At 38.6% G+C, this 60948-nt stretch overlaps 2 protein-coding genes across 3 annotated transcripts; one reads left to right on the forward strand and one right to left on the reverse strand.

Annotated features, from left to right (window-relative positions):
• Nucleotides 1-3024: 3024 nt before the first annotated feature.
• On the reverse strand, nucleotides 3025-27259 carry LOC127182599 (uncharacterized). Of its 2 annotated transcripts, XM_051137928.1 has the most exons (23): nucleotides 27034-27259; nucleotides 26760-26828; nucleotides 26561-26684; nucleotides 25168-25267; nucleotides 23532-23654; nucleotides 22000-22116; nucleotides 20964-21124; nucleotides 20019-20165; nucleotides 19832-19934; nucleotides 17605-17733; nucleotides 16803-16988; nucleotides 16259-16503; nucleotides 15077-16021; nucleotides 13946-14039; nucleotides 13695-13802; nucleotides 12087-13487; nucleotides 11334-11456; nucleotides 11039-11167; nucleotides 8384-8576; nucleotides 8175-8299; nucleotides 6553-6743; nucleotides 5182-5315; nucleotides 3025-4124 (listed from the first exon to the last, which is right to left on the reverse strand). In XM_051137928.1, the coding sequence occupies exons 1-23, from the start codon at nucleotides 27077-27079 to the stop codon at nucleotides 3892-3894; spliced, it is 5226 nt and encodes a 1741-aa protein (XP_050993885.1). In that variant the 5' UTR covers nucleotides 27080-27259; the 3' UTR covers nucleotides 3025-3891. The 2 variants fall into 2 exon arrangements, with proteins under 2 accessions (XP_050993885.1, XP_050993887.1); XM_051137930.1 differs by lacking the exons at nucleotides 23532-23654; nucleotides 25168-25267; nucleotides 26561-26684; nucleotides 26760-26828; nucleotides 27034-27259 and having other exon boundaries at nucleotides 20939-21124.
• Nucleotides 27260-28185: 926 nt separating this feature from the next.
• LOC127183101 (NACHT, LRR and PYD domains-containing protein 3-like) lies at nucleotides 28186-57270 on the forward strand. The gene is given in 12 exon segments (XM_051138920.1): nucleotides 28186-28228; nucleotides 30362-30449; nucleotides 31649-31724; nucleotides 32105-33427; nucleotides 33429-33793; nucleotides 38055-38225; nucleotides 38479-38649; nucleotides 39642-39812; nucleotides 52172-52342; nucleotides 54636-54806; nucleotides 55981-56142; nucleotides 56512-57270. Coding segments are annotated over 11 exon segments (2868 nt in total). The 3' UTR covers nucleotides 56099-56142; nucleotides 56512-57270.
• The last annotated feature ends 3678 nt before the right edge of the window (nucleotides 57271-60948 follow it).

Here is a 60948-nt window from a genome sequence, read left to right on the forward strand (position 1 = left end):
AAAATATGGTTCCAGTACCGCATATAAAAACAATAAAGGCATAATCAGAAAAATCAAGCCTTGTGCATCATAGGGAATAACATTTAGCGATTTGTACAGTTCGGTTGATACCTTTATCTCAAATGGTGGCAGATGAATTTAAGTAGATAAGTGAAGATGAATTTTAAGATGAATTTGATGAATTTAAGTGGGTATATAAAATATTCCAAAAATATGGTTTCAGTAATGTAGACTTATGTAAAAAATCCAGGCATTATCAGAAAAAACAAGCCTTGTGCATTATGTTGAATAAGACATGATCCAGGGGCTTTGTCGCAAACTGTGGAAATTTGTCCGTGACAGCAAAATCCAGCCAAAAACCCTGTAGTGTAAGCCTGGCTTAAAGGGGTCATCGGATGCCCATTTTCCACAAGTTGATATGATTCTTTAGGGTCTTAATGAAAAGTCTATAATATACACTGGTTAAAAATTCTCAATGGTTGTGTAAAACAACACCCTTTTTACCTTGCCAAAATCAGCTCTGCAAAAATCATCTCATTCTGGTCGAGGCTGCTTTAAATGCAAATGAGCTCTGCTTGCCCCGCCCCTCTCTACTCTCTGTGGGTTGACGAGCCTCTTTACTTTAACCACGTTTAGTCACTAAACTTTCTAACACACGTTAATAGGAAAGGTGATCGCAAATATTCATAAAAAAAACCCCTCATACTCACTTCAACTGTAGGTGAATCTGGATCATGAATGATTCACGTGAACATAGACGGATATATGTAGATCGGGAGGCGCATTCCCTTCACAAACATACGTAATCCACTGCATCTTCAGCGGCTCAGATGTCAGGAGTAAATGACGACCACTGTGTTCATTATTACATCCAGCAACACAACACCTCAATCACTCAATTCTTGTCTAACTTACATCCCTGCTCCTGCATCAAAACATGGAGGTTACTGGACTGTTACAGCTGGTCTGAGGTAAGACGCTCATGTCAATCAACTATCGTGGGAGCGGCCTCTGTGGGTGTGATGCCACATAGACAGGCATCTGAGAACGGTTCGATTTGAAAAAGGGGATATTAGTTTTACAGATTAATTAAAAACCACTGCATGGATTTTTATCATTATAGGGTAGATTTGTACATACACTGCCAACACACATTAATGTTCAAACAACATGTAAAAGTGAACTTAGCATCTGATGACCCCTTTAAATGAGACCAACGCTGTTTCAGTTTCAGAAATTAATTATTTTTGGCTTGATGTTTAGCTACACTTAGACTTACTGTTTTTAATTATTTTTCTGAAGACCCTTCAATTTAAAGGATTTGTTATGGAGTAGAGGAGCTAAAATAGTTTTCATCTTTCTATCTGTATTTATAATGTTAGTAAACATTTAGCTTTATTCACCGGCATTTTATATGATCCTATTAAAGAATGTAGCTATAATCAACAATATGACTTAGCCTTTACACCACTTTTCTTCTCTCTCTCTCTCAAAAACACAGTATAAAAGCAGGCACAGGCACATCCGTGTCGTTTTTTTTCATTGCATTTTTTTTTCCATGGGCATTTCGTTGTTCATGGTAAATTGTCTGAACGAATTTACCGGTATGAGAAGTAAATTCACATTACATTATCAGTAAACTACGAGTACTGTGCTCTGTGTGAATGCAGAACAAGTTTACCGGTATGAGCTTGAACGAGTCAATCATAGTCAATCTAAATCTAAAGTCATCTAATACAGTGTGTCTGGACCAAAAGCAGCTGCATGAATGTGAACATTTGGCACAAAAATGAAAAACATTAACAAAAACACTAACTGCGTATGTTTACAAACACAAAACCAGGAGGGGCAGCTGTTTAAAGGTCTTTTTTGAACTACCACATTCAAGGCCTAGAAACATGGTAAGGACATCGTTAAAATAATCCATGTGACATCAGTGGTTCAACTGTAATGTTATAAAGCTACAAGAGTCATTTTTTTGTGTGCAAAGAAAACAAAAATAATGACTTTATTCAACTATTTCTTGTTTTCTGTTCAGTCTCCGCCACCATTCATGAGAGTACCAAGACGTTCTGACGCAGAATGTCCATCTCTCTTAGTTCATCGCATGTATATTCTGGTTCAGATAAGGAAGGCTGGGCAAAAAAAATGCTAATGCTCAGAGATGTTTATGTACAGTGTGCATCTTCCTCTGCATGTAAACAAAGTGCAGCGTATCTGGGTTCAGCGTCAGCAGCACCACATGGTACTCTTGTGAACGTGCATCAAACACTGCCACGGATAAGAAGAAATTGTTGAATAAAGTCATTTTTTTAATTTTCTTCGTGCACAAAAAGTATTCTCATAGCTTCAAACAATTACGGTTGAACCAGTGATGTCACATGGACCATTTTTTTGCAGAGATCTCACAAGAGGTCACAGAAACCTTTCCAATGCAAGTTAAATAGTAATATAACACTTAGAAATGACATCTAATTTCGTAGAAACAAAGCGTTGCCCGTTTTATTGATGCAAAGATGAGTAGTGGTGATATTTAGTACAACACTTGCAACTGCCTTTTATCACTTAATTAGAAGCACCACAAATTAAGTTGAGTCATCTGTTATAGGGACTACTGAACAGACACTTGGATGTTGATTTTTAAAATAATATTAAATAAGCTTAAAAAAAAAAAAAAAACTTGCATTTTTACAACACCATAAGTGTGTCCCATCAGGTAATGACAAGTACACACTTGTGGTCTTCATCCTCATACAGGAAATACACAAAGTGTGAGTATTTGGACAAGGCATTGATGTGAGCCTCTTTAAAGCTTTGAATGCATTTCGTTTACATTCAGGCCCAGATCTTACAGTGCAGTGTGTTGAAGTCTTCATGCACTAGAGGGCAGCACTGCAGCATTAGGGAAAGACATGAAGTGATTCAGATGGCCTGCCACAAACAAATCTACTCCTTAACCATCACTTACAAGCAGAAAATCAAAAAGAGCAAACACCAAGTTGACAAACAAGAAGCAACTTGTTTAGAAGTCATATTTATTGTAAAAAGTTCCAGACATTACCCAGTTAACAGACACTGATGCTAAACATGTGCCAGGATCACAGTGCATTCAAGGCAAATACATTGAGCAACATACGAAGCGCGTTAAACCGCTGAAGACATATTAGGATTGAGCAGCTAATGAACATGTAAACAACAGCAAACCTCACAGAGATCAACAGACGTGCTGCATGAGGCCAAAGACTGACAGATCCATATGCAGCTCAAAACCGCCTCAGATAAAACAAAAACCCAAGTGAAAATACAAACGAAAAGACGTGTGAAGTGAGATTCATGCAAATCAGCTCAAACCTTCTCAGCAAATCAAAACACAGCAGAGAAACACAGACGTGTCTGAGGAACAGCTGAGAAACACATATGGAGGAAAGGATCTGTCATGCGTCTAATACAGTGAAGCCTCATGTCAACCGGATTCATTGATGTAATGATTGTAGACGCAAGTAATAGTTGCAACATGAGCCTCATGAAAAGCATCAGAACACTCAAAAGGTCACATTAATATCTCATAGATATATTAAACAAATAAATTTACATATTAGACAATTAATTGTTTAGATTATAATTAAGTGGCAAAGAGACAAACAATCTGATTGATACAACCAGTTAGAAGTGTGAAGAGCTCTTCATGTTGAGCTTAAAAGGGTCATTTTTCTCTTGGAATCTAAAAACACAGACTCAGTACATGAACATACAGGCTCTAAAAGAGTCCTAAAAGACTCACATCAACACTTGGCACTATTAATGGACTCTACTGCACTCTATAGCACCAAAAACAAACAAAAAAAACACCCTGTCTAAAAGTGTTAAAAACGTTTTAAGATCAGTCCTGGGTCAGAAGCACTTCCTGAAAATGATCTGCGGGCCGAACTCCTCGTACTCGTCAGCGCTGATCCAGGCACTGCAGAGGTCGGGCATGTTGGCCAGCGCCGCTCCTCCACACCACACGGAGAAGTCCCGATCGCTCGGGCTGCTGACCCGCACGCATGTGCTCAGATCCGCGGGACACATGAGCCTGATCTCCTGCTGCAGGCGCGTGGGGAGGCCCGACAGCATCGTGTTCCCACCTGCAGGACAGACACGTCACACACACAGCAGAGAGAGCAGCGAGTAGGGATGCTCATGAACCATTAACCCACAGAAAGAATTTTGACTGATTAATACAATCAGTTAAATGGTTTAAAAGGTCATTTAATTTTTTTTTTTCTCAGTAAGTTATCAAAATATTTCAAAACGTTTGCTGGATAAACTCACATAGGCCTATAAGGTTAAGTCGCATTTTATTATTACTTTGAGAAACAGACCTGAACAGTATTCAGAAAACAAGAATGAAAAATATAAGCAGCTAGGGTGTAACAAACTAATGTTGGCTCTCTCATATGACAAATCCAAATGTTTCCTTGCATTCCAATATCCACATAAAACAAATTGTTTGGCATAATATCACAGCAGTATGTCGATAATGATTAAGCATCAACATACTGAAGACTAAAACAAAACAAAAAACAACCCAAAAAAAAAAAAAAAAAAAAAAAACCCCACCACACACCACAACTCTGCATACAAGCTACTGGTTGCAGTTTCTTTTGTTTTGTTAATCAAGTAAAAATATTTACCGTATAGGCCTATGCATTCATTTTATAATATAATATAATATAATATAATATAATATAATATAATATAATATATATAATATATAATATAATAATATATATAATATATTATAATATATTATATACACACAGTAGTCAACATTAGAAGTGGATCAAGTTAATCAAAATTGTCCTAAGACAAGAATGGGTATTGTTGTGGTTTTAGCACAACTTTGATGAAAGGTTTTGATCCACTTCAAATGTTGACTACTGTGTGTATATTATTTTTATTATATTATATTAATATAATTATAATATTATATTATAATTAGCATTTCTTTCTGGCTGCTTTGTACTTTGGCTTTTAGCGAGTCACAGACACTTATCCTTTCTAAAACAATTAGATTCTAATTTAAAATAAACTTGTCGGTTAATGGTTAATAATCGGTTAACGAGTGTCGACTGTCGGTTAGGAAAATTAACCGAAATGAACATCCCTACTGATGAGCACACAACATCGTCTCAATCTCACCTGACAGGAGGATGTTTCCCACAAAACTGCGCCGCAAGTCGATGTCTGACTGCAGGATGGATCTGAACACGCTCTCGTGCATCCCATAATGATCTCGTCCGATCAGTTCCGGCCTGAAGAGGATTTCAGGTGCCCTGTGACACGATATCAAACAATCAATCACCTGATGCTGGGAACATTAAAAGTCTTATGCCACACAAACACACAGGCCCTGACAGTCTCACAAGGTTAAGGGTAAAATTAAGTTCTGAACACACAAGCAGTGGTTTATTGTCAGTGAACATCCTAACCTGCTTTAGATGAATGTGTACATATTGTAAATGGTAGGGATGTGACGAGATCTTGCAAGATCCAAGGCGTCTCGCAGGACCAGTCGGATCTCGCGAGATCTCGTGACAATATCCTTGCAAAATATTTTGTAGTGTTTACATTAGAGCTGCACGCTTAATCCTTAATATAGAGATCTCGACTCGAACACCCATGCAATCTTTTTTCTGAATGACAACGATTTAGCTATGTCTATTACGACTATAGCTATCACTGATTGGACATATTAGAAAATATATTTTTGTGTCATATAAACTTAGCGATTTTTTGTAAACGTTTCTTTACAGAACATCACCATAAACACAAACACAAGATAGAAGGTAATATACATAGAATGAAAAATTGTCATAAAAATCCTTATTAAATGGCAAAAATTACTTACATTTATGGGTCTGCTTGCTTGAGTGAGCAGCACTGTTGGAAATTTCTCTTAGCCCTTCGTTTGAAGTGAGGTCCCGAAAAATCTTTGTTTGGAGGGCTATCTAGCCCTTCCCCTTCCCCCTACCCCTCCAACCAAAAGAGGATTGAGACCCCCCTACCCCTACATGTGAACGCGCCAAACGGAGGGGTAGGGGAAAGTGTAGGGGTAAGGAAGAGAATTGGGCCTTAAGCTATGAACATCTTGTCAGAACCACTAGTAAATTTTGTTTTTCTAATCTTTTTTTCCTCCAGAATCGTGAGAGAATCATGGTCTCCAATTTATTAAAAACAGCTGGGATTCTCAATTTATCCAGAATGTTCAAATGTTTATTACTGCATATAATTAATTAAAATTGAAGTTTAAATTTCATAAAGTTCAAAATGCACCTACATTTTTTGCACTGTCTTTTTCAGTTGAATTAAAAAAAAAAAAAAAAAAAAAAAAAAACATTTCCCTATACATTTCATCATTGACGATATCTTAAAAGTTTAAAAATCTTGTTATCGTGAACCCAGTCTCATGTCTCGTGGGATAAGTGTCTCGTCACACCCCTAGTAAATGGCAAATTAAAATGCATAAAACGACATCTGAGACTCCAGCAGAAGCATGAGGCGGTGGGTTACCTAAAGCGTTCAGTGGCTAGTGAGACGATCCCTCCATCAGGAAGAGTGTAGTGCACCTCTGAGGCAGAGGTTTCTGTGTTCTTCAGCTCGGCGTCGTAATCCAGTGCCACACAGCAGCATCTTTCCTTCATCTCGCGCACGATCTCCAGCTCTGCAGATGTGCGCAAACACACACCCTGCTCCAGCAGCAGCTGAAACAAAACCACAACACAAAAACTGAGCCATATGAGAACATTTACATGACACTAGGCAGTTCTTAACTTTTTAACTTATAATGGACTGACATGGTGTCCTGATTTTGAACTTCCAAAATACAGTTTAAAAGCAGCTTCAAAATGATCACAAATGCAGTTGTAAATGATCCCAGCCGAGGAAGGTTTTTTTTTAATAAACACACAGTTTATATACTTTTATATACTTATCTCAAATGCTCGTCTTGTCTTACTCTGCCTGAACTCGGTTTTGTTCCGGTTCATGACAGTTAGTGTATGTTGAAAAACTCCCATCTCATGTTCTCCCTCAACTTCAAAATCGTCCTATATCGCTGTTTTACCTTTTTTGTCAAGGGTGTTTGATCTTCTTTGCATGTTCACTTTGCTAAGACTGGGTCGGTACTTCTGCAGTGATGTAGGATGATTTTGAAATGATTTTTGAAGTTGAGGGAGAAAATACGATTGGAGTTTTTTGACATACTCTGTCATGAGCCGGAACAAAAACAGAGGTCGGGAAGAGCAAGATGAGATGAGGGTTTGGGATTAAAAGTATTTAAATTGTTTTTTTTTTATAAATGTAAATAACCAATTGTTTCACTAGGTAAGATCCTTCTTCCTCAGCTGGGATCATTTACAAACGCATTTGTGATTGTTTGAAGCCGCATTTAAACTATTTTGGAAATTCAAACTCAGGGCACCATATCAGTCCATTATATGGAGAAAAATGCTGAATTGTTTTTCCAAAAAACAATTTCTTTACAACTAAAGAAAGAAAGACATGAACATCTTGGATGACATGGGGGTGACTACATTATATGTGAATCTTTGTTTTGGAAGTGGACTTTAAACTATAATGAATGCGTTTATAAAAACGCTCCTTGCTAGAGATATTTTGCAAGCAGACTACAAATTTCTTTCCTGTGGTAAATGTGTTGCTGCACATTAACGAGCAACAAAACCTCACTTATTCGAATTTAGTTATAAAATTGACATTTTGAAAGCTGAGACTGTGTTTCATATTGTAAGTAAAGCACAAAGCTTACTGCAACTTGTTGGATGCCAGACACTACAGGTAATGTTTAGTGATTAGCATTCACAAAATAGACACTGACAGTCAGAACTAACCACTGTTGGGGTAAACACATTACAAGTAACACTAATTACATAATGAGATTACTTATTTCAAGTAACTAGTAAAGTAAAATTGCAATGCATTACTTTCCATAAAGCGATGCAATTAGTTACTTTTTCATGGAGTAATGCAATATTGTAATACATTAATATTATAAGTAACTTTCCCAGACAGTGAAACTAATCATTGGCAAAACACCAAACACCGTTTCAGTCAGTAACCATTTCAGTCTCCTTAATTCAGGTCCATCAGTCATTCTCAGCAGTACTCATATGCACCTTCTGGAGCTGTAGGGTGACGTGGGATCCGGCCAGGTCAAAGCGCTGCACGGCATGAGGCAGACAGTAACCCTCAAACACAGGAACACTGTGACTGATGCCGTCACCAGAGTCCAGAACCACACCTGAACACACACACACAGCACCATATTACACTCAGACATGCTGAAGATGTTAAACTCTTTAAAACGTAAGTGGAGCTGACTGACCGGTTGTTCGTCCCGAGGCGTAGAGCGCCAGAACAGCCTGCACCGCCACAAACGTGAGCGGGACGCTGAAGGCCTCAAACATCAGCTCCACCATGCGCTGGCGGTTCTGCAGCGGGTTCATGGCAGCTTCGGTCAGCAGCACCGGATGATCCTCAGGAGACACACACAGCTGCTGGAACGTGTGATGCCAGATCTACAATACACACAGCTAGAACATCACAACAACATCCTGCACAACTCAACCACGTGAACAAAGAAGTTCCTTTATGAAACACTCAAGTGAAAGTCTTTGTTTGGTGGAGACCAGGGCTTTTCTTGTTTTGTTTGTACTGTGGCATAAAGAAACATTCACAGCTTCTACGGTTCATCCAGAAACAATGTTTACATAAACACCAGGGGCTGGTTGCATAAAAGGCCTAGACTAGTGTTACAATTTAATCTAATTTAAGACTGGTCACAACTAAATCTGTTACAAAACAGATTGTCTAACTTGAAACCCTGATGAGCTGAAAATACAGACAAACAAACAACTAAAAATCTATTGAGAAGTTTTGAATGTTACCGTATCAGTACCCTTAAAAAAAAAAAAAAAAAAAAAAAAAAATTTCGATTTCTAATATTTATACGCTGCTCAAAAAAAATAAAGGGAACACTTAAACAACACAGTGTAACTCCAAGTCAATCACACTTCTGTGAAATCAAACTGCCCACTTAGGAAGCAACACTGACTGACAATTTCACATGCTGTTGTGCAAATGGAATAGACAACAGGTGGAAATTATAGGCAATTAGCAAGACACCCCCAATAAAAGAGTGGTTCTGCAGGTGGTGACCACAGACCACTTCTCAGTTCCTATGCTTTCTGGCTGATGTTTTGGTCACTTTTGAATGCTGGCGGTGCTTTCACTCTAGTGGTAGCATGAGACGGAGTCTACAACCCACACAAGTGGCTCAGGTAGTGCAGCTCATCCAGGATGGCACATCAATGCGAGCTGTAGCAAGAAGGTTTGCTGTGTCTGTCAGCGTAGTGTCCAGAGCATGGAGGCGCTACCAGGAGACAGGCCAGTACATCAGGAAACGTGGAGGAGGCCGTGGGAGGGCAACAACCCAGCAGCAGGACCGCTACCTCCGCCTTTGTGCAAGGAGGAACAGGAGCAGCACTGCCAGAGCCCTGCAAAATGACCTCCAGCTGGCCACAAATGTGCATGTGTCTGCTCAAACGGTCAGAAACAGACTCCATGAGGGTGGTATGAGGGCCCGACGTCCACAGGTGGGGGTTGTGCTTACAGCCCAACACCATGCAGGACGTTTGGCATTTGCCAGAGAACACCAAGATTGGCAAATTCGCTACTGGCGCCCTGTGCTCTTCACAGATGAAAGCAGGTTCACACTGAGCACATGTGACAGACGTGACAGAGTCTGGAGACGCCGTGGAGAACGTTCTGCTGCCTGCGACATCCTCCAGCATGACCGGTTTGGCAGTGGGTCAGTAATGGCGTGGGGTGGCATTTCTTTGGCGAGCCGCACAGACCTCCATGTGCTCGCCAGAGGTAGCCTGACTGCCATTAGGTACCGAGATGAGATCCTCAGACGCTTGTGAGACCATATGCCGGTGCAGTTGGCCCTGGGTTCCTCCTAATGCAAGACAATGCTAGACCTCCTGTGGCTGGAGTGTGTCAGCAGTTCCTGCAAGACGAAGGCATTGATGCTATGGACTGGCCCACCCGTTCCCCAGACCTGAATCCAATTGAGCACATCTGGGACATCATGTCTCGCTCCATCCACCAACGCCACGTTGCACCACAGACTGTCCAGGAGTTGGCGGATGCTTTAGTCCAGGTCTGGGAGGAGATCCCTTAGGAGACCATCTGCCACCTCATCAGGAGCATGCCCAGGTGTTGTAGGGAGGTCATACAGGCACGTGGAGGCCACACACACTACTGAGCCTCATTTTGACTTGTTTTAAGGACATTCCATCAAAGTTGGATCAGCCCGTAGTGTGTTTTTCTACTTGAGTGTGACTCCAAATCCAGACCTCCATGGGTTAATAAATTTCATTTTCATTGATAATTTGTGTGCGATTTTGTTTTCGGCACATTCAACTATGTAAAGAACAAAGTATTTAATAAGAATCATTCATTCATTCAGATCTAGGATGTGTTATTTTAGTGTTCCCTTTATTTTTTTGAGCAGTGCATTTCATTTTTAATATTGCGAAACATTATTTGAATGCATCATTGTATGATATTTATAAGAACAAGAGCCTGAGAGAATGAGAATAAGTCATTCCTTTAAAATTATAACTCATGATTACTGAAGCATTAAATTCATTTTACTGGCTTAAATTTTTACTTTCAAGTGTATTACGAGGGTCCTTGAGGTTTGAGGTTCCCTTAAACGTTCATTTTTTTTTTTTTTTTTTTTTTTTTTTTAAAAACACTACACATCTTTTCTGGGCCCTTCTCTTTCTGGTTTATGACAGGTAAGGAAACATGGCAGATAAAATCCGTCAGTCCAGTCAAAGAAAGAATATCAAATACCTAAAGATACTGTCTGCTGGTTCAGGTGTAGCGAACATCTTATGAAGACTCTCTCAGTATTATAAGCACTGACTGTGTTAAGAGCAGTGCACAGCAACACACTCGCATGACTCACCATCTCCATCTCATCCCAGTTGCTCACAATGCCGTTTCTTATGGGATATTTCAGGGTTAGCACTCCTCTCATGTGCTGCGCATCATGCCCAACATACAGCTCTTTGTCCACACTGCCGTTCATTACTTCCTGCAATACAAGCAAATCATATTCAGTCCAGATCAACAGAAGTTCATGCCTTATAGTCATATTTATCAGATTAAAGTCATTGCCGTTACAATGTGACACCATAATCGAGCAGTTGAGATTTGCTATTATATTTTGCTTTATCCACAAGCACACAGAAGGTGAGTACCTCATATTTGGGACGCCCGATGACTGTGGGGAACACAGTAGTTGGAATGTCCTGGTCTGCAAATCCAGCCTTCATCAGACCAGAGCCTGTGTCCAGTATGATGGGTGTTTTATAATCACTCATCTAATTCACAACAGGGAACAGACAAACAAACAGCTGTCTGGAACAGAGACTCATGTAATCAACAGTCTACGGTCAACAAGAGCAACTACACCGACTAACTAAAGGTGAGAGACAAGTGACTAGACTTTAAGCAATTTTCTAACACAACTCATTACCTTTCATAAAAAGTAACTAAGTAACTCAGTTACTTTATGGAAAAATATTGTAATGCATTATTTTTAAAAGTAACTCCAACATTGCTTATGAGAGCAATTTCATGCAGTTTTAGGTGAAGCGGTTATTTAAACAATAAATAACTTGAAAATAATTAATTAATTAATTAATTAATTAATAAATAATAATAATAATAATAATAATAATAATAAAAATAAAATATATTATTATTATTATTATTATTATTATTATTATTATTATTATTATTATTATTATTATTATTATTATTATTATTATTGACCAATAACACTGGGTTCAAACTCTCATTGCAATCATGCTGATATTTAGTGAAAAATAGCAATAGCAAATGTCAGCTTCACCATCTTTAATAACTATATTAACATGGCCTACACAGATCATACACCCCTACCGTCACCCCTAGAGTAGAGCACTTTGAGTAAGGACTGTGGTCTGCACCTGTCTGGTGGACGTGTGGAGCTGCAGCTGGTTGAGTGTAGATCCACAGGCCGCTCTCATGGATCCTCCACCATCATAGACCCCATCACTGCCCACACACGGCCCAGTCACCACCAGAGACCTGGAGTCATCAGGCATTACCGTGGAGGAGCACGAGTTCTTTGGCACCTCTTTACTGCACAGCACTGCCGTGTTGTTGTTATTGTTCTGCATGAGCTTTGAAGAAATGACTGACAACCCTGATTCCACCTGCGCTTCAGAGTCTGATGCGTGTCTCTTCTCTTGATTACAAACACTATCATTCTGAACCACCCTTCGTGGTGTGGGCACTGGAGTGATCGAGATGCCTCCAGGATCAAACGCACCTTGTACGTCATCACTCTCCTGAGTCGAATAAGCTTCACCGCTCTTCAGCTCTGCTTGATCCACAGCAGGATCTCCATCTGTACAGCCGCAGGAAGACGTTTCATCTCCTGAAAGCTCAGCATGGACGTTTGTGCTGGCCAGGTGCGATGGGATATCACTGGAGTCCATGGCTTCCAGTTTCCCAGTCTCAGACAAAATGCTTTCTGCATCAGGCTCACCAAGACAAGACTGGACATCCTGAAGGAATTCAGAGTCAGTAGCTGCAGGACATCCGAGGCTCGTGGCAGAAACAGGCTGGCTTTTTGAACTCACAGGCTCAGAAGTCAAAGTAGAGTCTGTGAGCTCAGCATCTTCAGCTTGATTTGGACGGGTGCACTCCTCTGCGTTTGAAATCAAATCAGAAGTGGTCTTCTCAGTGTCTGTATGGGGAGTTTCATCGGAGTCTGGAAGTGATTCAGGACTCTGCTGCTGCTGGAGCCTACACTTCCTCAACTCATCATCTAGATTTTTCAGCTTTGAGTTCCTCTCCATGACCGAACACTTTACAACTCTGCGCCCTTTGTTCGACCTCTTCTTCACCTTGTTCACTTTCTTAATTTCTCTGCTCAGGTTTCTCTCCATCTTCTCCACTTCCTGTTTCTCCTGTTCCAGCTGTTGAAGGAACATCCTCCTCTCTCTGCAGGAGCTGCGTGTGGTGACGTGATCCAGCGTCGGCTCCTCAGATTCAAGACTTTCAGTTTCTGTGCAGCGCAGTGCCTCGAGTTTCAAGTGCTCCTCCCTAATTTGCTCCTCAAGAACTTCAATGTCTCTAAGATCTCGAAGAATTCCACTTCGGTGTACCACAGTACATCTAGTGTCCAGCTGCACAGGCCCTTCACACGTGGATGGACTTTTATGGGATAATCCTGAGGCATCAGAGTCTTCTTCACAAATCTCACTAGATTTCATAGTCTCAGAGTCTAGGGAAGTGAGGTCACTCTGAAGGACATCGTCCAATCCAATCACACCAGACTCGGCCAGCTCTCTTGGGGACATCTAAAAGGAAAAGTGCAGACACGTTCAGATATTCTAGTTGTTCACACACAAATGTCAGTCATCAGATCACATTCAAGTAGACTGTAAATAAACGAGCATGTTCACTTAGAAACAGATGCTACATTTAGGTTAACAAACAAAACTAGGCTGTGAGAAAAAGTCCTATTAACACCTTGTACATCTGGCATCAGCCAGAGCAACACTCACCATACTGTGCTGGTGTCCTTCAGTCCATAAGGGCCAGTGTTTGTGCAGGTCCTCTGATCTCAAAAGTTCATCCAAGACCACTTCCTGTGCAAGCACATTCTCTTCCTCCTGAAAAATTATTGAGAGTAAAACAGCGGTATAAAAATCTCAGATGTACTTGGAGGTTTTTGCATCTCAAGTCTTCATATGATTATACATGACGTGAAGCAAATATGTGACATGACAACAGAAGAGATGCAGAAGACAAACACCTGCAGTATCTCAGCTGCTCGGTCTAAAGTCTCCTCCACCTCTTTCAGCTCTTGTTGCTCTCTCTGAACCCAGTCACCAAGAGACGCATCCAACCTACCCAACAGAGAACACAAACCCTTAGAATAAACCACACATCTGGAACATCCAGCAGAAGCAGGACAGGGACATCTGACTCTGTGTTACTGCTCACTCAGTCAAAAATGAAACCTGAAAATGTGTTCACCCTCAGGCCATTCAACATATAGAGGAGTTTTTTCTTCATCAGATTTGTAGAAATGTGGCATTCCACCACTTGCTCACTAAAGAAACCTCTGTAGTGAATGGGTGCCAACAGAATGAGGGTCCAAACAGCTGATGAAAACGTTACAAATTCACACCACTCCTCCTTTAATTGATGTACAGAAGTCCACTTCCAGAACAAAAAGGTACAGATAATTTACTCAACCCCTTGTCATCCAAAATGTTCATGTCTTTCAGTCGATAAGAAATTGTTTCTTGAGAAAAACATTCCTAAATTCTTCTCCATATAGTGGACTTTAATGGTTTGGAACTTCCAAAATGCAGTTTTTTTTTTTTTGTTCTGAAAGTGGACTTCTTTAACATCTTAAGACAAAAACAGTGTGTATGCAAGAAGCAAAAATCAACCAAGATATTTTTAACTTCAAATTTTCACTTCTGGCTAAAATAAGAGGCCATAAGCCACAAAACGCTTTCCCCAGTGCAAAAGTCTCCCGTTGTCTTAGACCAAAACCCACCCACATTTATCAGACCACTTTTCTTTTTTTTTTCCTCCCCCCCACTGGAGGAAGAACTAGTATGGATTATGGAGTCAAATTTGAGTTATAAATGTCTTAAATGATGGATTTGTTTCAGCTTTAGTCTTCTCAAGATGTTAACTGAGGGACTGGAGTGATGCGGATTACTTGTGGATTGTGTTTTTAAATCAGCTGTTTGGACTCTCATTCTGATGGCACCCATTCACTGCAGAGGATTCACTGATTAGCAAGTGATGTAATGCTCCATTTCCCCAAATCTGTTCCCATGAAGAAACACCCTCAGGCCATCCAAGATGTAGACGAGTTAGAATAAGTTACTAGCAAGACAAAAAATAAATAAATAAAAGGTCTAACCTTTCATAGGAGTCCCGTCTGAGGTTGTGTAGATCAAACGTGTCCCAGAGAAGAGAAGGATCTCCATCCACTGTGCTGCTGGGCTTGTCCTCATTATCCGTTAAGGTACTAGACAGAACATTTCCCATGGGATTCAGCTCCAACTCCTCAAAGCTGTCCTGACTCCTGTGCTGCTGACTGCGAGCGGATCCCAGGTTATCAGTCTGCGCAGGCCGATCTCGTGCCTGGTCTGAGCACTCAGAGAAGCTGGGGCTCCTCGTGTCCCTCCGCGTGTTGGAAGAGCTGGGCGTAATGGTGACCGTATAAGAGCTCTCCAGATCATCTATTGGGAGGCTCAGCCAGGGGTTCTTGGGTAGCGTAGCAGAACGCTTCACCTTGATCTCAAGGTTCAGAGAGTCTGAGGTTATTTTGGGAACAATCTGAATACTGGCATGAGTGGAGTCCCTCTTTAAACTAAATCCCAGATCCTCACGCTGATCTTCAGAATCAGACACGCTAACAATGTTCTCCCCATGAATCTGTCCACGAAGAGGTTTCGACTTAAAGCCGCTGTCTCCAGAGTCTCCATTTACTAGAATCCTAGGGAGCAGCTCTCTTCTACTCCTGCCATCCAAGTGACTGCTACCCGCTCCATCAAAACCAGAGTCAAAGGAGCTAAGTGATGGAGGTTTGCCTGCAGCCGATCCCAAAGCAGATGAGATCTGGTGATGACAGTCGGCAACAGAAGGCCACTTGGATAAATCACACAAGCTCTCACATTGAGAAACCGCATGAGCGGCCGAGTCTGGAGCCAGACTGCTGGTAATGCGCTCATCCTCAGGGGAAGTGATGCCAGAGGTCTTCTGGTGGCCCTTGAGGTACTCATACTGCCACTGGAGGGCAAGCTGAAGGTCATGAAGAGGGACAGCACCAGGTGAGGTCAAGAGTCTCCTCAGAGTCATGCATCTGTGGATGATCAAAGCTCAAGTCAAGTAGGATGCATTTCTTAATATTCTGATATGGCATTTCTAAACCAACCAACAGACCCTTTTCACAGTCACTGGGTTCTCAGAAGCAGAAATTATTATAACTTTTCTATAGTAATTAAACTACAAATCAGTTTTGCATTCCCAAGAGGTTAATATAAACTGATTAACCTGACACTTTGACACATAAGTGGCCCTTAATTTTCACTACACGTACCTGTGAGACAACTGTGTGCCGGTATGCCGAACGGGAGGGTCCGTTATAACATTAGAGAGATGTGCCAGCTTCACCAGCTCCTGCACCTCTGGGCAGGGGTTTCTCCTGAGGAAGGCCTCGACTCCTCGTCGGCAGCTGGACAGGCCGGATCGCAGGTCAGGGGAACTGCTCATCTCACAATGTCCACTCCACAGCAGCTCCTGCAGGAGGCTCTCGCGGAGCACTAGGCTGTACCAGTTCTTACACTATTCAGAATCAAAACAACTCAAGTTACATATTTGAGTGTGAAGCCACAAACACACAAAACGCTCCTTGTTCTGTGCATGACAAATGACACCGTTCATGCGTCTAATATGATTACTTTTCAACCACACGAATCTGAACTGTTGTACATTTCTGACACATGAACAAAAACTATTTCTCACTTACAGAAGTTGTTTAAATCTACTTATTCTTAAAGACATACTAGAAAAATCACTGATTTCCAGCTTTCCACCCAAACACCAAACACAGAGCACCACACCCGTGTACCAAGCGCACATACTCTGTTGTAGGTGTGATGGAAGTCAGACACGATCCTCAGAGTCTGATGCAGATGTTGAACAGCAGAGCGGAGGTTCTCCTTTAATCTGGACAAATCCTCCACCCACGGCTCCGTAGGCTTCCTCTCACTTAATGGAACGGTCTCCGCTAAAGTGTGGACGACGTCCTCAGCACGACGAACCAGCGCCTGTTCACAAGATATTTGGTCATACAGATATTCTGCCAGGCATGTGAATGTGACACAGTTTCACGCTCCGATTGCCTCACTGGAAAATTGTTGCATTAATACAGGTCAATACAATGTAGCCTTTCATTTCATTAAACGCATCAGATATTGACCACATGAGTCAATCGTAAGGTCTTATTCAACAGCCTGATGAAAATAGGACAACAAGATGACAGAAGCAAGCTAACCCTGGGAGTCTGTTTCTGTGAATCTGATTTCTCAAGGTTTTGCCTCAAAACTGAAGTATACTTTAGGTTTAAGCTGCACACACAACCAACCACACACACCAACTACACTTCATTTAATAGCATGCGTGATCGCAGAATGTTAAACAACAGCCTGGACCAGTGTTTCCACCTAGTGGACAAAATAATTAGAACCAGAGAGAAAAAAAAAAAAGAGAAAAGGTGCATGTACACTCCGCTCATGAACTGTTGGATATTCAGAAACATGATTGCACATGTACAGAATGCATGTACTATGCTGATGATGTGTGTACTATACACATACCCTAATGTACATGTGAAAAACTGAAGTATACTTTAGGTTTAACTGTCTTATCTGGACAGTTACACACCATTGCATGAGTGTATATTGAAGTCTCAAACTCCAGCCGCAGCTCTTCGGCCCTGTGTGCGTCTTTAGCCACTTCAGTCCTGTAGGACTGAACCTTCTCCCTGTGCAGGGCCACCATCTGCTCCTGTATCTGAAATAAGAACACGAGCCGACATGAAATAAACCTCTTACGATAACAAACATTACCAAAACACAGCACTCAGCACTTTTTTTTTTTAATAAGTGTGGATATTAAAGAACTTCCAGATGTAGTATGTACAGATAATGTACTCACCCCCTTGTCATGTCTTTTTTCAGCTGTAAAGAAATTAATTTTTGTGCATATAGTGGACTAGTATTGTGCCCAGAGTTATTCCAATATGTAGTTTAAAGGCGGCTTCAAACGATCCCAGCCGAGGAAGAAGGTTCTTATCTAGCGAAACGATCGAAACGACTGAAGTTGAGGGAGAAAATATGATTGGAGTTTTTTGACCTACCCTAATTGTCTTGAACCAGAATACACAGAGTTCAGGAAGAGAAAGACAAGACGAGTGCTTGAGACGGGGAAAAAAAAAAAAAAAAAAAAAAAAAAAAAAAAAAAAGTATTTAAAGGATTTTTTTTTTTTTTTTTTTGTTTTTTTAATAAAAATAACTGATCATTTCACTAGATAAGACCCTTCTTCAGCTGGGATCGTTTACAACTGCATTTGTGATCGTTTGAAGCTGCATTTAAACTGCATTTTGGAATCTTTACAACTGAAAAAAGAATAGATGACAAGGGGGTAAGTACATTATCTGTACATTTTTGTTTGGACGTGGACTTCAAGACGAAAAAAAAAAAAAAAAAAAAAAAAAAAAAAAATAATAAGCCATGCTCTTTTTAACCCTCTGGTTGTGTTCGGATTCCCGTCACACTTGTGGTGTTCCCGGCCAAAAATGACCAGACTCCAAACAATTGCTTATAAATATATCATTGAGATTTGAGTTGACAAAAAGAATGAATCCAGTATTTGGGAATTAATATAGCATAATGAGAGATTTATAAGCAATTGTTTGAAGCCTGGTCATTTTTGACTGGGAACACCACAAGTGTGACTTTTTGAAATTTTGTCAAAAAAATAAAAGCAAAACTCTGATTAAACATTAAAGCACATTAGTGTGAGAAACTGCAAATTTTTATAATTTCTCATATTGTGAAAATTACTCTATTTTTTGCACTCAAAAAATGAGGTACCTTCTCTCAGAAAAATGAGGCCTATAATTAAACGGATGCAAATATAAACACAAAACCAGTCCTAAATAAAAGAAAACAAGTTGACAAAAGATTGAATCCAATATTTGGTGATAATACAGCATAATGACAGATTTATAAGCAGTTGTTTGGAGTCTGGTCATTTTTGATAAAACCCAAAAAAAAAAAAAAAAAAAAAAAAAAAAATAAATAAATAAATAAATAAGAATTTGACAAAAAAAAAAAATTCTGAGAAGTACTTATACCCTGTGTGAACAAAGTCAGTAAGTTTAAGTCCAATGCGATAACGTTAACTAGTATTTTCAGGAAAAAGAAAACCTTTTCTGGGTCAATTTGAGAGGGTTAAGAATACCTTTAAGATTAAGGTTGTTCTTGGTTCAATCTAGTGATAAGCATTCAGTCTCTGCACAGAATTCTGCTTTGTAAATGGATCAAACAGCGCTGACACAGAAAACCTGAAGTTGTTACATCATTAATTTGAGTTTGTACAACTTTATTTAGAGAGAAATTCAAGCACTTTTAAATGATTTTCAAGTACTTCACAACCATCTCCAGCACTTTAAAGTGAATTTTAATGTTATTTATAATAGAATGACCAAAACAAACATTGTAGTACACACTCATTTAAAATTAACAGAGACATCAAATTAGCAGAGGAGCACTTATTGACTTGGTCATTAATTTCCACTTTTTTGCTTTATAATAATGATTTTGTCATCTCAAAATGTAAAATCTAATAACAGCAGAATATATACATTTTCCATACAAGAACAAGATTTTGCACGTTACTATTGTTAATAAAAGTTTGTATGCCTTTACTGTCAAATGTGTATCATCAAGAAATAAACATGCAATATTTTTTGTAACTGCGCTTATTAATGCAAAACTATTTTGTTTAATTTATCTTTATTTTACCACCATCACAACCCTACTCTGACAAAATACTGGCAAAAATAATACATTCCAGATGTGTAGTAGTAAAGCTGGTGTTCCTGACCTGCTGAGCCTCTCTCTGCAGACGGAGGACCTGCAGTTGGACATGGGCTCTGGAAAAGGCCTGCTGCCACAGCAACTCCACTTTCTCCACCGCTGTGGTTATCCTGACAGAAAGAGAAACACATTAGTATATGGAGACTGTGTTTCTTTGTCTCTGAGCACTAAAGGACTTCTGAAGACACTCATACCGGTTGTAGTTATGAAGCATCTCTAGCGCGGTGTGCGTGTAGAGGAGCGTTCCAGCCATAGCATGAAAACAGGGCTCATTCTCAGGGAAACGCAGTTTCTCCAACAAACCCTCACACTGCTTCAACAAGTCATCCAAACCAAGATCCCTAAATGCACACACACCCCAATTACAACTGGACACAGCTTTCTGCTATCGCATATGTTGGACATGGATTTATATAATGGCCTGTTTGATATGAAAGCGTCGAATGATAAAGACTTTGGTATATCATTTACATTGTATATGCATGTATATCTGTGCAGAATGAAGCAGGCAGGTCTGCTGAAGTAACTGATAAAGACAGCATGTGTTCAAGTAATATTTCTTATGTAAAATGGACATGCTGTACCTGAAAAACTAATCTCTGCCATTTCACCACTGTTCTTCAGCAAAGAAAGGCTTAAGCCTAACTGTATGCTTTTTCTTCGCATAGATTGAGTTTTAAGGCGCTCTGTCGGTCAATAGTCCAGATTCATGCAATAATACACAGCCACATGCAGCTATAAAACCTGTATTGTTTTCTCAATTCATGACAACATGTAAGCCCATTTAAAAAAAAAAAAAAAAAAAAAAAAAAAAGAGATAAGTGCTTGAGTACATTAAAAACCAAATAATTTTGTACTTTTACTCAAGTAGAATTGAAGAGCAGTACCTAAGGTTTGTACTGGATTATCATTTAATTTAAGGTACCTGTACTTTTACTCAAGTACTTGATTTGCATGATTTGTATACTTCATCCACCTCAGACCACTACATGACAGGGTGAACAGACAGCCCTACACATTGGGTTTGAGAGCCAAATCGGATTTGTGTGCAGCAGTTCTTGTAAATCCCTGTAAGATTAGTGATCGGTATGTGCTGGAGAGTTATGACATTCACCTCAAACACTCAACCCAACCAGTACCTCCTGAGCTGCTGGAAGCGCGCCTCATTCACACAGCAAAACTCCCGCAGCCGCTCCAAGTCTGCAGGGACGGGACGTTTCGAGAGCGACTGCAGAGTCGAGATGCAGGATGGCAGTCTGTTCACCACCAACAGGAACTCCTGCACAAACGAGTCAATCTCCTGCACAAACCAGAGGATGAGATGGTCACAAATCATCAAGAAACTAGACTCACCTCCTTAACAGAACCATCTCCACAATTAGCGTTAAAAGTTTTAACAAGGTACCAAAAGAAACAAATATGCCCCATGTTGCCCCTTACCAAAGCCCATGTCCGCTCTCAGCACAAATAAAGGCTCCAATAAGCCTGAATCAGATTTATAGGCTGATATCAAACTCTGAGCGAATGCTGGACGGCTATGACGAGCACACCAGAGACAGCGTGCGGCCCTTTCACATGCTAATGACCTCAAATGATTGTCCTCTGAAGCTTCTCCAGGGCGACACACAATCGAGACGATGTGCTCATGAATACACTCACTAATCAAATGCACATCCGAGTCCACACACACACACTAAACATGCACATACTAAACACGGCCACCTCCAGCAAGCTGCTGAAGAAATGAGGATCCGGGAAATGTTGCCGTTTAAAAAAAAAAAAAAAAAAAAAAAAAAAACAGTGTACAGTACGTCAGCTGTTATCTAAGGCCATCAGGGCTGATCATGAGACCCTGCTGCGGCGTGACGGATCCATCCTGCTGCTGACGGAGCCAAAGAATCAGACACAAACACACTGCTCAATTATGCAACGTCTGCCTGCTCAGATCTGAATAAAGGCTGGAGGGAGGACAGGAACAGGCCATCACATGGATTCAGATCTCATACACGCACACTCTTATTATGCTGGGATCTTTTCACTGGACTCTGAGTTTTTAGAACTGATCTTATAAGAGCATTTGTCCCCTAAACAAATCAGCTAAATCGCACAAACCTTTCCACATTTAGACACCTCATGTCATTTAACACACTTAGCAAGTATCCAAAAAACTCCTACCTTGACAAAGGCAACCCAGCTGTTATGGCAGTATATGAGGTATCCACCCAAACCAGACGTTAACTGGCTTCTGTCAATGTAGTTGGACAGCTCAAAAACCTCTTTGAGGAAGATGCGCTGTTTACATGCAAGAAAAAGACATTCGAGTTCATTAAAAAAAAAAAATAAATAAAATACACACAACCACTGTAATGCAGAAATAAATACGGTTTTAAAATCAAGGATGCAAAATTGATTTCATATTTCGATGAAAACAACTGTTCTTACGTTATAGTCTGAGGTTTTTAATATTGTGTTGGACAACAGGCAGCCATTGTGTCACAAAGGTTGAGAAGCACTGCTGTAAACTACAGCAAACCCTTTCAACTCAGTATGACACGAGGACAAACCATAAACCACTAACATTTAAACCACACAATTAGTTTTTAAAAAGGTTTGGACCAAGAAACGGATGTTTGCGCAGATTTCTCATTCTCATACATGTTCGTTTGAAAACGCATCTTTTTCTCTCCGTTTTGGCCTTCCGTCTACATTGATACAGCGTTTTTGGTCAAGGAAAACGGAGCTTTTTGAAAACGCTCTCCAAAGTGGATAAATTTGAAAACGCTATTTTCGCATTGCAGTGTTGACTGTGAAAACGGAGGCTTTTGAAAATGATGGCGGATGTTTAGTCATGTGATGCATATTGTACCAATAGATATCCATGTTTATACCGGTAATTGTGGCTGTTATGTGCTATTCACTCTCACACTGCTGCTAAAGATATTTGTACACTCTTCATACTACAGTCCTAAAAAGATGACAGAAAACGTACTCTCAGTTGCTATCCTGACTCCTGCAGCTAAACATGAGCGCAGCTGCTTTCTAGATCAAACATGAGAGCGTGCGACATGGACGCGTTAGTGAATGATGAGATATTTCCGTAAATAAATGATCCTGCCAAGAACTGCGTGAAAACTCATGTCTCTTCCATCTGTATCATCTCAGTGAGTTTTTACGCATGTGCAGAATGGCGAATTTAACGTTTTCCTACGTTTCAATTTCGATGAGAAACTTTTGGAAAATGCCTGAAAACGCTAGTGAGGACGGAGAGCATTTTAAAATGAAAACTCAGTTTTCAAATGTATCCGGATTAATGTAGACGTAGCCTTAATAGTGGCCATCATAACTCGAGCTCATGACAGATTCATTCAGACATACTAAAGTACTTTTCTAGCAACTAACAGCGTATAAACACTGGATGACTATCCTGAGGTAATGTCAGGTGACATGTTAGACACGAGCTGGATCTTCCCACAGGTCAAAGCCTGATTACATGAGGCATTCATTTGAGTAAGTTGTTCTGTTTCTTTAAATGCCACCTAACGTTCATTCACGTTTTTGTAATGTAACTAGGGTGCTTCACGTCATTCAAAAGATCACAATGAATGGGAAAAATCTATATTTTGACCCAGCGGGACAAGGCTTCACTGCAGAAGTGTGTAATATGTGGAAGTGAAGGCCTTTACCCTTCATTGAGATGTGTTACTCACTTTAAAGAGGACTGGTCTGTGCTGTTTGGAGCCATTTGGTGTCAGGAGTTTCCCCAGTTGCTTCAGGACATCTTTCTTCTTTGGTTGAACAATATACACAGAATGGATGATCCTTCTGGAAAACTACACAACACAGGACAGAAGAATAGATGTACTGAAGACTCGAGCACAGCATTTTCCATTAACGTTTCACTCGTATTGTGTGTTAATGTAGGGTTGTAAGCATCCTTTGTCCATGTTGAGGACAACGGCTGCCCACCCAGATCCATTATTAGATAAGAGCGGACATGTGACGACAGCAGGCATGTGATCTTCAGCTCTCGGTCTGAGCTCTCTCAAGACTTTAATCTTAACGCAAGCGCAAAACAAGAGTTTAACAAGACACACAAGCATAGAGGAAGAGCTCACCCAACAATCCAGCATTTTTTCATGAAATAAAACTGGTGTTACATAAATCACTATCCATGAAAGCATACAAGACGCTAAACTCCTAAAAAAGTCCATCTGATTTATCTGATTTATTCTCAAATGAAATTTACTAAACAGCCATAGCCCCAAAAACTAATTTGCTCGCATGTTAAGTTTTGGCACATGAAGATGCGTCACACCAGGTTTGACGTCAGTGATGGAAACACCATTCACTGCCGGAGCTCACAAGGTCCATTTACAGTCATGTTTTGAAACCAATTACATGTCATCACAGTCCCATGACAGACAAAAACTAATAGTTCAGCCATGCTGGTACATTCAGAACCAGCTACACCTCACAACCTGGTTACAAAAAGCTTCTTTAATTTGTGGTCTGGGAGTCAAACTTTTAAAATATTTCATTATAGTGGATGCTTTCTTGACTGATATTTTGTGGAGGCTGTTAAAAGTGTGATGGGTTTTAAAGGGTTTCAGAGTTTATCTGCAAACATCTGAGAAACTGAACCAAAGTCTTCAGGATTACTTGAACATCATAGGCAGGACTATTCACCAAACACCATTTCATTTTCTTAGAGCTGTTGTGTGTTGCCAAAATGCCTTCAAGGCCTGGCACAAGGACGATATCTAAAGCTATAAACACAATGACTTGTCCCTCAGTCACACTAATACAACTACAATGGAAGTACAGTGTGACCGAATAAACCTGAACACACTTTCAGAAGTCTTTAAGCATAAGAGCAGCAGATGCGAGCTCTGTAACAGCGGTTCACATGCTGCAACAACATACACACAACCAGGAGAAGAGTGTCACATGCTGCAAATGATGATTCGGATCTGATTTCTACACAAAGCATCAAGGCAATAAAAGCCCACCAGATGTATGGACTGCTGATATACTTATAGTGCTCTGAATATTTACCAAAACTCCACAGAGGAAAACCGCACAGGGTTTGAAACAAGGAGGTGAATGACAGCTTATTCTTGGGTAAACTATTCCTTTCAGCACACATCTAGTGCCATTCAATCACACCACACTGTTAGATTAATAGAGAACTCCACGACTGCTTCAAGTGGATTAAACTGGATGAAAACAGAACAAAAGACATCAAGCCTGTCATCTCTTCCTGCACATATAAAGAGACCAAATGACACTTATAGAAAAGCCAGAATGACACTACATGAGCTAGAATAATAATGCAATGAATACCTCCAGCAACAGAAGAGTTTCAGCGATGAAGCGTGCGATGGCGAGGTTGGCTTGCCTCAAATCAACAACCACAGACACCAGGCTCTCCTCGCCTCTTATACTGTCAACAGAAAAACAAAGGACAACTGTAAGGAGGAGGGAAAAAAAAAAAAAAAAAAAAAAAAAAAAAAAAAAAAAAAAAAAAAAAAGGACAATACACATATCATTCAGGCACTTATGTGCAAATATAAAACACTGTGAGACGTGACTTTAATAGCAAGTTCACAAACATATAAAGACGTTGCTTCATATGACCCGATTGTGTGAAACACAAAATCTCTGTCAGAAAGCTCAAGCTGCTCCACTTCATACATCAATGATCAAGGGATGCCAAGAATTTTAGAAAAGCACCACAAAAGCATCAAAAGTCCATAGTCATAACTCATACTAGACGTCCTCACATCTAAAGGGACTATTAAACAAAAAGATTTGGTCTGCTATAAACTTATATGACTTTCCCGGATTAAATACAAGACATTTTCTAGAATTTGGGTTCATCCATTGCGGTGACTGTTGACTTCCATTGTATTTTACAAAAACAATGTTAATTACTTTTATCATTGAAGAGAGTCATACAGATTTAAAAAGCATGACGGTGATGACGGAGTGACCATTTTTCCATTAACTATTCCTTTAAGACTAAAAACATGTCCTGTTTTAAAAAAAATAGTTCACTCAAAACTGAAAATATCCTCATCCTCAGGCCATCCAAGATATAGAGGAGTTTTCTTTATCAGATTTGGAGAAATGCATCATTCATGGATCCTCTGTTGTGAATGGGTGCCGTCAGAATGAGAGTCCAAACAGCTGATAAAAACACCACAATAATCCACACCACCCCTGTCCATCAGTTAACATCTTGAGCTGCGTGTTTGTAAGAAACAAATCCATCAAGACATTTTTTCACAACTTCATGCAGTTGCATCCAGACTAAAATATCATGGAGTCAATAATCCATAATGTTCCTCCAGTGAACATTTGATCAGCTGTTTGGATTCACGGCAAAGGATCCATTTATGAGCAAGTACAAAAACTCTACTTGGTTCTACTCAAACACAAGAAGATCATGCTGCATAAAAAACACGTTTGACATTAATGATCCTAAACACTGTTGATACTGATGCCTTTAATAAACTATCATGGAGTGCTAATGGGCTAAGTAGAAATGCTATTTGCTGCCTTTGGGCCTTTATGGAGCTCAACAGCACACATCAGCATCCATTCTCGTTATATGGAAAAGAGCAGCTTGTAGATTCTTCAAAATTCTTTTATTCTACATTGAGAGTGATACTTGTTTAGACAGAGTAAAAGCAGAGTTTGCATGAGATGGTGGATTAATTCAAGTGTTTCGTACTTGTGCAGCCGTAGACAGTAGTGTATGAAGTGGGACACCTCCTCTTTGCTCAGCTCCTCTGTTAGTTTACATTGAGCCTCCACAGGAAACACAACCAGGGGACATCCGTGCTGGTCAAAGACACCTGTGGACACACGACCTCCATCAGACCGACACACAGCAGCGCCACACGGGAATGAGCGACTGTAGCGGCTCTTACCGGGGAATATGACCGCACCGGAGCTCAGCACGTGATCTGCGGGCAGGGATGAAGGGGAGCCCCGGAACTCTGAAACGACACACGAACTCACAGCCTGATCTCACCGCATCTCTAACCTGACCTTTTGAGGATTACATTCGCATTGGGCCGCGGAGTGATACAAATTAACACAGATTCTGTGCTCCAATTACAACCCAACCAGTAAACAGATACTGCAGTCAAACTTCATCATCTCTACAGACTCAAAACAGAAGCCGCTGCACTTGTCTCTTACCTGCGCGTCCGCTGTTCATCTTCACCGGAGTTTTACGGTCTCTCATCTGACTCCAATGTTTCCATAATAACTCCTCTGGGAAACTTCATAACAAACTTATTCTGCAGTGGGATCGAGAGACAGCAAGAACCGGAGTAGACGCGAGAGTTTCCGCCATGTTTAGCCCATTCAGCAAACATCACACGGCTAAACGATCCGGAGCCGCGCCGCCGCCAAGAGCGGACCTCATTTATAATGTACAGCTGGTGGGCGGGGCCACGGGAACACGTCCGCCCACAGACTAAAAAATACATTTCAAACTTTCCCATTATTTATATATATATATATATATATCATCATTTTTGAGGTTCATTTTTGCTTAATTTTTGTTATACAGAGCAATCCTTCTGTAATAACTTTATTGAGATGAAGAGTGCTGAAAAACTCACGATGAAGAAATCATCATAGTGATCATTTAATTATGCCCAAACCAAAAAAGTGTCTGGTGAAGATGAAAAACTGTTGTTTTCTGTCATGTCTTGCCTCTCCTCTTGGCAAAACGAATCTCTGTTTACATTTGACCTAATTATGGTGCAAATTTCCAAATAGGTGCTTCACAACCACATAATGTTGAAGGCATCCAGACCGAACAGGAAAATCAGCTCTTCAGAAACACACTCAGATCCTGTTACAAGGAACAAACACGTGTCAGAGACAAATGTGTGTGTCAGTTTCATGCTACAGCTGATGTTATTGTCTTTCAGCAGAATGTGGGTGTTTTAGTTGTCTGGGATGTTGATGGATTGAGTTCTGATGAAATGTCTTTCATTGACACAAAGCTGGACTTGCTCTGTTTTATGATTTCTGTTTTTGTTCAAGCTTTTGTTCCAAGGGCTGTCTTCTTGTTTTGGCTTAGATGCATATAGGTGCACTTTAAAGACATTAAAGGCCTGTGGTTATTAACACTGTAAAGCCTGACAAATCAAATAAACGTTAAGAAAATCTGTTTCCCCCCACATGGAACAGTTTATTGCAACTTTATAAGTAAAATTTACATATGTGTTTTATGTTGAGTGTTATATTTGATACATCAGATTCATGTAGTCTGGAATAGTGAAAATAATTTGGACAAACTGCTACATTTTATTCAGAGACTAAATGATGATCTACAAAATGACTCATGGAGAATCAAGTAAAGCCAAGCTGCTTCAGTCCAGTAAGTGTTCATCTGGAAATATCACTAAAGTTTGTCTTACATTTACTTGATAAAATCAGTCAAAAATTGACAGCAAAAAGACACAAAGCACCAGCTGAAGGTGGTCGTTTGCACAATTATACTAAAATACCTTTTACTTTATAAAAAAAAACAACTACAAACTATCAATTAGATGACAGAAGGCATGGAGCAGATTGAGTGAAACAGGTTTAACAGCAAATTTTGGTCATATAGGAGCTTTACAAAGTATTTTTGGTTAATATGATGATACATTTAACACCATTTAAAACATCTTACAGTTTTTCACTCCAAATCAGAAAGAAAGGCTCTTTATTGGCATCTCTATGGTTTCATGAAGAACCTTTGCCATCAGTGGATCTTTACATTCCACAGGTGGTGAAGGCTGTGCTCATCGCTGTGATCTCTGCTGATAGGCCGAACTGAAAACTATGAGTCTGTTACCAGCACTTATGTGACATCTGCTCAGGTTACTGCCTCATCCCGACCGCTGACGTGACACAGAGAACACAGAGTGGGGTCTTGTGCTGCGGGATCCATGTGTGATGATCGCTGAGGAGCAGCACTGCCTCCTTCTGGAGATCGTGTGCTTGTGCATCTGCTATTATACAACCCACAGACAATCCAGACTTCTAGACTGATAAGAGCCACCTTCCTCTGGAATGAAGAAATGTGAGTGCTGTGTGTTTGTGTGAGTTTTTTAGGTTATTTCTGGTCCATCAGGTGAAAATGGGCCTGGGCTGATTGGGGGGCTGCTGAGGGGGACCACCTTTTATGTATTCTAAATTTGCGGCTACAATCAATCAGTTAACAAATCATTCTATATATATATATACACACACATTCACACACCCATACATAGTGTAAAATGGGGGAAAATGCCCACCTTAAGGACTGTGTGATTTTTTTTTTTTTTTCTGTGAAACAGAAGGTAAATGTGTTATCACAGTTCTAATGACAATGACATAAATTATAAACAAAGTATGAAAGATGTCCAGAGTTTTTATGTTATTAGATTTTTAACAAAAATGAAATTACGCCCCCATGGGTGGGGTAAAATGCCCCTCAGTTTGACAAAGCTATTTGCTTTAAACATTTACAGCAAAATCAGAGTAAAGGCAGTTTTAGATAAAAATTAAAAATATATAATCAGTAATTATGAATTACAAAATTATAATAGCCTATTTTAAACATTTTGTTAGCTGATGCCAACTGGCTAGCTAACTAGCTACCTGATGCTAAGTTGAGGTAATTTTTAAATATAAAATCAAAATATTCTTATTCAACCAACTAGTTAGAATTCATTTGATGAAAAAACAGGATTTGGATTTGATGTTTAGAACAGAGTAACTACAGTAATTGCCCGTTGCTCCCTGGGGGTGTTTTACCCCACTGACTATGTTTGAGAAAAAACATCCTGAATGTCATTCTGAAAATATAATTATATTTTTATGAAATATCATTCTCATATCATATATAACTGTGATATTCTACAAAACAACAAGCTTTAAGACCATTTTTTTCTGATCGCTGAAAATTAGATTTAAAATTAGATTAATTTTAATTAATTAATTAATTAGATTAATTTTACTGTGAAATCCGTTTTCTCTCCGGTGCATCACCAGTGTAAGCTTCATGGTGAAAACTTTCACATCACTCTTGTCAACGTAGTCCATAGTTACAATAAAAATGCGTCTTGACTTCATCTTCTGGTCATTTTGGGAATTCTCCCGTCTTGATTTCCCTCCCTGAACTTGTAGCGCATTAAAAAAACAAACGGGCAGAAACTCGTCGTATAGAGCTCAGCATATGCTCACCTTTACCCTCAGATTCTCACAAGTTACAATATAACAAGAAAGTGACGTCACTGGTAGAGGACGCGCAGGTGTCTTCCGCATTCATTTCTCTCCTGATTGCCGTGAGCTCCTTGATGTCTACGATATTTTTATTTTTAAGCAAATGAAGTGGTTTTGTTGCTTGTTCTGGTTTTGTTGCGTGTTGTCTGTAGTTCTTTTTATTATTTGTCTTAACACAAGACTAACATTGTGTATTTGAGTGAACGCCATCATTCTCCGGTTTCTCTGACTGAATGATTTGTTTGTCATTTGCACCCAGAGTTTGGGATCTCACTCTTCTGTCTGTTCAGCTTCATCATGGATGACACACAAACACCCCGAGATGAAGATTTTTATCCAGGATGCAGGTACTTTGGATACATGCAATATTAACCATAAAAAGTTTTTTTTTTTTTTTTTTTTTTTTTTTTTTTAATAAAAAAATGAAGTGAAGTATTTTTGCTGTGAAATCTTTTAGGATTTTTATAATGTAAATGTAAGAATAACTTTTATATTGTTAGAAATAATTGAAGATGAACATGTACTGGACTGAACCATCTTGGATTTTCTTGTTTATGCATTTATCACTTTTTAATTTTTTTTTATGTTAAAAAGTAGGGTAACACTTTACAATAAGGTGTCATTTGGTAACATTAGTTAATGTATTAACTAACACAAATGAACAATACATTTATTACACTATTTATTAAAATTTGTTAAATACAGTACAGTATACACATGGCAAAATTCATGTATTGCTGACGTAAAACTAAATTCAGTCTTGCTAACTGAATGATTAATGCTTCAGTCATAGACAATAAATGATCATTTAAGAGTTTAAAGTTTTGAACTGATTTTCTGAAATAAACTTCAAAGTCTAAAGTCTACAGACCTGTATGTAAAAAACACCTTGATTTATACCCCTAAAACGGCAACAAATCCCCTGAGATACAAACATTTACAGGCAGATTATGAAAAGTACAATTCATAACATTTTAACATAATCATAATAACCTAACACTTAACAAGTTTTGAAACATGGAAGTCCCCTACACATGTAGTAATTTTATTTTTAAAGCTCCTTTATTAAACTGAATGTCATCATTAAATCTGTTCATCAGAAGAGGTCAGAGACAGAGCTGTGCATCATATTTATATTGTGTTTTTGTTTTATATTAGGTATTCATGTTATTATGGTATTCATATTAGTTATTATGGCAGAGAGTCTATGAAAGAACTTTAGTCTATGGTTTTTTTATCAACATAGTAAAATGAAAAGATCATATATTTTTTCCAAAATATTAATACAGTAATTCAAAGGATTTTTGTTATAGTTCAGTTGATCAGAAGAGATCAGAAGCAGAGCCCAGCTGTGTGTTTATGAAGAGTGATGAGTCTATAGGTCATCCACAACATTTCAGCTACAATATTTCATTAACAGACATGATTGAAATATTTGTTATGGTGTTTTATCATATCATTATTTCATCTGATATTTTAACATTTACTCACATTGAGAGACACGTCTATTAAAGTATTTAGTGTATCTTTAATCTCTCTGTTATAGTTCAGTTCACCAGAAGAAATCAGAAGCAGAGCCCAGCTGTGTGTCTATGAGGAGTGACGACTCTATGCTTCAACCAGTTTTTTTTAAGGGTGATGACACAAGGTTTAACCTCAAGTATGACATTTTTTTGTAAAAAATATGATTATAGTAAGAAACTTTAAATTAAACTGTCACAATTATACAGCACTATAATAAATAAACATGAACAGAAATCTGGCTAGGAAATGCAGTAAATCTAATGACGATGAGCAGATATAGAGCACAGAGTGTAATTATTTATTTATAATTTTACAGTTGTGACCTTCAGCAGGCTTTTTTTTAATAAAGTCACAACTGTTATTAAGGTCACGAGAAAAATGTGTTTGATTCTTGATTCAAGGTCAGTCCTGCCACACAGATCAGCTGAAACAAAACCCGCCTTTAAGAAATATGACCAGTCTATGAATCAACCACAAGACTCTCAAGAGTGAGAGTGGAGAGATCAGTAATGAGCATGAGGTGAGACAGATTGAGACACAATCCAGGAGAACAGCAACAGAGGACACAGCCATCAAATGCAATGACATCTTTAGACCTTTACCTGGACAAGACAAAGCCATCAGAACTGTGCTGACAAAGGGAGTCGCTGGCATTGGAAAAACAGTCTCTGTGCAGAAGTTCATCCTGGACTGGGCTGAAGGGAAAGAGAATCAGGACATCCAGCTCATATTTCCTCTTCCTTTCAGAGAAATCAACTTGATGAAGAACAAAACACTCAGTCTTTCAGATCTTCTTTATGTCTTTTTCCCTGAAACTAAAGAAATGGAAATAATCAGTGATCAATATAAAGTGTTGTTCATCTTTGATGGTCTGGATGAGTGTCGTCTGTCTCTGGATTTTCAGAGCGATGTGAGGTTGTGTGATGTAAGTGAATCAGCCTCAGTGGACGTGCTGCTGATGAACCTCATTGTGGGGAATCTGCTTCCCTCTGCTCTCATCTGGATCACCTCCAGACCAGCAGCAGCTCATCTCGTCCCCTCTGAGTGTGTCCATCGAATGACAGAGGTACGAGGCTTCAATGATTCACAGAAGGAGGAATACTTCAGGAAGAGAATCAGAGATCAGAGTCTGGCCGACAGGATCATCTCACACCTGAAGTCATCGAGGAGCCTCTACATCATGTGCCACATCCCAGTGTTCTGCTGGATCTCAGCCACTGTTCTAGAGAAGATGTTGAAAAAAATATGGAAAGGAAAAATTCCCAAGACTCTCACTCAAATGTACACACATTTCCTGATCCTTCAGACCAAAATCAAACGTGAGAAGGACTATGAGAAGAAGGTGACAGATGAAGACATGATTCTCAAACTGGGGAAAGTGGCTTTTCAGCAGCTTGTGAAAGGCAACCTGATCTTCTATGAGGAAGACCTGAGAGAGTGTGGCATTGATGTGACAGAAGCATCAGTGTACTCAGGATTGTGCACTCAGATCTTCAGAGAGGAGTTTGGCTTGTATCAGGGGAAAGTCTTCTGCTTTGTTCATCTGAGCATTCAGGAACATCTAGCAGCTCTATATGTGCACCTCTCCTGGACAAACCACAACACAAATGTGTTTGAGCCAATCACCAAACAGAGTTCACAATCTAAAGTTAAAGACCGGTTTCAACTCATGTTTAAAAATGTTTCATTATCTGAGCTGCATCAGAGAGCTGTGGATGAGGCTCTACAGAGTAAAAATGGATATCTGGATCTTGTCCTGCGGTTCCTTCTGGGTTTGTCAGTGGAGTCTCATCAGATTCTTCCTACAACGAATATTGACACTAAATAGAAGCAGAACTGACAGCAATGAGAAAACACTTGAATACATCAAGAAGAAGATCAGGACCATTGACTCTCCAGAGAAATCCATCAATCTGTTTCATTGTCTGAATGAACTGGGTGATCGTTCACTAGTGGAGAAAATACAACAGTATCTGAAATCTGGAAGAATAAAGGAAGCCAATCTCTCTTCATCTCAGTGGTCAGCTGTAGTTTTTGTATTGTTGACATCAGAAGAAGAACTGAATGAGTTTCGTCTTGATAAATTTGTCAATGGAATGAACAAACATGAAAATATGAAAGTTCTTCAGAAGTTGCTGCCTGTGATTAAAGAATCCAGATCAGTTCAGTAAGTATCACTGAGAACAATCATTTCACTGTTAAAACATTAAGATACAGTAGGTACGGAAAGTATTCAGACCCCCTTAAATTTTTCACTCTTTGTTATATTGCAGCCATTTGCTAAAATCATTTAAGTTCATTTTTTTTCCTCATTAATGTACACACAGCACCCCATATTGACAGAAAAACACAGAATTATTGACATTTTTGCAGATTTATTAAAAAAGAAAAACTGAAATATCACATGGTCCTAAGTATTCAGACCCTTTGCTCAGTATTTAGTAGAAGCACCCTGTTGATCTAATACAGCCATGAGTCTTTTTGGGAAAGATGCAACAAGTTTTTCACACCTGGATTTGGGGATCCTCTGCCATTCCTCCTTGCAGATCCTCTCCAGTTCTGTCAGGTTGGATGGTAAACGTTGGTGGACAGCCATTTTTAGGTCTCTCCAGAGATGCTCAATTGGGTTTAAATCAGGGCTCTGGCTGGGCCATTCAAGAACAGTCACGGAGTTGTTGTGAAGCCACTCCTTCGTTATTTTAGCTGTGTGCTTAGGGTCATTGTCTTGTTGAAAGGTAAACCTTCGGCCCAGTCTGAGGTCTTGAGCACTCTGGAGAAGGTTTTCGTCCAGGATATCCCTGTACTTGGCCTGATTCATCTTTCTCTCGATTGCAACAAGTCGTCCTGTCCCTGCAGCTGAAAAACACCCCCACAGCATGATGCTGCCACCACCATGCTTCACTGTTGGGACTGTATTGGACCGGTGATGAGCAGTGCCTGGTTTTCTCCACACATACCGCTTAGAATTAAGGCCAAAAAGCTCTATCTTGGTCTCATCAGACCAGAGAATCTTATTTCCATCTTGGAGTCCTTCAGGTGTTTTTTTAGCAAACTCGATGCTGGCTTTCATGTGTCTTGCACTGAGGAGAGGCTTCCGTCGGGCCACTCTGCCATAAAGCCCCGATTGGTGGAGGGCTGCAGTGATGGTTGACTTTCTACAACTTTCTCCCATCTCCCGACTGCATCTCTGGAACTCAGCCACAGTGATCTTTGGGTTTTTCTTTACCTCTCTCACCAAGGCTCTTCTCCCCCGATAGCTCAGTTTGGCTGGACGGCCAGCTCTAGGAAGGGTTCTGGTCATCCCAAACGTCTTCCATTTAAGGATTATGGAGGCCACTGTGCTCTTAGGAACCTTAAGTGCAGCAGAAATTTTTTTGTAACCTTGGTCAGATCTGTGCCTTGCCACAATTCTGTCTCTGAGCTCTTCAGGCAGTTCCTTTGACCTCATGATTCTCATTTGCTCTGACATGCACTGTGAGCTGTAAGGTCTTATATAGACAGGTGTGTGGCTTTCCTAATCAGGTCCAATCAGTATAATCAAACACAGCTGGACTCAAATGAATTTGTAGAACCATCTCAAGGATGATCAGAAGAAATGGACAGCACCTGAGTTAAATATATGAGTGTCACAGCAAAGGGTCTGAATACTTAGGACCATGTGATATTTCAGTTTTTCTTTTTTAATAAATCTGCAAAAATGTCAACAATTTTGTGTTTTTCTGTCAATATGGGGTGTTGTGTGTACATTAATAAGGAAAGAAAATGAACTTAAATGATTTTAGCAAATGTCTGCAATATAATAAAGAGTGAAAAATTTAAGGGGGTCTGAATACTTTCCGTACCCACTGTATATACATATACATATATATACACACACACACACACACAAGTCAACATTTGAAGTGGATCAATACCTTTCATCAAAGTTGTCCTACAGCCAAAACAATACCCACTCTTGTCTTAGGATAACTTTGATTAACTTTATATATACATGCATACATGCAGTGCCCTCCATCAGTATTGGAACAGCAAAGACAAAATAGCTTTGTTTGCTGTGAAGTTGAGACATTTACAAATATGATTAAAAGATGAAGATGAGACAAAACTGTTGTCTCATCTTGATGTTTTACCAAATAAAAAGGACAGCACTTTTAGAGTTCATCCCCCTATTGGGACAGCTGAACTTAAGGCAGATATGAAAGTCTAAAAGCTAATATTTAGTTGCAGATCCCTTGCATGCAATCAGAGCAATGAGTCTGTGACCTATAAACATCACCAGAGATTCGTAGTAGTGATGAGAAGTTCAGATCATTTTACAGACTTGGACCTTTGAGTCTCGTTCAGCAAAATGAACAAATCTTTTTTCAATGATTATACATAAAATACAGTGCAATCAGTTCGGATGTAGCACAGTGCTTATTCAGTAAACGCTCAACTAAACAGATGAGTTTTGAGTCTGGATTTAAATGTGACTAATGTTTTAGCACATCTGATCTCTTCTGGAAGCTGATTCCAACTGTGGGAGGTATATTAGCTACAAGCGGATTCCCCTTGTTTTGTGTAAACCCTTGGTATTTATAACTGGCTTAATCCTAATGAGTGGTCTGTTAGGTTTATATTCAGTAAACATATCTGCAATTAAATGTTTTATTTAATAACTGTGTTAGCCATAGTTTCAGTTCTTTAATTTCAATTACATTTTTATTTAATACATAATTATATTTTTACTCCATTAAAATACTAATGGTATGAACTAATTTAATTATATTGAACTTGCAAGTCGTTTAATGTAGCAAGTTGTTTGATTGGTTTTTGAATGGATGTTTGATATTCATCTCCACAGATTGTGTAATTGTGGTGTCACAGATGAAGGTTGTGCTGCTCTGACTTCAGCTCTGAGATCAAACCCCTCACACCTGACACAACTGGATCTGTCTGAGAATGAACTAGGAGATTCAGTGAAGCTGCTTTCTGATGTACTACAGAATCCTCACTGTAAACTGGAAAACTGTGGTAAAATCATATTTGACACAAAGATTATTTTGCATGAAATACAGATGTAGTGCATCTAAGAAATATTATTGTTCCTGCTTGAATGAGACTTTGGATGTCTTATGATAACATTTTTTTTGTGGCATTGTAGACCTCAGTCCAATGATCCATCAAACATATTGATTTGTGCTTTAGTACTTTCTCTTCAATAATGGATTCACAGCTAAACTGGTGTGATCTGAGAGAGTGAAGAGTGTGTCATTGTTCTCTACAGGTTGAGTTATTGTGGTGTCACAGATCAAGGTTGTGCTGCTCTGACTTCAGCTCTGAGATCAAACCCCTCACACCTGACAGAACTGAATCTGTCCTACAATAAACTAGGAGATTCAATGAAGCTGCTTTCTGATGTACTACAGAATCCACACTGTAAACTGGAAAACTGGGGTAAGATCATATTTGACTGTCACACATGAAGTACATTGTAAAGTATATCTGAAGTGTTCAGCCTCTTTCTGTTGCTGTGAGTTCAACTGACTGAGCTGTAACACATGAGCTGCTCTTTACAAATGATCACTGATTACTTACAAGTTATTATTTATTCCATTACTGATGATTACAAATTACATGGTGAGAACTCTAGTTAGTAACAGTCTGTTGAATTATACATATTAGGTACAGATCAGTCTATTTTACCAGTCTGTGCACCTCCTCTGACATATTCGCACGCATATGAACAGGCAGCATTTGGGGTGGGAGGATGGAGCGATATTTCAAAGGAAGCCGGCGCCATGGTCCTGACCGCATCACTGTGTCTTTACTGGGCGTTCTTAGACAATATATAAGAATTATGTAGATAATATATGGCCACATTCACACAGCAGCAGAATATGGTTGTCAATACCATATTTGAGTCCTTAATACGGTTGCGTTCACACACAGTGATGCACATTAGCCAGATAAAGGTACAAAGGGTCTGGACTAAAACGTCACCATCTTAATTCGGACAATATAACAATGACTGTAGAATAATATTCATATTTTGTAATATTTGTGAATAATGATCACAGAGTGATTTCCCATATGAAGGATAACTAATAAGTGCAAAACAACAATTTAATTATTTCTCTTTGACATCGTCACTCGTCTTAGTTCCTCGTGATCTCACAAACTTCCATTTTAATGAATATCTCTACACTGCACACTGAATCTGTTATTTACATCATCTCTATAATTTGTTATAATGAATGACAAACTGCAGTCTGCTTTCACGATCTGTGCTGCGATGAGCAGGACGTGCAGCGATAGAGAGGCGTTCCCATTAGCTGCAGTCTGTAGGTATTATGGCCAATCCCAAAAGTACTTTCTCTTCAATAATGGATTCACAGCTAAACTGATGTGATCTGAGAGAGTGAAGAGTGTGTCATTGTTCTCTACAGGTTGAGTGATTGTGGTGTCACAGATGAAGGTTGTGCTGCTCTGACTTCAGCTCTGAGATCAAACCCCTCACACCTGACACAACTGGATCTGTCTGAGAATGAACTAGGAGATTCAGTGAAGCTGCTTTCTGATGTACTACAGAATCCTCACTGTAAACTGGAGAAACTGTGGTAAAATCATATTTGACACAAAGATTATTTTGCATGAAATACAGATGTAGTGCATCTAAGAAATATTATTGTTCCTGCTTGAATGAGACTTTGGATGTCTTATGATAACATTTTTTTTGTGGCATTGTAGACCTCAGTCCAATGATCCATCAAACATATTGATTTGTGCTTTAGTACTTTCTCTTCAGTAATGGATTCACAGCTAAACTGATGTGATCTGAGAGAGTGAAGAGTGTGTCATTGTTCTCTACAGGTTGAGTTATTGTGGTGTCACAGATGAAGGTTGTGCTGCTCTGACTTCAGCTCTGAGATCAAACCCCTCACACCTGACAGAACTGAATCTGTCCTACAATAAACTAGGAGATTCAATGAAGCTGCTTTCTGATGTACTACAGAATCCACACTGTAAACTGGAGAAACTGGGGTAAGATCATATTTGACTGTCACACATGAAGTACATTGTAAAGTATATCTGAAGTGTTCAGCCTCTTTCTGTTGCTGTGAGTTCAACTGACTGAGCTGTAACACATGAGCTGCTCTTTACAAATGATCACTGATTACTTACAAGTTATTATTTATTCCATTACTGATGATTACAAATTACATGGTGAGAACTCTAGTTAGTAACAGTCTGTTGAATTATACATATTAGGTACAGATCAGTCTATTTTACCAGTCTGTGCACCTCCTCTGACATATTCGCACGCATATGAACAGGCAGCATTTGGGGTGGGAGGATGGAGCGATATTTCAAAGGAAGCCGGCGCCATGGTCCTGACCGCATCACTGTGTCTTTACTGGGTGTTCTTAGACAATATATAAGAATTATGTAGATAATATATGGCCACAGTCACACAGCAGCAGAATATGGTTGTCAATACCATATTTGAGTCCTTAATACGGTTACGTTCACACACAGTGACGCACATTAGCCAGATAAAGGTACAAAGGGTCTGGACTAAAACATCACCATCTTAATTCGGACAATATAACAATGACTGTAGAGTAATATTTTTATTTTTTAATATTTGTGAATAATGATCACAGAGTGATTTCCCATATGAAGGATAACTAATAAGTGCAAAACAACAATTTAATTATTTCTCTTTGACATCGTCACTCGTCTTAGTTCCTCGTGATCTCACAAACTTCCATTTTAATGAATATCTCTACACTGCACACTGAATCTGTTATTTACATCATCTCTATAATTTGTTATAATGAATGACAAACTGCAGTCTGCTTTCACGATCTGTGCTGCGATGAGCAGGACGTGCAGCGATAGAGAGGTGTTCCCATTAGCTGCAGTCTGTAGGTATTATGGCCAATCCCAAAAGTACTTTCTCTTCAATAATGGATTCACAGCTAAACTGATGTGATCTGAGAGAGTGAAGAGTGTGTCATTGTTCTCTACAGGTTGAGTGATTGTGGTGTCACAGATGAAGGTTGTGCTGCTCTGACTTCAGCTCTGAGATCAAACCCCTCACACCTGACACAACTGAATCTGTCTGGGAATAAACTAGGAGATTCAGTGAAGCTGCTTTCTGATCCACTGGAGGATCCTCACTGTAAACTGGAGAAACTGTGGTAAGATCATATTTGACTGTCACACATGAAGCACATTGTAAAGTATATCTGAAGTGTTCAGCCTCTTTCTGTTGCTGTGAGTTCAACTGACTGAGCTGTAACACATGAGCTGCTCTTTACAAATGATCACTGATTACTTTACTAATGATTACAAATTACATGGTGAGAACTCTAGTTAGTAACAGTCTGTTGAATTATACATATTATGTACAGATCATATTTTATATTTGTGATGTTATAGTTTAGATAACTGTCATATTTGTGAAGTTTTTATTAGAAAAAATCATGTCATTGCTGTCTTTTTTATATGAAATTTTAAAGGATTTTAGCCCCCATTAAAGTTGTAAAAGAGACCAGGTTTCTTGGTATCACCTTTGACAACAAACTGTCTTTTATTTCTCACAATAAATTACTTTAAAACATTCTTGATTTTAAAACATTTCCTTTTAAGGTTTTATCTAAAACCAAATGGGGAGCAGACAATTCAACTCTTGTGAATTTGTCCAGAATTGTGATTCGCTTAAATCATGGACTGTCCCTGTACTGGCCAGCTTCTTTCCTTGCATGATGCTCCAGTAAAGCTACCAGTATTGTGAAAGACTCCACCCATCCCTTCCACAGTCTCCTCCAGCTCTTGCTATCAGGAAGACAGTATTGGAGCATTAGAGCCCGCTCTGATAGACTACTCAACAGCTTTTTCCCCCAAGCTGTGAGAGCCTTCAATTCCAGTCACCTCACCCCCCTCTGAAACCTCATCCACAGCCCTAGCTCCTGAAACCAGGAATATTTTACAGTATCATGTGAAGTACTTGTATAGTCTGTCTTGGGTTATGTGTATAGTCAGGGATTAAATTGGGATTTGTTATGTGGGGGGCTTTATATGGTCTCAAGCTTCCTATACATACATTAATACTAATACTTCATCTTTCATTTCAAATTCTTACATTTGATCTGCAAATTCTATTGCAAAACTATGAATATTGTTATCTATACGTTAGCAAATAAAATAATTTACAATACATATCCACTATTCACCACTTACTCTAAATCAGTGGTGTAGTGATGCCTGGAGAAGTGGGTATACACCCAAAATACACGCTGAAAAGAATAACTTACATCTGGACGTGACTCTCCACAACTTCTGATGAAATCGTTTGGGTTTTTTCTGTAGAGCCGTTTTGAACTTACTATGAATGCATTCGTTTACTGAATTCTTGCACTGAAAAGTTTACAGGGGTTCACCGGTGCAAAGATACCATTTTAAGGCATTGTTTTCTTTATAATGTACTGATTCAAACTGGTAATCAGTAATTATTTATTATTTTACCAGTCTGCGTGCCTCCTCTGACATATTCGCACGCGTATGAACAGGCAGCATTTGGGGTGGGAGGATGGAGCGATATTTCAAAGGAAGCCAGCGCCATGGTCCTGACCGCATCACTGTGTCTTTACTGGGTGTTCTTAGACAATATATAAGAATTATGTAGATAATATATGGCCACATTCACACAGCAGCAGAATATGGTTGTCAATACCATATTTGAGTCCTTAATACGGTTACGTTCACACACAGTGACGCACATTAGCCAGATAAAGGTACAAAGGGTCTGGACTAAAACATCACCATCTTAATTCGGACAATATAACAATGACTGTAGATCCAAATAATATTCATATTTTTTAATATGTGTAAATAATGATCAGAGAGTGGTTTCCCATATGAAGGATAACTAGTAAGTGCAAAACAACAATTTAATTAATTATTTTTGACATCGTCACTCGTCTTGGTTCATCGCAATCTCACAAACTTCCATTTTAATGAATATCTCTACACTGCACACTGAATCTATTATTTACATCGTCTCTATAATTTGTTTGTTATAATGAATGACAAACTGTAGTCTGCTTTCACGATCTGTGCTGCGATGAGCAGGATGTGCAGCGATAGAGAGGCATTTCCATTGGCTGCAGTCTGTAGGTATTATGGCCAATCCCAAAAGACGGCATTTCACAGCAAACCACAAATATCCTGCTAGGTTTTTAGTCTATATTGTGATACGTTTTTGTGCAGAACTGGGTTAGCTTTTATAGTCTTTTGAATGGATAAAATATAGAAATCACCTTAATTTCCAAAAAAGCCTAACCAGTTGGAAGTTCACTCCGTCCCCCTGTGTTCCTAGCGATTCACTGCTTGGAACAAACACATTTTTGCAGAATTCCTCCATGAGATCTCAAGAATCCCAAAATTCCTGACCAAAGTTCAGTTTTCACTGCAGAGGCAAATGCTCTATTATTGCCATTGAAGTTCACTGAGACTTCTTCACTACAGCATTTTTAATAATAACTGATTCAAATTCTTGTCTTGAAGCACTGAAATCTCTAAAAACTGATCACCCAACAACTGTGAAGATTTTAATCATATGATCATCTCTTGAATCAAAGAAATGTAAAATTATTTCCTGCTGGATATCTGGTTACTCAGGAATGTGGTAAAGAGCAGCAGACAGTGCTGCCAAAGAAGTGTTATCTACAGAACCAGTACAACACTCTGTACCTTTCACAGATCTGAGACCAACATTAAATACATGCAGCAAAAATAAACATGAGATCGGTGCTTCAACAACAAATTACCTGAAATAAACCTTGGTGCTGGGGGAAAAAAACATATATTCCCCTTCAGTAATCACTGGGATCAAGTCATTTACACACAATGTCTGATAGGACACTCAAGACTTACACATACACTTTTACTAAGAGAAAATTGCATCAAAATCCACTGTCCATTAGACATATTGCTGGACTGTAATACTTTTACTCCTGTGAGAAACTTATTTTGTTGATACTTTTGAAAAGGTTTTTAGTTTAAAGTTGTTGTTTTTTTTTTGTTTGTTTGTTTGTTTTTTAGGAAAAAAAAAAGAGTCTTGCGCATCTTGTTTAGTTTTAATTTTCAATAACTAGAGTTGGGGTAATCGGACTTGTACTTGGACTCGAGTCTGGTCTCGAGTACAATTTTTAGACGACTCGGACTTGTCACAGACTCGGATGCATTTTTACTCTGACTTGACTCGGACTCTGAAAATATGCCGAGTCCATCCGAGTCCAGAGACAGTTGACGGAAATGTACAGTTTCTCGATGCATTACAATTACAAACAGTTGACTCGATGCATTATCACGAAAGTGATATTCAGTATTTGCATGTTTGCAAGCCGACGGGTTTATGTGCGCACACACTCAAAGCGCACTGACAGAACGCGTCTCTCAGTCAGTGTGCAAATGTCGAGTTCTCTTTCACTTCTAAAAGGGTCTGTTATTGCTACACACATGCTCGTCTTAGAGACTATTCATGTAAATAAATTCGGTTTTGTCTTAAGTAAACCTGAACAGCTGGGAGAAACACTGATGCGTCAAAATATTTGATATGTGCGTCAGATCTTAAAGGGGTCATCGGATGCCCATTTTCCACAAGTTGATATGATTTTTTAGAGTCTGAATGAAAAGTCTATAATATACACTGGTTAAAAATTCTCAGTGGTTGTGTAAGACGACACCCTTTTACCTTGTCAAAATGAGCTCTGCAAAAATCATCTCATTCTGGTCGAGGCTGCTTTAAATGCAAATGAGCCCTGCTAGCCCCGCCCCTCTCTTCTCTCTGTGGAAAGACGAGCCTGTTTACTTTAGCCGCATTTAGCCGCGTTTAGCTACTAAATTTGCTAACTAGCACTTTATTAGGAAAGGTGATTGCAAAGATTCATAAAAAAATCCTTATACTCACTTCTGCTGTAAGTGAAGCTGGAACATGAATAATTTGCATGAACATAGACGGATATATGTAGATCGGGAAGTGCATTCCCTTCACAAACAAACATAATCCACTGCATCTTCAGCGGCTCAGATGTCGGGAGTAAATGATGACCACTATGTTCATCATTACATCCAGTAACACCTCAGTCGCTCAATCAGAGATATTCTTGTCTAACTTGCATCCCTGCTCCGGCATCAAAACAAAAGAGGGCGGACTGTTACAACTGATCTGAGGTAAAACGCTCATGTCAATCAACTATCTTGGGAGTGTCCTCTGTGGGTGTGACGCCACAATGACAGGCATCTGAGAATGGCTCGATTTGAAAAAGGGAATATTATTTTTACAGATTAATTAAAAACCAATACATGGATTTTTATCATTATAGTGTAGATTTGTACATACACTGCCAACACACATTAACGTTCAAACAACATGAAAAAGTGAACTTAGCATCCGATGACCCCTTTAAAGCGACAGCAGCGTAAACCTGCAGCCGCCGATCGCGTCATAAATATTAATCAAACAACAAAAGAAAAAGAGAAAATCACTCACTTTTCCTGACTGAATCACTTATTAACTTTAGTAAGAATCATGTTTAATGTATACAGTGAAGATTTTGCATTGTTTTATTTTAACATTTATTACTTCAAAAAATGTCTGTAGTCTATTTCTGTAATAGCCTTTAGATAGACCTACCTAAAAAAATCTTTAAAAAGATTCTATTTTTTAAAAATATAATTTCATTTATATTTTTGATTAATATATTATTTATCCTTTTGTTTGTATGTAATAGGCCTACTTGGAGTGTTTACTTGCCTTGAGTAAGCTTGAGAATGTTTTACTTACATTAGTTGATTAGTTTTTGCTGTATTATAATTATTATTATTTTTTAAACATGGTGGCAGTTTCTAGCTTCAAAGAAAAATAATTTTTCTAACATCTTTGCAGCAATAGTTTTAATGGGTCCAAAACCACCTTGGGTGATGATTTTCTAATAATTCAATGGCACATCATCAATTTTTCTTTATATAATGTAATTTATTATAATTAATGTAACTATGAATGCATTCAAAAATAAAACAGGTGTGAGTTTGCTGTAATATATGGAAAGTATATGTAGGGCTTTATACACAGTGTGTGTCATTGTAAAGACTAGGTTTATCACTCACAGCCTCATTTTCATCCAAGAAAAAAAAAAGTCATATAAAACCCAAAGCACACACAGCCACAATCAGAAATAAAAGAGGTGCATTTTCTGCTCTTAAGGTCCCGTTCACCAAGATACCTTCTCCTTTACCCCCACCCTAGTCCCGCCCTATAATTTATCACATTCTAAAACTTGTTTCACTCTAAAATATGTCACAAGACATAAGTCGGCCATAACTTCTGTTACATGATTTTAAGTTTGCTAAGCAGAGCATGGACACTTATGAGATTTCATTTGTGAAATCAAAAATCAAAATGGCAAGATCTACTAGAGGTTTGATTTTCTTACATTTCAATTGACATTGCGTTTTTCTAGTTGCAAAGTTTAAAAACAGGGGTGTCCAAACTCAGTCCTGGTCCTTGGTTTAGCTCCAGCTTCCCTCAACACACCTGGCAGGGGGTTTCTAGTATGCCTAGTAAGAGCTTGATTAGCTGGTTCAGGTGTGTCTAATTGGGGCTGGAGCTAAACTCTGTAGGACACCGGCCCTCCAGGACCAAGTTTTGGCACCCCTGGGTTAAAACAATGTTAAGATTCCGACAAACATTAGTGTTTCCTTGGACTCGGACTCGGCACTTTGGGACTCGGACTTGAGTCCGACTCGGCCCATTTTGGACTCGGACTCATCTCGGACTCGATTGGTTAAAGACTCGGACTCGACTTAGGTGGACTCGAACCCAACATTATCAATAACTAAATCTGGTCCTGTCCATGAACATAGCCATAGAAGCTGACATGCGTTAAAAAAAGGAAAGAACAAAAACATATTAAACATTTTTTTTTTTTTTTTTTTTTTTTTTTTGGACTACCTTTGATTTATTTCAACATTACTTTTGACCTAAATTCTTTATCAATATTTTGAAGTTTATTAAACATTATATCATGTCATGTTTTTCCAAACTGTGCTGCTCCTGAAAGAACTACAGGGACTTGATGAAGTTGATGAAAAGCAAATAATTCATTAAATCATAAAATTGCCAAACTAAATGTAAATTAAAATGAATAACTTTAAAATAAAACAATCAAAATAAAACACTAAACAGCTAAAATAGAAATACTTTATTTGTTTAAATTAAATTTTTCTCCTCCTACTTGGAAATAAAGTCTGGTACATCACTCTGAAGTCAGACATCTGACCTGTGAACTCGCAGCAGATTGATCAACCCCAGCCTCAGAGACATGCGTCATTTGACTGCACTTCCAAGATGGTGGCAAGTCCTGCTTCCCTTTAGCAATGCACATAATAAAGTATTTTCAAAGGCTGAAAGACATGCATATGTATACATATACATATATATATGTATGTATATGTGTGTGTGTGTGTGTGTGTGTGTGTGTATATATATATATATATATATATATGTGTATATATATGTATATATACATATATATACATAAATGCAGTGTTGGGGAGTAACTAGTTACATGTAACGGAATTACGTAATTTAATTACAAAATAAATGTAACTGTAATTAGTTAAAAAAAATGAAAAAATTGAGTAATTAAATTACAGTTACATTTGAAAATGCTAATGATTGCAAAGGGGGTTACACACCCACATACAGATTTCATTGACTTCTTTCCAAAATTGCATTGACTGCTCTAAAATGAGACACCAATGTTTCAGGAGTTTAGGACACAGAATAAATGCTTATTCTCAACTGATTTATTTCCTATTTTGAGTTGAGAGTTGAATTTGTGTGGCTGTGCTTTAAATTAAATTATTACACAGCTCTGTGGAACACTTGATTTTGATTGGTCATAAGCCGGCGCTATATGCATGATGGTTTTTCTTGGTGGAAGCTTTGCGTTTTTTTTTTTTTAGCTAATAAAGTATTAAAGCTCAATCCAATATTATGTGTACAATTTCTTAATTTTCTCAACCTGCCACTTGCTAGCAACTGATTTCTTCATGGAAGCTTTCCGTTCTGATATTTCATCTCAGATCAGTGTTTCGTGTCTAATTATCTACTTCTGTAGTAAGCAGCTGTGTAATAAGTGGGATAATGTACATCCAGCCAGTTGTTATTGCAAAATAAAGATGTGTATTATTCCTTACTTATTATAATCTTAATTATAAGATTAAAGTGATAAAGTCTGACAGTAATCAGTGTTGAGTGCTACTGTAAGGTTAACTCTGCCTGGTTTAATGTTGTAAAATGTGACCCAGGACCACAAAACCAGTCATAAGGGTCAATTTTTCAAAATTGAGATTTATGCACCATCTGAAAGCTGAATAAATAAGCTTTCCATTGATTTTTGGAAATTCCATTATAATTCTTAAAAATGAATATTACTACTCAAAAATTTGTATTTTACAAAAAAATTACAAAATATCTTAATGATCTTTATTTAATTTCCTAATGATTTTTTGCATAAAAGAAAAAAAATTGACCCATACAATGTATTGTTGGCTATTGCTACAAATATACCTCAGCGACTTAAGACTGGTTTTGTGGTGCAGGGTCACAAATGATTAACAGTTGAAAATATTAGAAATTTAGAAAAGTAATCAAAAAGTCATCAAAAGTAATAAGTTACATTAATAAAGTAATTGAAAAGTTACACTACTTATTACATTTTAAATAGAGTAACTTGTAATCTGTGTAGGATTACAAATTTAAAAATCTGTTTAAAATATGCTGATTTTATGTTCTGACATAGCATCACATAATAAACTAAGGTGAAATATATTGTATTTAGCATTTAAGGTAAATATGATGTTATCAGAAGATGATTCTCTCATCAAAGTTTGTAGCATGAGGTTCCTGCCAGTTCCTGTTCTCTTATTGTAAGTCAAATGAGCCAGATTACTGAGATGTTCACCTTTTGTCTGTAATGGCTCTTGTTACCTCTGCCCAGTCTTCGAGTAGTTATGATGATTGGATTAGGACTGGTGTAAATGGTGCAGGCTGCTATACCTGAATACTTCATTTGCATGCTTTGTTTGGGGTTGTCACCCAGGTGCTTTGTCTCCAGATCTAAGCACTGCCCCCTAAATGTATATAAACTACAATGTATCACTGCCTTAGTTAGACTTTTGATGACTGCAGCGCCAACATCTGTAACCTATTACATTTCCAAAGTAACCTTCCCAACACTGTACAGTATATACGAAATTTACAAGAATAACTTAATTTCCTTTTGTTTAAAACATTTTCACAAAAGCACATTTGTGCACACTTTTAAAGCAGAGTACACAACTAATTCACAAATCTAAAACAAATGATTGGTTACATGGAAACATAGGTGGTTTTTAAACCATATTTCTGAGACTGTCTTTGGTACACTGCAGTTTTACTGAGAAAATACTCAGTAATGGTGTTGACTGTCACACCATTTATCTTTAAGCATATTTAAAACACCAGATAGATCTGTAAACAATGTTAAAAACTTGAATTTTAAAATAAAAATTTTCATCACAGGGGTCTTTAAATACTGTATGTTAAATTTAGTTTTGTTTAAATTGTTTTATGATCATGTTTGGTGTTCTGTAACATTTTTGATCTCAGTCCAATGATCTATTAAACATAGTCTCAAGTCTCAATTAATTTATAGAGCACAATTAAAAACAACTTCAGTTGACCAATGTGCTGTACAATATTCTAAAAGACTTTTAAAAACATGTATACAAACCAAACAAACAACAGACAACAAAAAACATCACAAATCATATGCTATGTTGAATAGATGTGTTTTTAACTTTGATTTAAAAATATGCAATGTCGATGCAGTTTTAATATGGATCGGTAACTTGTTCCAAAGTTTAGGTGCGGCTATAGCAAAAGCTCGATCACCCCTAGATTTGAATTTTGACTTTGGAACAGTTAACAAACTTTGGTTGGCAGACCTAAGAGTTCTTTCCGGATGATATTCACGCAAGAAGTCAGAAAGGTAGAAAGGAGCGAGGCCATTTAAACATTTTAAAACAAGCATAAGCACTTCAAAATCAATTCTAAAGCGTACTGGGAGCCAATGTAAAGACATTAATACAGGAGTAATATGTTTGTGTTTACGAACACCTGTTAAAAGATGTGCAGCTGCATTTTGGACCATTTGTAATCTCTATTGAAGAACTGTTAATTCCCAGATATAGGGAATTACAATAGTCAAGTCTAGAAGAAATAAAAGCATGAATTGCAGTTTCCAAAAGAAAGGTCTTCACTTTAGCCAATGCTCTTAATTGGTAAAAACTTCATTTGACAACTAAATTTATTTGCCTATCAAATTTGAGTGCGCTATCGAATAAGACGCCCAAGTCTGTTACACATGATTTAACTGAAGAAGATAAAACACTAGAATTTACATGATGAATGTTTGGGACATCAGAAGAGCCAAACACAATGATCTCTGTTTTACTCTCATTAATATTCAAGAAATTCAAAGACATCCAGGCTTTGACATCAGAAAGACAGGCACAGAGGGAGTCTACACCATTTTTGTGTTTCAGGGGCAAATAAAGTTGAGTATCGTCTGCATAGCAGTGACAGTACAGGCCATGCTTTTTAAAAATAGCGGCTAAAGGAAGCATATATAAAGAAAACAATAAAGGGGCCAAAATAGATCGTTGGGGGACCCCACAAGACAGGGGAAATGCCCCTGAATAATATTGCCCAATATTGATTGAGAAGCTTCTATTTTTTAGATAGGACTGAAACCAACTTAATGCAGTTCCTCTGATCCCCACAACTTGCTCTAGCCGAGCTAGCAAGACCTCATGGTCAACTGTATCAAATGCCGCACTTAAATCTAATAGTACCAGTACAACAAAGTCACTGGAGTCAGTGACCATTAAAACATCATTTAAAACCTTTACAAGTGCTGCCTCTGTAGAGTGAAACTTTCTAAAACCTGACTGGAAAACATCAAAAATCTTATTGTCATTCAAAAATCTCTGCAGCTGGTGAAAACCACTTTCTCCAAAATTTTAGATAAAAAAAGAGATATTAGAGATAGGCCTGAAATTAGATAAGACTGTTGGATCGAGACAAGGACTTTTCAAAAGAGGTTTAACAGTTGCATGCTTCAAACAATCAGGTACAATTCCTGATTCCAGGCACTTATTAATAAAAAAAACTAGAAAAACAGGCCCAACCACATCAAAAACTTCTTTAAAAAGATGGGGAGATATAACATCACAAGGAGACCCAGATGGCTTTAGTTGATTAACAATCTCATGTAAAACAGAAATGGAAACAGAGCTAAACTGGCTAAAGATAGCACTAGGATTTGAAAAAACAGCAGGATCATAAGTAGAAGGCCTAATATTCTGCCTAATTATCCTTATCTTCTCTGAAAAAAAAAAACAAAAACTTTCACACATCTCAACTGTTTCAGAAAGGTAAATGCAAACAGGAGGATTCACAACAGCATTTATAGTACTGAAGAGCATTCTTGGTCTATGAACATTCTTATCAATGAGCTCAGATAAATACATAGACTTAGCAGATCTTACAGCATTCTGATATTGAGAAAGAACTGTAAGATTTCATAAGAAATCTGAAGCTTATCTTTCTTCCATCATCTTTCAGCTCTTCTGCAAGTCTGTCTAAGAGCACGTGTAGCATCATTTAACCAAGGTACTGACTTTGGTTTGGATTTTTTTTTTTTTTTTAAACTGCAGAGAAGCTACAGAGTCCAAAATATTAGTGCAGACATCATTAAAAGAATGTATAAGCTCTTCTGCACTTTTATCAGATGGAAAGGAGACTAAAGATTGAGAAAACTCTTTGAACATTGATGAGAAAGTATCACTAGTGGAGGAAGATATTATTTGAGTCATACAAGCAGGTTTACATGATTTTAAAATAGGTTTATGATCTGAGATACTATAATCATCTAATTCAATGTCCAACACTGAAAAACCACGGGACAACACAAGGTCAAGTGTATGTCTATGTGAATGAGTGGGACCTTTCACCAGTTGAATTAGATCAAATGAGTCTATAAGGCTGATGAAGTCCTTAGCCAACAGATTAGAGGGACAGCACACATGAACACTCCATCAAAATCTCAATAAAATCAAAATTAGGAATAATATCACTTAAAAATGCAGAAAAATCAGCAAGAAAGTCTTTGTGAGGTTTTGGGGGTCGATAAATCAATGCAATCACCAACGGATTAACAGTGCCCAGTGTCAGGAGTTGAAGAAAATAGTTGCCAATCCTCCTCCTCTTCTCGCAGTTCGCGGGGAATTAAAAAATTGACAGTTGCCGGGTAACAATTCTGAAATTCTGCTGCTTATGTGGTCCGACACAGCGAGCGGAGATTGTGCACACACACACTGCCACGACGAAGCCGAGGCGAACAGGACTGAGGTAAATGATCAAAGGCAGTTGGTCGAGCCGGAATAATCCAGGAACAAACAGGATCCGATGGACGCCAAATGACAAAACGTCTAAGATCCACAGCATGATTTGGAGCGACCAAACAATGGCTGAACTCTTTTTTTTGCTGCCACCAAAAGTTTGATCTTGACGGCAACGCCTTCCCGTTTCCCCCGTCTTTTGTGGCGTTTCTTCAGAGGTAAAGTGCATGGCGTTCGGCGTAGACATGCAGGTAGAGACTCCAGCCAGGGAGGGGGAGAATGATATGGGCCTCTCTGAACTTGGTTAAACGCATCCGTAGAGATTTGCAAATTTAAAAGCGTTTGGTGGTCATATACTATAAGCGATTAACCAGTTTGAAATAAAAAGAAAAAACAAAAACACAATAAAATAGATAAACTAAGAGACACAGAAGGGAGCAGACGGCAAGCCACACACAATGGCGCCATCACGTCACCAACACGTTGTGTGTCTTTGAAGACTTTGAACATATTGATTTGTGCTTTACTTTCTTTTCAATAATGGATTCACAGCTAAACTGATGTGATCTGAGAGAGTGAAGAGTGTCATTGTTCTACAGGTTGAGTGATTGTGGTGTCACAGATGAAGGTTGTGCTGCTCTAACTTCAGCTCTGAGATCAAACCCCTCACACCTGACACAACTGGATCTGTCTGAGAATGAACTAGGAGATTCAGTGAAGCTGCTTTCTGATGTATTACAGAATCCTCACTGTAAACTGGAGAAACTGGGGTAAGATCATATATGACACAAGCATTATTTTGCATAATACAGACATTTTGCATAAAATACAGATGTAGCACATCTAAGAAATATTATTGTTCCTGCTTGAATGAGACTTTGGATGTTTTATGATAACATTTTATTTTCTGTGACTTTGTCGACCTTAGTCCAATGATCCAACAAACATATTTGATTTGTGCTTTAGTACTTTTTCTTTAATAGTGGATTCACAGCTAAACTGATGTGATCTGAGAGAGTGAAGAGTGTGTCATTGTTCTCTACAGGTTGAATAATTGTGGTGTCACAGATGAAGGTTGTGCTGCTCTAATTTCAGCTCTGAGATCAAACCCCTCACACCTGAGAGAACTGAATATGTCTGAGAATGAACTAGGAGATTCAGTGAAGCTGCTTTCTAAAGTACTGGAGGACCCTTGCTGTAAACTGGAGACACTGTGGTAAGATCAAATTTAACTGTCACACATGAAGTACATTGTAAAGTATATCTGAAGTGTTCAGCCTCTTTCTGTTGCTGTGAGTTCAACTGACTGAGCTGTAACACATGAGCTGCTCTTTACAAATGATCACTGATTACTTACAAGTTATTATTTATTCCATTACTGATGATTAAAAATTACATGATGAGAACTCTAGTTAGTAACAGTCTGTTGAATTATACATATTAGGTACAGATCATCTTTTATATCTGTGATGTTGTAGTTTAGATAACTGTCATATTTGTGAAATTTTTATTAGAAAAAAGCATGTCATTGCTGTCTTTTTTATAAGAAATTTTAAAGGATTTTAGCCCCCAATAAAGTTGTAAAAGAGACCAGGTTTCTTGGTATCACCTTTGACAGCAAACTGTCTTTAATTTCTCACGATAAATTACTTAAAAGGGAATGTTTTAAAATCATGAATGTTTTAAAGGTTTTATCTAAAACCAAATGGGGAGCAGACAATTCAACTCTTGTGAATTTGTCCAGAATTGTGATTCGCTTAAATCATGGACTGTCCCTGTACGGGCCAGCTTCTTTCCTTGCATGATGCTCCAGTAAAGCTACCAGTATTTTGAAAGACTCCACCCATTCCTTCCACAGTCTCCTCCAGCTCTTGCTATCAGGAAGACAGTATTGGAGCATTAGAGCCCGCTCTGATAGACTACTCAACAGCTTTTTACCCCAAGATGTGAGAGCCCTCAATTCCAGTCACCTCGTCCCCCTCTGAAATCTCATCCACAACCCTAGCTCCTGAAACCAGCCCAACCCCCCCACCCCCACCACTCCACATGAAAACTGTTGAAAACCTCAAAAACATTGTGCAATTCTGAGTGTGCTACACACCAGTGAGTGGGCTGAACAAACCACCTGTAGAAACACACTCTTCTCTCTATATGCACCAGACACTTTCTTATAAACACTGTTACAAGGACTCAATAAGATAACACAAATGTTTAATGCACCACAAATTATATTGCACTACTTGCTTTTTAACCTTAAATGCCTGTTTTGCACAATATCTTGCACAATATTTTACAGTATCATGTAAAGTACTTGTATAGTCTGTCTTGGGTTATGTGTATAGTCAGGGATTGTGTATAGTTAAATTGGGATTTGTTATGTCAGGGAGCTCTATATGGTGTCAAGCTTCCTGTATATATATATATATATATATATATATATATATATATATATATATATATATATTGCAAATCTGATTTATTCTAAAGCAATATTCTCATCAGTTTTCTATCAGCAGTGACATAAATCTGCATGATTTTTATATTTAATTCAAGGCATTTTTTTTTTACCTTTATAGAGGGCATTTCCCCGCTAACTTTGTTAATACTTCATCTTTCATTTCAAATTCTTACATTTGATCTATAAATTCTATTGCAATAATATGAATATTATCTATACGTTAGCAAATAATATAATTTACACTGAAAAGAAAAACAAATTAATTAAATAATGTTATGAGATTGTTTTAAGTATTTATTTTGAATATACACAATAAATTATGGTGGAAATGGTACTTCTAAACAAAATTAAAACACCAGTAGGTGATAGCAAGTGTCTAATGAGTGAGTCGTTCAACGATTCATTCAAACGACTGATTCATCAGATGTTTGTGAATGGGATAATGAAACTTTGACTCAACCGATTTGTTCAAAAGAATAAAGTATTCAGCAATGAATCGAGATGCGCTGTGGTGCTTTCTTTCTTTGAAATTATTTTTGCTGCTGAAATAGAACAAAAACAGTCTGCAACACTGCGCCTAAAATGTGACCTAATATTATTGAACTTGAACTATTGAACAGTTGTGATGGTGAAAACGTGTGATGTTGCTTTTAATTTCTCCTGGAGAGGCTGCGTGGGCCTCGCCTCAGCAGCGCATCATTATACTGTCAGTGCATGCATTATATACAGTAGCAATATCCACTATTCACCATATACTCTAAATCAGTGGTGTAGTGATGCCTGGAGAAGTGGGTATACACCCAAAATACAAGCTAAAAAGAATAACTTACATCTGGACGTGACTCTCCACGAGTACTGTACGTTAAATTTAGTTTTATGTTTTAATTTATGTTTTATGATCATGTTTGGTGTTCTGTGACATTTTTGATCTCAGTAATGATCTAATAAATGTTGATTTGTGCTGTAAGTTTGTACTTTCTCTTTAATAATGGATTCACAGCTAAACTGATGTGATCTGAGAGAGTGAAGAGTGTGTCATTGTTCTCTACAGGTTGAGTAACTGTGGTGTCACAGATGGAGGTTGTGCTGCTCTGACTTCAGCTCTGAGATCAAACCCCTCATACCTGACACAACTGAATCTGTCCTACAATAACCTAGGAGATTCATTGAAGCTGCTTTCTGATGTACTACAGAATCCTCACTGTAAACTGGAGACACTGAGGTAAGATCTCTCTGATAGTCACATGTCCTCATGACATGTCCATGTCTTTGTCCTCTTTGTGTATAAACATCCTTCAGTATCAGTCCTATGAATAAAATCAGCAATGTTCAGAAAACACAAAATCTCAGCAGAAATGACTCGGATGAAGTTCATTTCATTCATCTCCATCACAACACATGACCTGCTGCTCCTATTTTCGACCCATTAAAGCAGGGGTACCCAAACATGTTTCTGGAGGGCCGCTGTCCTGCAGAGTTTAGATCCAACTTGCCTGAACACACCTGCTGGGAAGTTTCTAATATTCCTAGTAAGAGCTTGATTAGTTGGTTCAGGTGTGTCTGATTGTGGTTGGAGCTAAACTCTGCAGGACAACGGCCCTCATGTTCATCTTATATCAGGGATAGGCAAACTCGCTTCTGGAAGGCCACAGTCATGCAGAGTTTCACTTCAACCCTGATTAAACACACATGAAGCAGCTAATCAGTGTCATCAGGAGCACTAGAAAGTTACATGCAGGTGAGTTTGATCAGGGTTGGAGTTAAACTCTGCAGGACGGTGATCCTCCAGGACTGATCACATCCCATAGGTCAGTGGTTTTCAAACCGGTCCTGTGAACACCTCCAATGCTGCACGTTTTCTGTGTCTCCCTCATCTATTACACCTGATTCAACCCATCAGCTCGTTAGTAGAGACAGCAAGACCTGAAATGGGTGTGTCAGATATGAGAGACCTACAATGTGTTGGGGACCGGTTTGAAAACCACTGCCATAGGTGATGAGCCAGAAGAAAAGCTCATGAACATGATTTCAGTGCATGTGTAGACAGTAGTTTTTTCTTTGTACATGAAGACCTTGAGTATCTCTATTGAGTTCAGCACATTTCCATTCAGTTTTAAGCAGCCAGATGAGACCATTGATGTGTTTGATCACAAGAGTTAATGAATGAGATGTAATAGGGAACATGTGGCTCCTGTGAAGCAAATGTGTTTATTAGAGGAGCAAGTGACTGTTTCTCCAGACAGATCTGTCCTTATATCACTATGAAACAATATATCACATTCAGCTCTGTGTGTCTGTTCAGTTCTGAAGCACATGACAGTTTCAAACAGCACCACTGAGTCAATAAGAAGCTACACTCACAACTATGATTCACATTGTGTCATTGTTCTCTACAGGTTGTATAAGTGTGGTGTCACAGATGAAGGTTGTGCTGCTCTGGCTTCAGCTCTGAGATCAAACCCCTCACACCTGACAGAACTGAATCTGTCTGGGAATAAACTAGGAAAATCATGATCTGAAAGATCATCCACATTATAAACTGAAGAGATTATACTATTGTGAGTGTTTGTTTATTGAAAGCTTTTAAAATGACACAAGTTCAGTAACAGACCTCCTGTGTGTGTGATTGGAGAATATAAGATAATAATTCAGCTCCACTTTAGTTTCTGTACTTCAAACTGTGTTTAATAAGAGTTTGATTCTGTGATGTGACTAATCTATGAATATTTTCATCTCTTCCAGTGTCTCTGTGTGTAAGTGATAAAGAGAGAGTTGTTGATCATTTACTGTTATTAATCTATGATCAGTTGTTCATTCATATCTCTGGCTGTAATATGAATATACTGTTTTTCTGAAATGGATCTGCTGATGTGAAGTGACAGTAATGTCTCATACTCATATGTGACTGTCTGTGTGTTTTGTTGTAGGACTCTCAGTATTGAGACGTCAGGCCAGTTTCCTCAGGATCAGCTGATGGTGAATAAGGAGCCGCTACAGAGACGTCACAGTCACACAATCAACAGAGACTGAACACACAGAGACACACAGCATCACACTGTCTCGTGTGTGTGTGACGTCACATCACTTTCTCCTTTTATACCGACCCATGAAAATAAGTGACTGACACATGAAGAGAATGAGCTCACTATTGCAGAAGTGTATGGTTTATCAATGTTCTTCAAGCATGTTCATTCTGCAAGTGAACAGCGCATTATTGTGCCACACCAAAGAGGCACAAAATCACTTTCAGATTTTTACCTTAAATGTTCCCTCCTGATGGAATGAGTCCTCTCTTCCATCTTTATTTGACCCTCTAACTGTAGCACTTTTTATTCATTTTTTTTTATCAATTTAAATTAGCTTCTCTTTTCTCTATATGTTCTGTCTTTTCTGTTTCCTTTTTATTTAACAATAGATTAAAACAAACCTTGTTTGTATCCACCTTATTGTAACCTATGAGCAAGTAAGACCATGGGTGAAACTTCCAGTTTATTAGCCACTATAGGAAAATAATGTGCAGTAAATGGTCAAACTATTTGCACTACAAACCAGTGTGCTCATAAATAAGAGAATACATTAAAATAATATGGTAAGACACACCAATCAAGCAGCAAAATGAGCTGTTTTGTGCATCTAACAATAGCTGGATGCTTATGATACGGAAGCCTGACCCTTAAAATTTAAATGGCTGTGTCTGCTCTTACGGGAACAAAAAGGTGGATAAAGGATCTACTTTTATTTGTGTACAATCGCAATAACAACAAAACATATTGCTGTTCAAAATAAAGAAGATAAACAGATTTCCCCCGTCTTGATTTCCCTTCCATGAACTTGTGTGTTAGAAAAATGGACAGAAACTCAGCATATAAAACTCAATTAACGCGCCCCGCCCCCCTACAGACCTGTAACGTTACGCTTTGAAGAACTGCAGCAAGCTAGTAACAAAACTAACAAGATGCAAAACGAAAAGGACGAAGAAGTGCATGGCTGGCTAAAGGGCAATTTTAAGTACAAAAGAGGTTCTAGTGGAGCCATTGATAAAACCAAAGTCATCTGCGTTGTTTGTGACAAGGAATTTGCCTATCATCAAAGCAGTTCTAGTTTGAAATACCACCTGAACTCAAAGCATGTTTTAGCGAGCTCGGTAGTCACCTCACCACCGGCTGCAAGTCAGCAAGCTCCGTCAAACCACGTTGACTAAGACGAGTCACCGCAAATTAAGTGAGTCTACATCGCAATCATTAACAAATGCAATATCTAAATGGATTGCAATGGACAGTAGGCCTGTTAATGTTGTGGAAGACAAGGGGCTTATGGATGCATTTCGAATTGCTTCCTCCGACACAACCTACACACTACCGTCAAGAGGTACAGTACTTTCGAGAATAAATCAGCTGTATGACAGAAAAAAAGTTCAAAACGTGACAACTTGGCTCAAGCTAAACGTGGCCCTACTTCTTCTTCTTCTTCTTTGGTGTTTAATGGCGGTTTAATAGCCACCGACTGGACTGGAGTGTGGACAGGATACATGCTTGTAGGATTAACATACTGCGATAGATATATGAGAATTCAAAAAAAAAAAAAAAAAAAAAAAAAAACGTCTAAATTCTTTTACTTAATTTCGTTTCTTTAATAAACTTAATAATATTATCATATATAGTTTTTTCCTTTAGTATACCTATTATAGAAAAATCTTCATGCTCAGCTTTAATTAGTGACTGAATAAAATGACGTCTTTTACTGTTGTATTTCCTGCAGTGAAGTATTAGATGTTCAGCTGTCTCTTGCTGACTACAGTGATTACATTCCCCAGTTGGGTGCTTGCTGATTTTAAACAGTGTCCTATTCAATCCTGTGTGACCTATTCTCAGACGGGTTATAATATTCTCTTCATTTCTGTTCCTGCTCCCCACAAATTTGCTAACCATTAAAACAATTAATTGTTTGCTTGTTCAGGCTCTTTTACGGCCATTTTCACGTGAGTAAAAGCACTTTGCGTTTAAACTGGACTCTGGCATTTGTTGACATGTGCCTCGAATCTCTTTACTCCATCTGCTCCTCCTCTTGGGGTGTAGATGGGACATTTCTGCAGTGGCTTGGATGAATCCACGTGGTTCTTTCAGCTACCTTCACAGCCGTATGGGTAATCAGAAGCACCTCTAACGGCCCGAGCCACCTTTTTGCTTTCCAGCTTCTCCTCAGGTCTTATAACACCACAAAGTCACGAGGTTTAATGTTGTGCAAGGGTGTTTCTGCAACTTTCCCCTGGGCAGTGTTGTGAATTTTTTTCTTAGAGACCAGGAGACGTTTTTGGATATCTTGAAGCAGAAGTTTCGCTTTATTCAGATACTCGCTGCGTAGCTCTGTAGTCATCAAAAAGTCTGACAAAATCTCAGCACAGCAGAGTATATAGGTTTGAAGGGGGAGGAGTACATAGAGGTGGAATCAATCTAAACAAAGCATGCAAATGTGGTACAGGAAAACAGCCCAGTTAAAGATTTTTCCCAGCCTTGATCTATTTAAAATACAAGTGTCATTCAAATGCATAGGTGCTTAAACAAAAGGCACAGTTGTACCTTGAGCTTAGAATTCACACTTAACTTGGGAAAACCTGCCAGATGTTCAGGAACTGCATAAAGACAAAAGGTTACTGTCTCAGAGCGTGGGCTGCATGCTTTTAGATTGTCACAATATACATAACTTTTTCAGTTCATGTTGTTGTATTGGAACCTATAACAAATATGCATAGGATTGGCATATTTTAAACAGATTCTTAAATTTGTAATCCTTCAGCAGCTTTTACTTTGCACACAGACATTAGACAACAGACAAGACATTTCCTTTCAGTAACCCAACATGTCATGCTCACATAATTTTGTTGATGATAGCTGTTGTTTGCCCCCTTTCATTCCCATAAATGGTGGTCTATCAAAGAGAATTTCAAATTGGCTCAGGTTTACTCTGGATCTCTTTCTCATTCTCATGTCCATGAGAACAACTTTCTTATAGCATTTTATCATTTGACCGCTCCACCTGACCTGGGGTAAGTTTCCCGAAAGCAACTATGGTCGTAAGTTCCGTCATTGGCAATAGATTTTCATGGAACTAATGAACATAGTTAGCTAACGATGCTTTTGGGAAACGCACACCTGAACGATCGCTGCAATGTGTTCTCAAATATATCCCAAAAAACTGACCCACTTGTTTTATTGCCTCATTTACAAAATGTGTTCCATTGTCTGAATTGATTTTTCATGGAATTCCCCATCTTGGGACTATTTCAGTCAACAGAGCCTTCACTACTGCAGCTGCTTGGGACATTTTTGTCCCTTTTGCCACATTGTGAGTGTTACAAATAACACATCTTTTACAAAAATTTTCTGCGAATGTTGTGAACCCCTTTGTAAACCACAGTTCTTTAATTTGTACTACCATTCCCCCTTTCGATGCATAGCATCGTCTTAGCATAATGAGCAAAGAAGTGTCGGGGTAAACAAGGCTTGCCATCACAGCTCATCCAAACACCATTGGTCAGTGCACATCTTGATTGTTTCCACTGGTCTTTCTCTGCTCCTAAAGCAAAAGTCTGCATGCTCTGTAAGGAAGAAGAAACATCAAGGTTATTTTCAGATAACAAAGTACACTTTGTACTAGTACAAAGATCTTTTGACTGTTTAGCCGCCGCGGCCTTTGCTGCCGTGTGTGCTCTGCCATTTCCTGTGGATACAGAATCTTTGTTATATGTGTGTGCTGCACATCTACAAATGGCTATCTTATCAGACAGCAAACTGGCTTCTAGTAAAGCTGCCACAAGAGGACCATGTAATATTGGGCGTCCATCTGACTTTAAAAATTTTCTGTATTTCCACAGTGCTCCAAAGTCATGCGAAACTCCAAAAGTGTAACGCGAGTCAGTGTAAATGGTGGCACATTTGTTTGTCATGAGTTTGCACGCCTCAGTTAAGGCCACAAACTCTGCTGCTGGTGCTGAATAGTTCTATGGCAGCGAGACAGAGGTCACTATTTCAAATTCTGCCGTCACAGCGTATCCCACTTTTTTTTGGCCTGTTTGTGGATCTCTAAACGCAGAACCATCCACAAAGAGGACATTTTCGCAATTTTCAAGTGGTGTGTCCAAAAGATCTGGACGTGGTGTACACACCTGATCGAGCGTGGTCAAACAACAGTGATGTTCCTCCCCGTCCTCCTCTGTCGTTTAACAGTAAAGTTCGACATATCGAGCAAAGTGTGGTATCGTAACCAACGATCCGTCGATAAGTGCGATGTTTTTTTGTTCTTGCAGGATCATTGACACTGTGTGTGGCACCATCAATGTCAGGTCAGAGAACCCTACAATTCTCTAG

This window comes from Labeo rohita, chromosome 20 (assembly GCF_022985175.1).
Source record: "Labeo rohita strain BAU-BD-2019 chromosome 20, IGBB_LRoh.1.0, whole genome shotgun sequence".
Classification (NCBI taxonomy): domain Eukaryota; kingdom Metazoa; phylum Chordata; class Actinopteri; order Cypriniformes; family Cyprinidae; genus Labeo; species Labeo rohita.

Excerpts from the sequence above, each read along its gene's own strand:
- LOC127182599 (XM_051137928.1), bottom strand. The coding sequence starts at position 27,079 with ATGAGAGACCGTAAAACTCCGGTGAAGATGAACAGCGGACGCGCAG. Across the intron at positions 26,829-27,033 it reads GATGAACAGCGGACGCGCAG|AGTTCCGGGGCTCCCCTTCA; the intron begins GTAAGAGACAAG and ends GTGTCGTTTCAG. Across the intron at positions 23,655-25,167 it reads AAACTCTTCTGTTGCTGGAG|TTTTCCAGAAGGATCATCCA; the intron begins GTATTCATTGCA and ends TGTGTTGTGTAG.